We start from the raw sequence: 72,089 nt of genomic DNA, 5'->3' as shown, positions 1-72,089 counted from the left end.
CCCCAGACTTAGGACGAGTCGGTGCGATGGAAGCTCTATTAAACAATTTTATTTAGTACTAATTAAATAGTAGTTTATTCTGTTTAGGTATTTTTGGACTATTTTGGATTGTTTTTAAGTTTGGACTTTCTTTTTTGTTTTCCATATTTAAATATTTCAACGTATTCCTTATGATACTGTCTATATTTGCAAAACCATGCTTTTCCAAAAATAAATCACATTTTACAAAATCAAGTTAGATTAAGAATTCCGCAACAAATATAAATGTTTTAAAAGTATAATAATGATTTTACCAAATTGGTTAAGAAAGAAATGTTCGCTAAATAAATTGGATTTTTACTTCGTAAGAGTTAGTGTCAACCTTTCAAGTTAAACGATTTTTGGGTTTTCAAATGAAGTTTAGTAACACCTCCAGATCTGGTCATAACGTCTAGGCCGGGTTTGGGGTGTTACAATGTAAGTTAAGTCCTTTACAGGAATTTAAAGTTTACGTTCAATATGAACATACTAAGCTTTAAGCAAGCTTAACTCATTTTGCCTTTTCTTCCTTGTAGATCGTCGGATCGAGCTGTCGATTGGATTAATTTTTGAGATCACACTATTTGGCAACTTAATCGATAACTAATTGTTCACTTTGGTCTGGTTGTAAGTGGCATGTAAATAGGGCCTTGGTATATGTATGTTATAATCATTTGGTTATGTTTTGTACCATTTAAAATATGTATTATGTGTTTGATCTATCTTTAATGGTATTTTGGTTAGTTTGTGGGACGAAGAAAATGTGCAAGTGTACACAATTGTATCAAGTAATAAAGTGGCAAGTATGTCGACTTATCGTACCCACAGGGACTGTATAAGAAAATATTTCAGGAATCTAAAATTAAACAATTTGGTGGAGGAAACATATATTGATTTGAAAGATGTGATATATAAAAACTACAAATTAACTAAGTGATAACTAAGAAAATAAAATTCCAAATGCACGATTTCTAAAAACAGGTTTAATCAATATGACATAAATGTGTTAGATCAATTTCACTCTTTAACTTAGAATTATTAAAACTATGTTCATGTTGTTATGAATAATTTCATGGCAAATTGGTCTTTTGTTAACTAACGCACATACATACTTACTAAATCAATTAATCTACGAAACATATTTCTATGTCAATTCAAACAATTAGTGAATTTTCATAAGAAAGTATAAGATAAAGTGAGGTTACAATATATTCCTATATTGAAACAATTTAATCACAATAATATTACAAGTTATGCAATGTTAAAGTATTGTTTGATACCATCGCTAATTTAACCCTCAACTACCTTAGAAGATTAAACATGTACAAATTAAATACTATGTTAATTAATTATAATTTCAATCCGATAATAATTAATTCTTTTGTTACCTTACAATTAAAATGCAAGCATAACTATAACCCTCAAAACCCAACCTAGATGCTTTGACCGAATTTCAGAAACCACAATAAAACCATTGGAAACCATTTACTTGTTGAAGGTAGCTAGGTTTAGATTGTTTTTACGAAAACTTAAAAAAAAATCAAATATCGATCAATTTTATTTTTGGAAAACAATTATTAAAAACATGAACATTTGAGAAGTTCATTATTATATCAAGATATCGTATTAAATCATTTAAGCAAAGGTTTTGTAATAATCTTAATTGTTTCTTTAAAATGATTTTGATAAAAATCATTCGCAATGGAGTTTTGAAAATATTTAGAAAGTCACAATTTTATAAGCTTGTTTAAAATCAAGTAAAAATCATAAATAATTTAAAAGATTTCAATAATTTAAAATATTTGTAAACTCATTGAGCATGTATGCATGGCAGTTTGAAGTAGTAAAATAAAGAAACAACCCAATAAAAAGTCTAATGCCCGAGGTCCAAAATAACATCCAAAATAATTTTAAACCCATTCTTAAAAATCCATCCGAGAAGCTCCTCCTAATGCCAAATCCAAGCCCTAAGTTCGTGTATCACTTGAAAGGTTATGAAACTAAAAAGGTGAGCTTCTAAAGCCTGGTGTGAGTTTTATAACAAGTTAAATAACAATAATCACATATTCATCATACATCATAACCAAATTTGATGCACTTGTTCATGACAGTGCAATTTTTGTGAAAAAAATTATGCAAATTTTTATAAAATATCCTACCATCATTGCTACACTCGAAAAAGAGTTCCCCATAACTCATCCATCCAAACACTCTAGTATGTGGATGAAGCCACAAATTCTTCCTCCTTACAATATCCCACCCCATGCATGTGATATGACCACAATGAAAATATATAAATTTATTTTTCATTTCAAGATATCACTTGTCACATTAGACAAGTTGAAACATGAAAATCGAATAATATCATGTAGGGCATGTTTAATATGCGAATCGAATTTACATCATAATCAATACTATGGGCATGCTTAACATGCAAATCATATCTCAATTCCAATATCGGTGGCATGATTTATATATCATTCCTATCGTATAATGTCACCATATCACACTTCAAGAGAAACGAGAATGTACACATAATTTCACAACATTCATTAAATCGCATAAATTATCACATACGATCATAAAACAATCAGTTTGAGGTACTTACTTGAGTATCACCCTTTTTATGAATTTAGCATCCTTTTTTGAATACATAGTGTATTCTCAATATTTCATATTATGGAGACTTTTAACAAGGTTTCAATTTTAAATAAATATATATTATTTGACAATAAATCTCGTATGTAATTTTTCTAATAAGTTAGACCCACTCCTGATAGTAGATCTAATGCGATACACCACTCTAAAGAATGTTCGTACTTGGATCTTAACCAATGGAATACGGATCTTAACCAATGGTGAATAAAAGAAATGAATCATCAAAGCTGGTGGAGGCGCGGTGGCGGTGACGGAGACAATGGCGGTTCAACGAAATTCTGAAGGAGGGGGAGGGAAGAAGGCTGTTGCAGCACTAGAGTGAAGAAGGAGAAAATAAAAAGGAAAAATAGAAAAGTGGAGAACAATAGGAAATTGTTTTTGATGGCGGTGCAAGGTGGTGGCCACAATGGTGAGTGGTTGAAGGGTGGCCAAAACAAAGAAAAAATGCGAGAAAGGGAGGAGCTCAGGAGATGGACGACAATGGGGAGAGGAGAGTAAGGAAAAATGAATCAAAAGGTGTAATGTACTTGCCTAGGTACAATGAATCAGTTCACATGGCAAGGATGAAAGAAAGACAAGTTGAGGGCACAAAGGAGCAAAAAGAGGATCATGTTTGTAAAAATAAGGCATGTTGACTAGGCAAGAAAGGAAAGAAATCCTCTCCTTGCATGGTAACTTGTATGGACAGCAATAGGGGGTTGGTACATGCTGAAATTGTCAAAAAAATAAATAAATAAATAGAGAGTGTGGAAACTTGAACTTAGGACCCTTAAGATATTATTAAAGCTCTTAACCACCAAGTCATTTTATTCCTTGTTCTCAATTTAAGAAAACATGGTGTGACATTTACTAAGGTTTGAAGCAAATTTGCACCAAATAGAAATTAATGGGAGGGAATGGATTAAAACCAAGATCATTAAGGATATCTCTACCGCTACTTAATCACTATACTTGATACTTATATATTGACAAATATGCCAAGGTCATCTTAAAAAAAATTTGGGCGTGAGCACTATTGGTTCATTAACCCAATTTTTTGGGATGTGACAATAACATAGACATGATTTTATTTAATTGAACAAACTACCAAGACCTATAACAACACAAACATGATTTTAACAAATTAAGTGGACAGAATGCAATTATTCTATCATAAATGAAATTTAAGTCATTTTAATTAATTTAAGAACATCAACGCAATAAGTATTCATATTCATGATCATAACATAAAACGAAAAAAAAAAGATTAAGAGAAAAGAACTAGAAAACAAATCCCGATGATGTTCCAAAGCCAGACTAGTGCGCTTCTCCTCTTCTCTGCCCATTCTGTTGATCCAAGGCATTCACGAATACTTGATTTTTGTTGCTCCTAGGGGCATGCTAGATCTTTTTCAAAAGGGAAAATCGACAAAGGAAAAATGAAAATTGGAATGGCAAAGTGAGTTAAAGAGGGAAATAAATGAAGAGATGTGTGGATGAATGAGTTGATGTTAAATGAGAATGTGAGGAGAGGTATGTATGGTGGGAGATGGTAGCTTGTGTTAGCTAAAAATAATAACCAATCCCCCTTCCCATGGTCGACCCTTGATAGTAGGGAGAGGGGTTGAGATGACTCTACTAAATTTACCATGATGCCACAAGTGAAAATGCACCAAAAGTGGAGGGGTTAGAACGAGTTTAGGCGAAAGTTAATGACTGTTTGGAAAATATTATAATCAGCTTAATTAGCTAATTTAGGTAGCAATTGGGTCGACATTGGGCTGTTCTCTTGGGCTCGTCCATCTTCCCTCTTTAGTTGCTCAATTCAAGCCATTTTCATTTGCTTCAAGTTGTCAAATTTTTCCCGATAAAATTCACTTGGACCAATTGATTTGAATAAGTCCAAGAGCATGAATTTGGGTCCTCCATGGTTTTTTTTCATCATCTTGAGCTCCCAAGATTCCTCTGTACTTGAATATTTCAAGGTGACTTTTGAGCTAATATTTTGCCCTTTGTGCAAAATTGCCAAAAATTAGCCAAATTATGCAAATCTGGTATAAAAATAAATAAAATTTGAAATAAAGTATAATTTAAGCTCAATTTAACTATTTTATAATAAAATCTTAAAATTCAACATAAATTAATTATAATTTGCATGAATTCGTGTTCAAAAAGTGTTAAAAAAACTCTATATATTTTAGTGTTTCCACACGCTCGAGCTTAATTCATTACTCATCCCCGAGTAATGCACAAATTACAAAAGAAGTTTAAGAAAATCATCTTTGAAAAGTTTCTTCAAAAATCACTTCTTCCCACAATTATGAGTTTAGTGCAATTAAGCTCAAGATCAAAATTTTTGAAATTATGAACTTAAGTATACACGTTGCTCAGCTTATTCTCAATTATTACCATGACAACAAGAATAACTAAATGTTTTCTTAATAAATATATGATAAATTAAGACCAATTAACTTTTATTTCCTTATTTAAGACTAATTTGCAATTCATAAGTTTAATTATGCCTTCATATGTTGAGTCTAGCAAAATCTCTCCATTAATGTAGTCAGCATAGAAATCAGAATCAATAGGTCTTTTAAATACGTTGTAACATGGATTTGCTAGAGGTAGGTAAATGATAGATAACTTTTAGCTTAAAACCCAAGACTTAGCTTGCATCAGACCTTCAGAACAAATACCCTTAAATTCACAAATTGGTTTTGAACTTGAGTACATATGCTCCTTGTACATCTATTTTTTTTAGACATAAGTTCTTTTTTCTTCTTCTCTCCTTTTTTTTTAAACTTGAGCATATTACTACATGTACTGTAATATTTTTGAGCATTTGATACTTCTTCTCAACTCCCCCCAAACTTATTTTTAGAGAATATTCTAGATAGATTGGGTCTAGTGTTTGGGATGATTTAAAGGTAATTATGAGAGAAGGGATGGCTTATGTATGCAAGGTTCCAATAAAATCAGGCCATATAGTCTCAAAGTTGAGTTTCAAGGGATAAATATTTATTATGGTTGGCTTAAAAAGCTCAAACGATCCAAAAAAAGTCTGCCTAAATCATTTTCAAAATTCCGTGCCTCCCAGGATTTCGTCTCAAGAAATTACTAAATCAATTCTAGAGACTTAAACTTTCATGCATGCTTATTTTTTAATGAATTAAAAATTTCATGACTAGATTGACATACCTTATTAAGACTAACATTTATGTCATAATCCACCAACATAACAATTATTGAGATAATATTTATACTAAAGTTTAGCATAGTCAACAAAAATTCAAATTTTTGAGCAAAATATAACTTAATCATAATGGAAAAAATGAATTCTGAAAAAAAAAACAATTTCAATTCTTGGTTCCCCTACTTAAGATGAACAATGTCCCTATTGTTAAAAACAATATATAAAAGGAACGGAAATTTAGAAGTGAATAGATAATGTACACCAGGTAGGATCCCAAGAAAAGGAGGTGAGTAAAGTTTAACTGCTTAAATACCAATCCTTTCCTAAACAGATCCAATCCTAAGCATATCTATTGCCACAGTTCTTATTTTGCAAATTTTTCAATTTTATTAATGATTTAAATTTAATGTTTTATAGAAAAAAATGTAAAATAGTAGTAGAGAAAAGTAAAATAAACGATAACTGAAAATATAAAATAATGATAGAGAAAAGTTAAGAGAACTCTCTTTATCTTATTCAAAATCTTCATTGACTGAAATGTTGTCAAAGAGCCATCTATTATACCAACCATTCACATCTAGGAAGTAATCATACTCTTTCCTAGCAAATTTGTCCAACATCTAACTAGGGAAAGGAAACCAGAATTGATTTTTCATGGTGGCCTTATTTAACTTCCTATGATTCATGCAAATCCTCCAACCTATGACTCGAATATCTAAGATAATCCATCCGATATCCTTCTTGTGCCTTTTGAAAACCACAAGTGACTCCTCTTCTTGATTCCCAGTGAACTTAACTGATTAATGACAGGTAAAGTCAAAGATAGACCCAAATAATCATATTTCAAACGAGGAGGAAAAATCTTCAGTTCCAATTCAATTGGATCTTCAACCAATGTTTTTGGTTGTGTATGTAACACCCTATGCCAGGCCCGATCGCTTAGCCCGAATAACAGGACACTACACAACTTCACAAATTACATAATGTCTCATTAGCATGCGACCATCATCCAATTTGAACATTTATAGAGATTCCAAGATAAAAATATCCTAGGCGACATTAAATTATGCTAAACACACATTAAATGAGCTTGTAACAAGATAGAAGCATGCTTAAGATTATTTAACAAAAATTACCAAAGGTTACGCAGGTATCAGTACTAGTTCAATGGTATCAATATTTCTCATAGATGGTATCGATACCAGTCAGAAAATCGGTTCCAAATCAACATTCTGTTTCTCTGGAAAAATCAAAACCCAAGAAATTATCGGCACATTTCAAAAAGTATCAATTTTAATACCCCGAGTATCGATACTCATGATATGGTATAGGTACCAAATTAAGTTACTAACTTCTTGCACATTCGAAATATCAAGGAGGTATCAATTTTAAAACCCCAAATGTCGATACCTCTGCTCCAAGCAACAAAAACACAACATTTTAAGGCATTTAATCCATTCTAACTAATAACTATTCAACATGCATCTATTACCTCATTGAACAATCATCAAAACAACTATAATAATAGTTCAAAACACGAAAGATATGCCCGAGCAAGAAATCACTGTATCAAGATCCAAGTCCATAAATCCTAAGAGCAAATAAGTTGTGTAAACATGTAAACCATAATGGCAACATTTATGCAATAATTCTACCATATTGCTTTATTCCCACAGTTCAAAGAATAATAATATTATCACCTACACAAAACCTAAAGCCTAACTTGGATAACTCCCTTGGTATCCCTGCATTGCTCACACCGTAAACGCTAAATATCTGCAATGGTTAGAGAGAGTGGGTGAGCTTAAACAAGCTCAATGAATGTCTGAGTAACCACAAAGTATACACAATATTTAAAGTTAAACAAGAGCATACTACAACACACTCACAACCATATTCTAACCAAGTCAAAATAACATATTCATGTTTCATTAAATCATAAAACTAGCATGTACTCTTACATGCAATTACACTCAACTTGTTTATATATAATTTATTTAACAATAATTCATCAAGACTAAACAACGTATACATGCTTTAATAACTCACAAGTCTAGTTTATATATTCACATGCATTTGCAATTTAAATGAAAACAACCCAAACCACAATTACATATGCAGTTTACAATGAGATATACTAACATTTTTATGAAACTTAAATTAAATCATTTAGCATATTATTCACATGTTTATGCATCCATCTCGCATCGTGTTTTCACAATATATAAGATCAAATTTAAATAATAATTTGACCCTTGAGGTTATGAAACATAAAAGTGGGCTCTATCATCGTACACTGAATACACGAATCTCTAACATACAAAATGACTCGTAGAGTTGAACATATCCCAAAAGCGTAGCATTTAGCTAACACTCTCCAATACACCAACATATCGTGGTGAATGAAGCTTGGCCCACAGTCCCATATCTCTCCAAACTGTCCCAGGCCCTCAATGCCCAAACACAAAACACAAGGGTGAGTACTCACAATCCTATGGCATGCCAATTATATCCAACGGTCTCAAAGATCACTAGGCCAAAATATCCATAATTACACAATTTTAATTACTAGTTTAATGCACATCATCTCTATTCATATTCATCAATTTACACAAACTTGTACACAATGCATGCTTATCTAATTCACATTTAATTGCCCTTTAAGTGCCACAATAATGCTCATTGAGCCATCACATATCTGCCCACATATGTGTGCTTTAAAATCATTACATCATATATCACGTACAAGTATTCTTACATATTACCAGTCATAATAATATTACATTCCACAATGCAACACATATGTTTTTACCAAAATTCCACTCACTTCTGTTGCATATTTACATTATTAGTATATCATTATTACTGTCATTTGGCATTTATATCATGCACGCAACACAACTCAATTCACAATAGTCGCCACACATGTCTCATAACACAATATTGCATCAGAATAATCAATCCACAATTATTCACAAAATCACGTAATTTGCCAAAATAAAATAATGGAAATAGAAAGCTTACACTTAGGACTTAGGATAGGGGGTTAGGCTATTCCTCAGCTCCCAATTAACACTATGAATCGTCTCTACTAGCAGGGATTCCAAGCACCCATCGTTCACATTTCCGTATAGATGTCGAAAGCTCAAACTAGCTTTTCATTTGCTTTCTCTTAACTCGTAGAAGGTCCTAATGATTTAGAATATTTAACAAGTAAATCACACAACAAGAAGAATCAACATTCAGCCAAATAATCCTAAATCAAACAAAAACACAGGCCTAAGCTAGATTCTCTTATAATCGAAACTTTCGATATAATAACCTTAAAACTCAATTATCTCAATCTATATTTAATATTTTTGTCTAAAACTGATTCCATTCATCTAATCATTCACCTACAACTGATTCTCAACCTTTAAACTATGGAAAACCACCCAATTCATGGTATCAAAATTTTTCAACATATTATGGCAACTTTTATGAAAATTCATTAAATCTAAAGAAATATTTAACAAAAATTTAAAGTAAATTTAGAAACCATCTAATCACATCAAAACTAATTGAAAGACACTTTGAAACCATGTTTTTATTCAAAATCTTGAAATCCACCATTAACAGCCCAATTTTCGACTTTTATTTGAAACATATGATTTAATAGCTAGAAACACTATTTAAAATACTAGATAACATTAAAATATAATAAGGAATCAAACCGTTACATTTGATGAAATTAAAAATGAGCTTTTGGTTAAAAACCCAGAAAACCCACAAGTTAAACTATAATGAATGAGATGGTGTTTTCGATGCTTTTCTTTTGATTTTGGAAGGGATTTGGTGTATAAAACTTGATGGTAGTTAAGAGAATTAGAGTTTGAAAGATTAAAAAGGAATGAATGAAGTTTAGGGTTTTAATGGACGGTACAAAAAGATGAGGAAAGGGTTGTAACGTGAGTTGTTGTGGGTGAAGGGGGAAAATAGGTTGATTTTTAAAGTTTTGGTTTATTTGCCTTTTTAGTACTCCTAAATTTAACCCCCCATTTCAAAACTATCCTTATTTCGAAATTGAAAGTCTTTTCAAAAATATTTTCTAAAATTGATTTGATTTTCTAAAAGCCATAGATGAAAACATTTCCGGTTTACCATGCCATGAAATTCCCGAGCACACTAGAGTTAAAAATCCCATTTTGCCCTCAAAACTCCTAAGCCCAATTTTAGGGTGTGACAGTGTGTACTCTTGAGATGATAACTCTAATGATTCGAGTGGAACTTCTTGAGTGAATCCCTTCGAATTAGTTTCTAACAAAGCCAAAAATCCCTCGTCTTCATCATCACTTGGTGAATCTGCTAGCAGAATACATTCTAACTGATCATTTAGAGAATTGAGTACCAATTCTGTCGAAGCCAGTGATTCTATCTCAGAAATAGCAGAGCAATCTTCAACTACATCGGGGGATTTAGTAGCACCAAAGTCATTAAAAGTCACCTCGTCATCCAAAATTTCATTAACTTGAGTATCCTATTGCCACTTCTAAAACCGTTGAGGATATGGCAGTGGTGGAATTTTATATTTAACCAAACAACTCTTTTGTGGCAATTTTTATGCATGTGACAAAGAAGTTAGGTTATCAAAACTGGTTGGTTTTCAATTTACCTCATCAAGGATCACCAAATTTGACTTCTATGAAACAAGAGTTTCAACACTTGGTTGAACTTCCTCTTTGTCTTGAGCTATAGCAGGCTCATCTTCAACCTCAACCACCTTGGGCTGCAATGGCCTTTCACTTCGCAAAGTGACCGTTTTGCAATGTTCTTTGCCTGAAATTCTTGGATTTCCAGTATTGCTGGGCAAAACTCTTTTGGGTCTATTTTGAAGTTCATTAGTTAGCTGACCCACTTGATTCTCAAAATTTCTTAAAGTGGCATTATAGTTCGCTATGTATGCCTTTAGCAAATTCTCAAGATCACTTAAAGATTTAGTCGGTAGGAGTTGTTGGACTTGTTGAGAATATTTCGATTGATAATTTGGTTGAGATGGCATAGAACAGTTGCTAGGGTTCGCCCATTGATTACTCCATAGAAAATTTGAATGATACTACCATGAAGAGTTGTAAGAATTCGATTGCGGATCATTCCAATTCTGATTTCCCATGTAATATTTTAACTTTGGATTTGATGGGAAATTTTCAAAGAAATGACCATCTCTACAGTATTCACAAGAAACATTCTCAAATTGGTTCGGTTGTTGACCTGTCATATTACCATTGAAACTATTAACAGTTATGTTCTTAAGCATATAAGTCATAGAGAATACTTGGGCTATCAAAGAAGTAAACGCATCAACTTCATGTACTCTTGCTACTCATTTTCCTGAGGTTGCTCGGTTGGTTAGCCACTGATAATTATTACTGGAAATTCTTTCAATAATCTTGTAAGCCTCGTTGTAAGACTTAGAAATAAGGGCTCCATTTACCGAGGCTTCCACCATCATTCTTGTATGAGAATTGAGATCAATATAGAAAGTCTCTATTTGAACGCAATAAGGAATGCCATGATGAGGACATTTTCGTAATAACTCCTTCAACCGTTCTCATGCCTCATATAAAGATTCTTAGTCAAATTTCTAAAATGAAGTGATTTCATTTCGAAGTTTGGAATTCAGAGCAGGAGGAAAGTATTTCTTTAAGAACGTTCAACCAACTCTTACCATGTAGTTATAGAACAAGACAGTAGGGATTTCAACCACGCTCGTGCTTTATCTCTTAAGGATTATGGGAATAATTTTAGTCTCAAGGCATCCTCGGTCACTTCGATCATTTGAAATGAGTTGCTCATTTCCATGAATAATCGAACATGAAGATGCGTATCCTCAATAAGCATCCCACTAAATTGACCTATATTTTGAAACATTTGGAACATGACTAGCTTTAGTCCAAATTGCGGTGCCTCAATTTTGGGTCTCACAATACCCGGATTGAGCTCATTGAAAAGAGGAACAGCGTATTGTACAATGGCGCAGCTTCTGTCATCAGTAAGAATGATCGAATTGTGGGCATTATAAGCAAATGCTCCTCCTTGAACAAGTTGTAGAAGATCCATTACCACCTAAATAATAATAAAAATGTTAAAATAAAATAAAATAAAATTGAACCAAATTGCAATGTAATTAATTTCACAAATAATTAACTAAAATAACAGTCCCCAAAAACGGCACCAGAAACTTGGAACGACGAAAATGTGCAAGTGTACACAATTGTATCAAGTAATAAAGTGACAAGTATTTCGAGTTATCGTACCCACAGGGATTGTATAAGCAAATATGCATGAAATGTAAAATTAAACAATTTGGTGGAGGAAAAATATGTTGATTTGAAATATGTGATATATAAAAACTAAAAATTAAATAAGTGATTAACTAAGAAAATAAAATTCCAAATGCACAATTTTTAAAATGGGTTTAATCAATATGACATAAATGTGTTAGATCAATTTCATTCTTTAACTTACAATTATTAAAACTATGTTCATGTTGTTACGAATAATTTTAAGGCAACTTGGTCTTTTGTTAACTAATGCACATACATGCTTACTAAATCAGTTAATCTCTTAAACATATTTCTATGTTAACTTAAACAATTAATCAATTTTCATAAGAAATTATAAGATAAAGTGAGATAACAATTATTCCTATATTGAAACAATTTAATCACAATAATATTACAAGTTATGCAAGGTTAAAGTATTGTTTAATACCATCACTAATTTAACCTCAACTACCTTAGAAGATTAAACGTGCACTAGTTAAATACTATGTCAATTAATTATAATTTCAATCTAATTAATAATAAATTCTTTTGTTATCTTACAATTAAAATGCAAACATAACATAGACATGATTTTATTTAATTGAACAAACTACTAAGACCTATAACAACGAAACATGATTTTAACAAATTAAGTGGATAGTATGCAATTAATCTAACATAAATGAAATTTAAGTTATTTTAATTAATTTAAGAACATCAATGAAACAAGTATTCATATTCATTATCACAACATAAACTAAAAAAAAAAGATTAAGAGAAAGGAACTAGAAAAAACTTCTGGTGATGTTCCGAAGCCAGACTAGTGCACTTCTCCTCTTCTTCACAAATACTTGATTCCTGCTACTCCAAAGGGTGTGCTAGCTCTTTTTCAAGAGGGGAAATCAGAAAAGGAAGAAATAAAATTGGAAAGGCAAAGAGAGTGAACGAGGGAAATGAATGAAGAGATGCGTGGATGAATGAGTTGACGTGAAATGAGGAAGTGAGGACAGGTATTTATAGTGGGAGATGGTAGCTTGTGTTAGCCAAAAATAGCAACCAATCCCCCTTCCCATGGTCAGCCCTTGATAGTAGGGAGAGGGGTTGAGATGGCTTTGCTAAATTTAGCTTAATGCCACAAGTGAAAAGACACCAAAAGTGGAGGGGTTAGAACGGGTTTAGGTGAAAGTTAAGGGTTGTTTTGGAAATACTATAACCAGATTAATTAGCTGATCTGGGTAGAGAATTGGGTCGACATTGGATTTCTTTGTTGGGCTCGTCCATTTTCCCTCTTTAGTTGTTCAATTCAGGCCCTTTTCGTCTGCTTCAAGTTGTTAGATTTTTCCCGATATAATTCAATTGGGCCAATTGATTTGAAAAATTTCAAGAGCATGAATTTGGGTCCTTCATGGCTTTTAATTATCATCTTTAGCTCCCAAGGTGCCTCAGTCCTTGAATCATTCAAGCTGACTTCCGAGCTGATTTTTCACCCTTTAGGCAAAACTACCAAAAACTAGCCAAATTATGCAAAGTTAGTATAAAAGTAACTAAAATTTGAAATGAGGTACAATTTAAGCTCAATTTAATTATTTTAAATTAAAATCATAAAATTCGACAGAAATTACTTAAAATTTGCATGAATTCATGTTCAAAATGTGCTAAAAAAATCTATATGTTTTACTATTTCCAGTTTGGTATTTAATAGCATATAAGTGTGTTTGAAATATACTGTGTTGATGGATTGTAGAATTGGTACACACATGATAGGTTAATTGACAAAATTCAATTAATGATTTTGGCATTTGGTGAGTTATGTTGATTTGGTGAATGTATAAGCATGAAAAGCTAATTTGTTTAGGTTTAAATGGTTGATGTTTATGTTTAAATTGTGGTTTCAATAAAGACATATTGGTTAGGCACATAGGGTGATTTTGAAATGGTATATCTTGGTATGTTTCGGCACATGTTGAATAGGCTTGAATGTTGATTAATTCATAGCTTGTAACCTAAGTTTTGCTATGTGAATTGGCTTGTGTTTGAAGGTGAATTTAGGCACACACGGTCTATGACACAGTTTGCCACATGGACGTGTGCTCTGCATGGTTGTATGACACGACTGTGTGGCCTATTTGATCTTAGGTGTAGGATGTTCTACACAATCACAGATTGTTACATGGCCTGGTGACTCAGCCGTGTAACCCTATTTTGCACAACATTAAATTGTACACAATTTGAGGACACTAGCATGTAGTGTAGTACCACACAGGCTCAGCCTTGTCACATGGTCGTGTGACCTATGTTTGTAGTTTTTCCACATTTTTTTCTGTTTTGTGTCAACTTAGTCCCCACTCTTTTCTAACTTGATTTCAGTGTTCCGAAAGCTCAATTTAAGGTTCATTTTTGTATGTATGTATGTATGTATGTATGTATGTATGTTGTGAATGATAAATGATTCTTAATCTATTATGTTTTTGTATTGTAAATATGTAGAATTGAACTTTTTTCTATTGTAATATCTTGTAGCCCTAATCCAATGACAGAGACAGGTTAGGGGTATTACATTTAGTGGTATTAGAGTTACGACTTAATCGATTCTAGGACTAAACATAGCATGTATTGAGTCTAGAAATACATGCCACTTTATAACCTGTGATAGTGTGACGACTCCCAATTAGTTTGACTTGTTCCTTTATAGATCAAAGATGTCAGCTGAATCCAATTGATCAGATTCTAATGAAGTACAGAGTTATGTTTTAGCCATCGATCTAGGGTCTGCTCATAATGTGCCCGAATTTCAGGAGCCTAAAGAAGAGGCTCACAATACCTTTCTTAATATGATGAGTGATATGTTTAATGTGTATATGAGAGTCAATTACGTGGCTCAACGACCTCCACCCCCTCATCCTCAAAGCCCTATACAACAAAATATTCACAGACTTTATACTAATAAAGTCTGATTATGTGGAGTCAAAGAGTTTAGCGGTAAAGTGGGTGATGATTTGGCCAGAGTCGTATACTGGTTAGAAAAGAAATATAGTGAGTTATGGATGAATGTTGTGTCCTTTTGAGGATTATTTGAGATGCGCAACATCGTTGTTAAAAGAATAAGCTTTTCACTAGTGGTTGATTTTAACTACCATGGTATCGAAAGAACGAGTTAACTGGGATTTCTTCTGAATTGAATTCTAAAGGAAATATTTCAAAAAATGATATTTAGATAAGAAGAAAGAAGGATTTCTTGAGTTGAAGTTGGGAAACATATCAGTTACAGAATACGAGCGATAGTTTGTTCAGCTCAGTAAATATACTTAAAAGATTGTGTCGACTAAAGAGGAATTGTGTATTCATTTTGGAGATGGATTTAATAATGAGATTAAAATGCTTGTGAGTGCAATGAAATATGTTATCACAAGAAACAAAGTGATATAAGAGTTTGAGACATTAATAAACAAAATGTATCCAGAATGTTTTATACTTTCCCGCCAAAGAAAAATGAAAAAAAGCGACAAGTCATTTTTAGTGCCATTAGGGTTTTCTAGCAGAGATAGAAAAAAAGAGAGTAATGTGAGACCATCGATGACTTTATTAGCCAGCGTGGGTAGCGTAAAAAATGTAAATAGACTTGAATGTAGCCTTTTTGGATGGAATCATTTTGAGATACGTAGATGGAAAGAAAGGTCCTATTTCATTTGCGGATCTCTAGATCATTATACGAAAGACTTTCGTATCAAGCTGATTTGAACAAAAATCAGAATGAACGACCTATTGTTACTTCTACGAGAGGCAAATAACCAGGAATGTGATACGCAAATAGAGTTAGTAGAAATGGTACAAAAGATATAGTGGTTCGATCTGAAGCTCGAGCTCCCACTAGAGCTTATGCAATCCGAGCACGCGAAGAGGCCTCAATTCTTGATGATATTACTAGTACCTTTTCTATCTTTAATGTTATAATATATGCATTAATTGACTCTAGGTTGAGACATTTGTATATATTTATTACGTTAGTAACGGAAAGGAGTTTACCGGTTGAGTCAAGTGCAGTTGTCATTAAAGTAACGAACTCTGTAGGTCAATATGTTATTGTTGAGTTGGTTTGCAACCAGTGTCCATTCAAAATTCAGGGTTATTAATTTCTTTTTGATTTGATGCTACTGTATTTTAATGAATTTGACGTTATACTATAATGAATTGGTTGACTATTCATGATGTATAGTGAATTGTTGACGGAAACAAATTGATTTGATATGCTAGACCAGTGAATTGATTTCTATTGAATCTGTTAGTCTAATTGTGTTTCAAATATGTTTTCAACAATATTTGTATATAAATTGATCCGAAAAAGCAATGGTGCATTTCTTTTATGCATATGTCCTGGATTCTAGAGTATTAGAAATGAAAATTGATAAGGTATTGACAGCTTACAAGTTTACAGATTTTTTTCCCGAGGAATTGTCGGATTTACAGCCAAAGTGAGAAGTCGAGTTTGCTATAGAATTAATGTCAAGGGCTACTCCGATCTCGATTACTCCATACAAAATGTCTCCAATAAAATTAAAAGTTCAGTTACAAAAATTAATCGACAAAGGTTTTATTCGACTGAGTGTATCACCTTAGGACACACTTATACTGTTTGTGAAAAAGAAAGACAGGTCGATGAGATTGTGTATAGATTATTGACAGTTGAATAAAATAAATATTTGTTGTCTCATATTGCTAATTTATTCGATCAGATTAAAGGTGCCACAGTCTTTTCGAAGATTAATCTCAGATTTGGTTTCTATCAGTTGCAAGTTAAAGATATTGATATGCCGGAAACAATATTCAGAACCTGTTACGAACACTACGAGTTTCTAGTCATGCCTTTTGGATTAACTAATGCTCCCGCGGCGCTAATGGATATGATGAATCGGGTTTTTCAGCCACATTTCGACAGGTTTGTTGTTATTTTTTATTGATGATATATTGATTTTTTATTAACTGATTCAGAACGTGCTCAGCATTTTAAAATTCATATTACTAACGAATTATTAAGAATTTCTTGATAATTGTATTACCGATGACAAAGTTATTACAGGAACGTTGAATTTGTTTGGTCAGATAAGTGCCAGAAAGTTTGATTCTGGCTAGTTGAAAACTTTATTGAGAAAAGCTTCAGTACTGATTTAACCTAAATTCAGGAAGGAATTCATTGCTTATAGTAAAGCTTCACTCAGATGACCTTAAATTAGATTGGTTCGATTATTAGAAAGTTGAGAGTTAAACCATTACTTCTTTAGAGAATTTGTGGGATGTAAAGAAAATATTCGAATTTGTTAGCTAAACGAGAACAGATTCATAATGATTAGATCACTAATTTCAATATTGATTGTGATAATAATCCATATTTTTGAAATCAAATTTGTGTGCTGAACAGTTCTAAGATTATAGGAGACATCTTACATAAGGTTCATAGCAATGTCTATTTGATTTAAACCAGGCAGCGACAAAATGTATAATAACTTGAGTTAAAGTTATTGATGGCCGAGAAAAAATGTGAAATTTCAGAGTTTGTAACGAGATGTCTGGTATTTAACAGGTCAAAGCTGATTATCAAGTCCTAACTGAATTATTATGGTCTGTTATGATTTCTGAGTAGGAATGAGAGCGAGTCACTATGGATTTCTTATCTAAAGTACCTTTGACGTCAAAAAAGAAAGATTTGATTTGAATCGTTATTATCAAACTGATGAAATCAACTCATTCTATCCGGTTAGAATGGATTACTCATTTAAAAAGCTAGCTGACTTGTATGTATCAGAGAATGACAAATTGCACGGAGTGCCATTGTATATTAATTATGATAGAGATCTAAGATCACCTTTACATCTTTGGAGTAAACTTCACAAGGCTCTGGGTCTTAAACTTAACTTTAATACAACATTTCAACCACAGTCAAATAGGTAGTCAGAACGAGTAATTTGAATTCTGGAAGATATGTTATAATGTTGTATCATTGATTTCGAGGGTAGCTGGAAAAATATTTACCGTTGGCTGAGTTCGATTATAATAACAAATATCAGTCTAGTATTAAAATGATATCGTTTGAAGCTTTTATGACGAAAATGTATAACCTCGTTATACTGATCAGAATTGGGCGAGAACAAGCTAGTTGAGACAAATTTGTCTTGGAAAACCGAAGAGTCTATGAGATTACAATACCTAAACTTATTCCAGGCAAGAAATTTCGAGGATGAAATTTCCTAACGAGTAGAGAGTTGTAACAGCCTACTTTTTAATGGTGTCAAAAATAATGGTTTTTGAACCACAAATTTGACGACTAAGTTCGCAAATAGTATTTATTAATATTTATCAGTTGCTTATATTGTTTTAATAAATTTTGATTTGGTAAATTTTGTTAATTTGACTGTTAACAATGGTTAAGTGGTTTGACCCTAAAGTTAAGAGGCTTTAAAAAATGAGGTATTAGACCTTATTTCTATAAACTTAGATCGTAAATATTTTTATTAAATATTTACAGAGTGATTATTTAGGTATACTGAAATTTGGTCAAAAAATTTTGGCGTTTGGATAGTTAATTAGGGAAAAGGACTAAATCGTAAAAATTGCAAAAGTCAATCACTACAGAATTTTTAATTAAATGGCTTAAAAATTCAAAATTCAAGGGTTTAAATGGAAATTTACCCTTAATTAAGACAATTATTGAAGGAAATTGCACTAGATTATATGTTATTTTATATTATAATAATGTTATTCATAATAAAACAAAAGTAAAAAGCCATTTGTTTTATTTTTCTTTCATCATCTTCAACCATTCGACTGAAACTCCATAGCTTGAGAAACCAAAGAATCAACCAAGTTATAATCTCCTTGCATGGTATGAAATTCAAAAGTGTTTTTAGTAATTTTTATGTTTTTTATATCGTTGTAGCTTAATGTAGCTAACTGAGAGACTAATTTGTAAAACTGTTAATTGTTTTGATTTATTCCATTGATGAATTTGTGAATTTTTTGAAGTTTGATGATAGATTATTAAGCTTGATATTTAAATAGGACTATTTTGTAAAGTGATTTTGGTTGGTTTAAGTTTAAGGACTAAATTGAAATAATAATAAACTTGGCATGAAATTCTTGTTATATTTTAATAATTATGGGTTGTAATGGCATAAGGGAAAATTCGGCAAGCATGAAATTGGTGAAATTGTGATAGATTTGAAAGTTTCGGGTTTAGGGGCTAAATTGAATAACTGGTAAAAGTTTATGGTAAAAGTATTAAATGTTGATTAAAGGGTCAATTATGTAAATTTTAGTATTTAAAAGTATTTGAATTGGATAATTAAATTAAATTATTATATATAGATCAAGAAATGGATCAATTGATAGACAAACGTGTAAAAGGAAAAATTGTTGATTAGTTTTAGAGTCATGTTTGTTGCGTAATCAATTTAGGTAAGTTCATATAGCGTATAAATTGAGTTAATTGTTGTTTGTATAGTATAATAAAATTGTTTATGTTTGTGATTGAATTAATGGTGCAATGCTTTTAAAGCTTTGAATGGTGCAAATTGAAATGAAATTATAATTGAGGGTCATGGTTGAAAATGAATAAATTATATAGTTGAATTCATGTGACAAACAAATGCTTAATCATTTATATGCACCGTCCAATCCTAGGTTTGGTGATTACCTAGAAAGAAAGAAACAAAGGGTGAGCTAGGAGCTCAATGTATAACTTAACCCAACAGACAGATCAGATACAAATACAGAATCAAATTCAGTTACAGATGCAGTTTTAGAAATAGATATAGATTTAGATACATATATGCAAATTCGGAGACATATATAGGTCCTACCCCCATCTGCTACACACTATTTTCGTTCATCCCTACACATCAATTAAGGTAATAAATACTCATCCAACCCCACACACCTATATGTCACTTTTCAGAATAATGCAGTCAATCTGCTAGAACAGATACATGATCAAGCCACAAGAACAGATATATGTGGTTTAAACCACCAAATAAGACAGGTTATTAAACTGCCAACACTTCCTCCATCACATCATTATCCCACCCCAATGCACATGCACATACTAATAGATATCAAATGCAGATATTTCTTGCATGTTTTTCATGTCAAACATGCTATCAGATTTATTAGATTACATATCATATTCGAATTTCACATTTTAGACATGCTAGTATTTTTAAAAAAAATACAATATCTATGTCAGATACAATAGCAGTATATCAGATTTCATGTTTCAAAGTCATTTTTATACAGTACTGTAACGCCCCAAAACCCGTCCTAGAAGTTTAAACTGAATTTCAGAAGTCACATTGATCACTGAATTGATCGTGGGAAATTTTAGTTTATCAACCCGAAAAACATTACAGTATTAAAAACAGGTGAGAAAACAAGCAGTATTTAGGTTACGTAAAAATTCTCAATTATCAAATCCCGATATTTCAAAATACAGTTGTTCAATCCAAATAACGTCTACCTGCATTTAACACAAAAATTTCATACCACAATTTTTTAAAACAGAACTTACAGTCCAAAACCGTTTACATAAAACTCATATTTACAGAAAATACTTTATTAACCAGTTTTAAAAATGTGACGTTTCCGAGACCACCAGCATGCCGAGTCCAGCATCAAGAAACGAAAATGAACCTAGAAGGGGAAACACTAAGGGGGTGAGCTACACGAGCTCAATGTGGGTTCATAAGGTGACAAACAATAGACTTATAGAACAAAAATCCAAATACCAGTTCAACGGCACAGTGTATTTACAGAGATACACAGAAATAGAGGGTAAACTCAGAACTAACGTCCCAAACAAACGTAATAGTTAAGCACACCAAAATGCACACAAGATCAATCATAATTGTTATAACGAACAGACAAGGAACTCATATCTAGATGCATATGAATACAGTCAAATATTAAACCTACCCATCCAGCCAAAACACCACTCCGTCCCGTGATCACACCCCCTCAGAGTTGTTTAAGCTCATCCATCCAAACACACCACATAGGACCTCAAAAAGCCCATCCAACCCTACATACCATGTATGTGGACTAAGCCACTCAGATAATATTGCTACGCAGCAAAGTTATCATATATGTTATACAGTGCATTGCGGTAAACCGTTGTACAGACATGTTGCAGTTGAAACTGCCAAAACAGATCAAACTCCCTTCTCTTCGCATCCAAACCCAAAAAAGATTAATGCAAATGCACCCTATTTGAAGACAAACTTACAGAAACAGAGTACGGAATCAGAAATGCACACCTTCAAATTTCCTAAAATCAGAATCAAAATCAGATATATCATAACATCAATTAACACTCAACCGAAACGCTTAATTAGAGCTATGATTACAAATACGCACAAGTCCAAGCTGAAACAAAGTCCCAACCACTTTTACAAAGACCTAGCCAAGGGTCAGAACATATAGAATGATAATCAAATCAAAACCAGACATAGCACAAAATTTGGAGACAAAAGGTCACACGGTCGTATGCCCTAGCCATGTGGAAGTGCCTAGGCCGTGTGAGGGTCTACACGCCCATGTGAAGGCCACACACGCTCGTGTGAGCAACCCCTATAACTCACTGTCCAAAAGTGCTAAAAATTAAGAGCAGAAGAGATACGTCGTGTGGAAAGCTCACACGCCTGTATGGGGTCACATGCCCGTGTGGTTAGGCCATGTGGTACCAAAAATCATCGAAAACCCTAAATTCCCAATTGCACACACCCATGTACCTAAGGGACATGGCCGTGTGAAATTTGACTAATTTCCCAAAGTCAGCCATGTGGCCGTGTGGCATCCAAATTAGCCCAGAAACCCTAATTCCCAATTACACACGGCCGTGTGAACCACCCGTGTAGCCACCCATGTAGTCACAAAACCACATTGAAATTGGCTAAAAACTATATTTTGTGACATCAAAATGAACCCCAAACCTTAACAACCCAAAAGTATATCAAAAACACACCCAATTTCCAACCATCCCACATTAATCGACCTTTCAAAAGGTCTATTTCCCAAACACAAATTTCAAATTCCACAAAACAGGTCGAAAATTCGACAATGAAGGGGAAAGATTCCCAACACACATGAAATTATAGAATACCACCAAATCAAATCCTTAATCCACAAAAAAAAACTAAAGGAGTTACGAATCCCATACCTGACTCGCGACCAAAACTACCAGACGCCGACTTGATGATGTAGAACTGAAGCTTTCTGAATCAAAACCATTTTCCAAAAAGAAAAGAAAAAGAACCAAATAAACAAAAATAGGCAAAGGGAGAGGAGAACGTGAAAAACAAAACAATCACCAAAAAACCCAAAAAAATTAATAAAAATAAAACTAATAGTTATTTTTAAACTTAAAGCAATTTACTATTTAAAACTAAAAATATTTCTCCAAAACGCGCACCCAAGGACTCGAACCCAGAACCCAGAGGTACACTAACACTCGCTCAACCACCTGACCAGCAGGCCCATTCTGGCACTTCAACGCGCAACTAAACACAATAGCGCAACCTTCTCACTGATCCTAACCATAAAACTTAAAACTTCTAACCCCAAAATCCGGGGTGTTACAAGTACAGACCCTACAGAGTGGCTAAATACAAATCACACAACAGTACGACCTTAAGCAAGATTCTCAAAAAATGGGTCGATATGCCCGTGTGGCCCACACAAACCATCTGGCCTAGCCCGTGTGGCTCATATGGCAGTTTAGTGTCGACAGTCCACTTTTCAGCATCACGTTGTTCTCTATTTTTTGGGTTTTTTTGTTACACACCTCGTCGATTTTCAATGTGATTCCAATAGTAAGAATTCTAGTACTTAAAAGCGACATTCACTTAACGAATTAGCCAAGAAACGAGAATTGATTAAGAGGATACAACCCTTGCCTCCTAAAATTATAGCCAAACAATAGGACATTTGACTCAAAACCACCACGACAGCCCCCAAAATGGCATTTAAAACACTTACCCCTAAAAGAACAGCAACTTTATGAATGTTTAATTCGTCGAAGGGTTAATCGCCTCACAATCTTCACCTAAAAACCCACATAATTAATAAACGGAATTCATTTAATTACAACCAACATAGAAGAATAGCAATACTTACACTAATAATTGCTTACGACCAACTCTAATAAAACCACACAACTGAACGCACCATAGACAACAACACAAAGGCAATAACGCTAGCAAAAAGAAGAAAACAAAAAGAACAATAGGAGAAAAGCAAGATAAGGAGAAAGAAAAGTGATAAAAGGAAATGGGAGAAGCTTGAAATATCAAAAAATAAAGGAGGGGAGAAAGTGAGAAACGTTAAAAGGGAGTGAGAGTATTTTAGGGAAAAAGTCTAATTAATTTTTAAAAAAAACAATAATATCCCACTAACAAGATTTTCTGATAATTTATCAAATTATCCAGAGTTTTTATTTGACCCAACCACATCCACTTGGGCGGCACCACTATGAAATAGCAAAAATATTCTCATTTACATGCATAGATATTTGAACACAAGACCAAAGGATAAGCTGAAGCCTTACCACTAAATTAAGAGCCTCATTTTATTATCAATTGAGCGAAAATAATATTTAAGCAAGAAGTTCAAAGTTAGGGGTTGAGACAAAAGTAATTAAAATTCAAGAGAAATGATTTGAACTCAAAACCTCACCTCACACACACTACTTACAACACTTAACCACCGAACCAAATGGATCACTTTGATAATTTTTAACAATTCAAAAACTAAAATTTTGGGGCGTTACAACTTAATTGGTAACTAATTGTTCACTTTGGTCCGATTATAAGTGGCATGTAAATAGGGCTTTGGTATATGTATGTTATGATCATTTGGTTATGTTTTGTGCCATTCAAAATATGTATTATGTGTTTGATGTATCATTAATGGTATTTTGGTTGGTTTGATATTTGATAGCATAAAAGTCTGTTTGAAATATAGTGCATTGATGGATTGTTGAATTGGTACATACATGATAGGTTAATTGATGAAATTCAAGTAATGATTTTGGCATTTAGTGATTTATGTTGATTTGGTGAATGTATAAGTACGAAAATTTAATTGGTTTAGGTTTAAATGGTTGATGTTTATGTTTGAATTGTGATGTCAATGAAGGCATATTGGTTAGGCACATAGATTGATTATGAAATGATATATCTTGGCATGTTTTGACACATTCTAAATAGGCTTGAATGTTGATTAATGCATGGCTTGTAACCTAAGTTTTGGTATGTGAATTGGCTTGTGTTTAAAGGTGAATTTAGGCATACACGATCTGTCATACGGCCGTGTGGTCTGTTTGATTTTAGATGTAAGATGTTCCACACTATTACAAATTGTTATATGGCTTGGTGACGTGACCGTGTAACCCTATTTTTCACAACATCAAATTGTAAGTAGTACCACATGGCCTCAGCCTTACCACACAGCCGTGTGACCCATGTTTGTAGTTTTTCCACATTTTTTTCTGTTTTGTTTCAAACTAGTCCTTACTTGTTTCTAACTTGATTTTAGGGTTACGAAAGCTCGATTTAAGGCTCGCTTTTGTATGTATGTTGTGAACGATAAATTATTATTAATCTATGATGAATAAATAGATTTTTGTATTGTGAATATGTATTAATTGAACTTGTTTGCTATCGTAATATCCCGTAGTCCTAATCTGATGACGCAGACAGGTTATGGGTGATATAGTATAGATTTTGGGTGTGACTTTACCCTAGGTTGCCAAAAATAAAATGGGAGGAAAGGAGCTTGAACTTGGGTCTTTAGGGAGAACTCTTTAACACTTAACCATTAAGCCTAATTCATTTCTTATTTAATCATTTCAAGTAACCCTCCTATATTTTGGGGCATGACAATATTACTCAAAATTTGTTGGTTCTAAAAATAATATGTATTTAATAGTTAGAGACTTAGGGTGTATTTGATAAATCATTAAAAAATTTAATTGAAAATGAAAGTTTTAACATTTAATTTTTAAGTGTGTTTAATAATCATATTAATTTTTTACTTAATATAAAATTTTCAACAAAAAAGTATTGAATATGATAAGTAAATAGATAAAAGGACTTCTATTAGCTAATAAAAGGAGCTTTCATAGGTCCTAAGATGTGTGTTCCTTTTGTAATCGCTTTATCTTGTTCTTTTCTACCAAATTTTTTTTTACTATTTTCAAAAAATAAGTATATTCGGTGCTTAATTTTTACTAATATATCAAATAGTTTTATAATATAAATTCAATAATAAAAATTCAGTAATTAATCTTTCAGCACTTAATTTTTCAATTTATCAAATAGACCCTTAATTTTAATTGCTATAAATTTATAAAATTAATTAACCGAGAAATACGGTAAAATTATTGATATAAATGGTAACTCTGTAAAGCAAACTTGATAGTTTGACATTAGTGAAGAAACTTAATATAAATATTATAAATTTTATCATATGTGTATGCGTGTGAAAATACGTATTTAAAAACATATAGGTTAGTTTAAAATAATATATAATAAATAATGAAACTTATGAGTTAAAACAAATTAATAATAACACATGAATTATGTACAATATTAAAATGTGAGTAAAATAAAATTTAAACACGTAAATACATCATATTAAGAATACTAAATGCACTACAATTGTTTATCATGGTGCTCTCATCAATCTTGAGTTAGTGTCGAGTAAACTTATGACACCAACTTAGTCGGGGACTTAAATAATAGTATAGATATATAATTGATAGAGGTAATAATGTGTACATAATAAAATTAAAATGTATATAAAATACTAAAATAAAATTTTGGTTGAGTGGTAAAACTTAAATTTTATTAATGCAGTTAGCATAGGTTCAAATACCACAACAAGCATAATTTTTATTCTTTTTAAATAAAAATAAACTAAAGAACCTTCAAATAATAAACTTATTTAAAAATAAAGGAATGATATTTTCGTAATTTTCTAACCATGTTGGTGCCCGATTGACTCGTAACACAAACTCAGTTAGGGGCTTAAATAATAATAAGTATAAGATATATAATTGAAGGAGGTAATAAATTATGCATAAATAATATAATAAAATAAAATTTTACTTTAGTGACAAAGTTAGTATTTTATTAATGTAAACAATATGAGTTCAAATCACATCATATTCAAACTTTTATTGAGTTTTTAAAAATTAAAAAGATTAAAATATAATTATAATAATGTTAAGTTTATTCTAATGTTGGTTATCTTTGATCAGTTAAAAAATTTCCATCCTTGTATGATTGTAGATGTTTAAAATTATTAGTTGATAATAATTTCACTTAATACATCAGTTTTATTTATTGACATGTATTTAAAAGATCATATAATGATTTTCTTTTTAAAGCTTCTAGTCTCTATTAATGTTTTAGGAAAAGTAAGTAAGAGACAATATTTTAAAATAGTTAATAAAATATTACTCAAATCTTGTTACAAAAAACATGTATTTAACTTACGATTTTAGTTTTAATTGCTGAAAAACTATATAATAATTAACTTAACATTATCAGAAAACTTTTAATAAACACAAGCGATAAATATTAAAATTATATATCAACTTTAATTTAATATATAATCGATACATGAAACTATGATTTTGATTCAATTATACACATTTAAATAAATAAATATATCAATTTATTTTTATACTGAATAAATATAATTATTTGTGTATACAATATGTTAACGTAAAATGATATTAATTGATAGTTATGTTAGTAATTTGTGAAAATTGAATCAAATCAACATTTATGCCTCGTTTGGTTATTAGTGTAACATAATACGAAGAAAAAGCTTATTTATTAAGTATGTAGTACAATAGTTAGACATAAAAAAGTTTAATTAGTAAAAATAAGACTTATTCAAAATAAGCGAAAATTTTTCCTCTCTTTATTAAAAATAAGCCATAGGAGTGGCTAAATATTACAAATTACATTAATTTATTGTTAATCTATATACTAAAATACGTGTAAAAATAATATTTCAGTCAAACGGAGCATTAATGTACACTTTTGAATTTTATCCCCAAACACAATAACTATATAAAAATTTTGAGAGATTCACATTTAGTAGCAAACCTGATATAAATATACATAAAATTAACGATTAAATTGCAAAATAAATTTCTTATTATCTTATTTTAACTAAATATTTGGATAAAATTATAACTTCATCTAATAATAATTTATTCTAACGGTAATTATGTAATAATTAGTAGTTCAAAATTTCTTATATCTTTTGATATAATGTCTAAATTAAGTATAACTCTATCTCCCATAAATTAGAGGATAACATGGGCTTAAGTGCGCTTTAATCTATGTTTTCCGTATTGTTACAACAACAACAGTATCAATAAGACAAAACTCAATGAACAACTTTTACTTATTTCAATACTTATATAAAATGATTTATTGAATTGATGTAACGAGTTAACTTATCATTATTTTAAAACCCTCTTCTAATAAAAAGTAATATTAATATAATTATGTGTTCGTCTTTTACTCTTTTTATATGAAAAGTTTAAGTAGAACAACTAAAAAATGTCTAAAGATAATGTCTAAGTATTTAACTCAAGCCTAAAGAATTTTTAACCATAAACATTTTACTAATTCACTTATAACTCAATTATTGATTTTTTAAATAATATTGAGGATAATACGATTTGAACCCACGTCGAACAATTTTTTATAAATATAATTTTAATCTCATATTTTCTTTCACTTACATGACAAAATCTAGTAATATTTATGTTGCTCTTTTAAATAAATTTATTTTTTTACAATTGGGAAGGAAATAAGATTGCTTATGATCGAACATAAACTCTCGTAGTTACAATATAATGCTTTTGTCATTTGATCAAAAGTTGTTGGCTTAAATAAAATTATTATTTAATAATAGTTTCACTTAATACATTAAAAGTAATCATCTAAAATAACTATTGAATTTATATAATATATCATCATAAATAATATTTTGTTAATTCTTATTGAGTGCTTGTAAATTTACAAGGATTAATTATATATATAACTTGACTTAATATATACAAAATTAATTTTGTATATCTAGTAATTAAACTATGAATATCACATTACTTGAAAAGTCAAGCATGAATACTATATTTTAAGATACTCGTTTTTTTTTATTTAGTATGAATAATTTGAGCTAAGTGCTCTGTACTTAATAAGAAGGGTACTTTGACTCATATTGAACTAGTAAATTATTCAATTTAAGAGATGACCAGTTGGTTCAATCAATTTTTTATATTTATGGTTATACCCTAACCTTTCGGGATGTAATATAGACAATGTTGACCTCGTGTTAATTTCATTTGAGAAGGTGTCTCGCTTGATCACGTTTGACCACCCGCTTTAAACAAAGATATATCCCCCCTCTCGTGTTTTCATCCGTCATATCAAGAAATGGCCAAGCAACCACTTTCTAAGTGTTAACATTTCTCAACCCTTGAACCGATATGGGATCCACCCGGGTATAACAATCTTGTATTGATCAAATTCGTAATAGAATAGGCCCTACAATGCACGTTCTTCATGTGTCAGATGATGATAACTTCCTTCATGATGATCTGCCATGTCATACTAGTGAAAATGAAGACCTCCTTATAAGTATCCTCATCAACGATGAAGAAATGATCAACTTTTAATACCATGAAGTTATTATGCTCAAGCAGCTAATCTGTCCTCTTATTCTTGAATTGACTCTTCACTTCTTTAGGTGAACTGACCTCTATAGCCCCAATGTGATCTCTTTCATATCTCCTCATTGACTTCCTCTCTTGTTGTACACTATATCTACATTTATAAAATAATCTAAATCATAATTTAGGGCTAATTTAAAATTTGAAGCTATCATATTATTATTTGCATTAGAATAGTTAGGTCAAATATTTTAAAAATTTAGTTATATATTTTCATTATTTTTAATTATGATTTTCATCACCTTGAAAAAGTTGATCCATCTATATTTGTATGTCAAAATTTGGTATTTATATTTTGTGAGAACCAAGAAATTAATTTGATTGATGGAATTGAATAATTGATTTTAGCTAATTCTTGGCTTATAAATTTTCAAACTACAAATTTTAATTGTGTTGGATTAATTTCTCTATTTTCATAAGTCAAAATAACTAAATTTGGATAAATTAAAATAGAGAGACTAATTGTTCAAAATTTTGTAAAGCAATATGTTTTAAAAATGAAAAATGTTTGCATGTTAAAGTCAACAATGGATCTGTATTATTTTCCAACAAGATTATGCCTCCAAAGTCCAAAGGGTAGGGAAATGTGAAGAAGAAAGCTTAAGTGGTGTATGTGGAAATTACCACTCAACTCACTTTTCTTTGCTGACACAAAATTTGGTAGCTTAGTCTCAACAACACTTTCTCCTTTCATTTTTGTGGAATAATTTTTGGGTAAACTACACCCATGGTCACTTTTGTTTACCTTAGGTTACATTTCAGTCACTTATGTTTGAAATGTTACATTTTAGTCACTTACGTTATCGTGTTGTAACATTTTAGTCACTTAGCCGTTAATTGTCGTTAATGGTGTAATGGTAAGCTGGCGTGGCACGTTAAATCATCATTTCAAACAAAAACTTTAGGTTAAATTATACAATTGGTCCCCATAATTTTTCGTTTTGAGCAATTTAATTCTTTTATGTTCTTTTAACTTTCTTTCTTTTTTTTTCTTTTTTTTTTCATTCTCTTCTACTTATCCCTCTATTTTTCTACCTTCTTTATTTCTTTTAACATACCAGGAAGTCGAATTGGTAGTGAAAAAAGAAGCATGGTATGGGTTTATGGGTTTTGGTTATAGGCAAATGATGACAGTCGACTTTCTACTTTTTGTTCATTGCCAATTCGACTTCCTAATATGTTAAAAGAAATGGGAAAGGTATGAAAACAGAGGAGAAATAAAGAGAATGGAAAAAAGAGGAAAGTTTAAAGAACATAAAAGAAAAAAATTAAATTACTTAAAACGAAAAAATATGGGGATCAATTGTATAATTTAACCTAAAATTTTGTTTGAAATGATGATTTAACATGCCACGTCACTACTGCTACACCATTAACGACGATTAATGGCTCAGTGACTAAAATGTTACAACATGATAACGTAAATGACTAAAACGTAACATTTCAAACATAAGTGACTAAAACGTGACCTAAGGTAAATAAAAGTGACCATGGATGTAGTTTACCCATAATTTTTTGCACTTAGAAGAGTATGCTGTAAGACCAAAAAGCCAGCACCTTGCATATATATTAAAGAAAATGATTTCCATTGTTTCCTCCTTTTCTTTTTCTTCTTCTACTTGTTCCTACTTTTGAAATTTAAAATTTAAAATTCAATTAATAATAATATTAATTGACTTCTTCTAAATTTGAACATATTTTATCAATTAAAATTAATTTTTAAATCAATATTAAAGGTAACATATTCAAAATTAACGAAAATCCATAAATAATGTTACCAAATAGATTTTATAATTTTAAAATGAAAAAAGAGATTAAAATGACTAAATTGGTGAAAATAAAAGCATCAAACCAAGTTTTTAAATCAACCCTGTAGAAGATTCTGATATGTTAAATTAATTTTTAATATTTTTATCTTAACTATTTTTAAAATAAAATATAAACATTTAATTAAATTAGTCAACGTAATTAATAATTTTAAAATATATTTATATGCATGTAATACGTAAATAATATATAAATATTTTTAAAATATAGATAAATTAATACCAAAATAAAAACGGTTGTGAGTTGGAAATTATTTAAACCTTAATTAAGAAATAAAATAGAAAGAAGATAGAAGATAGAAGAAAAAGAGGGGAGGGGTGAGAAATTGAAGCATGTGGCAGTTGTCAAAACTGCAGTTTCCTAGCACCACCCTGGCTCAATGCGGTGCGTGCATCACGTCACATTTTATTAAATCCTAACAACTTCTTTGGGGACAAAAATCTGAACTAAACCCCCCCCCACACGATTCATTATTCATTATTACCAAAAGGAAGACCTCAACTCATATACATAAGCAACAAAAGACTTCTTCCGTAAAAAACAAAATATAACTTTCCTTAATTTGAATTTCCACAACTTAATTACTCAAATCAAATATATATAAAAATTCTTTCTTGGTTTTCTTCCACTGATTAGAGTTATTAATTAAATCAAATATTAATTTTTTGAAAAATATGAAATTGGTAAGTTGGTGATAGAGGAGTGCCTACTCCCCTCACCAACATCAAATCTTTAAAGACACAATTTCCATATTTAAGGTATTAACAATTTATTGGGCTATATTGATTATATGGTTGATATTTAGCCATTATAAAAAAATTTATATTACTTGGAATTTTATATTGGTTGGATTGATATTAAATTACGCAAGACAATTCGTTGGATCATGGATTAGATCATGATTTTAGTTGTCAAGAGTCCATATTTACAGTGTTTGATATTATTATAATGTATTAAACTTATTTTGTTGTTGCTGTCGAAATCATCTTTTGAAAAACAAAAATTTTAGGTTGTCGACTTTTTAAAAAATTAAAATTGGGAGTCGCCACCAATCTTTATTAGGGTGTGATTGGATCACCTAAAAAACGGCTTTGGTACGAGTTTTAGGAAAACAGATCCGGGAGTCAGTTACATATGAGGAAGGATTAGCACCCTCTTAACGCCCAAAATTGGTACCTAGTTAATTAATTAGTGTCTTAAGGTCGAGAATTTGGAAAAAAACGTAATCCTTAGCAAAACTTAAAAGGCTACGTATTAAGACCCTTATTATTTCAGAGAAAGAAGATACCACACCCAATGCGTTAGGGCACAGCATTCTAATTTTTCCCAAAATGAATTGGGCCAAAATACTTGTACAATAAAATTTTAAAAGAACATCCACTTATCCAAGATTTAAGAAGTCACACCCAATACGTTAGGGCACGATTCCTCTAGAATCCCAAACTCGGAATATTTCCTTTACTTTAAAAGAACATCCACTTATCCAAGATTTAAGAAATCACACTCAATACGTTAGGGCACAATTCCTTTAAAATCCCAAACTCGGAATATTTCCTTTATTGTTTTTAGAAAAAAATTCATTTCGAGAAATCAATGCGTCACATCCAATACGTTAGGACACAATGTGTTGAATTCCCAATAATGAATTCTTATTTTTTGATTAAAGAGAAATGCTCGATTGTTAGACTTAACGAAGAAAATCGGAACCCAATACGTTAGGGCTCAATTTCCTTGAAAATCTTAAATTCAAGCATTCTCTCAATTTTGAAAAGTTTGAAATCGAGTAAAGAATGATGTGATGCTATATTAAATATACAATGCAATAATAAATATTACAAAGGCCTAGAAATAATATAAATAAATGAATAAATAAAATCAATATACATAATAAAAATAATCACATACAAAATATCAAATAAATCATAAAAATAATTCTTTTAACATATAAACGAAAACATGAATTAATAATCGAATGAAGAAAATAAACAAAATATAAAGAATAAAAGGCACATAATATATACATTGAAATTAAAAGCCATACACATAATTTACATATGTAACTTTGGATTAAATTTTATAAAAGTAGAATATATAATGCATTTGTGAAAATAAAATATAAATTATAAAGTAAGTGTTAAAAATACATATATTTGAGCATTTTAAAAATAAATATATTCATATATATATACAAGTATATAAAAAAGCTGTTAAAAATATTAATATGTATACATACATATATATACAAAGATAAATATAACATATATAGATTATAAAAAATAATTATATATAAATAAAATAAAATAAAATAATTACCTCATATTAAAAAATAAATATACGAAAAATATTAGTTTTAAAAAATATATAAATACGCACATAGAAACAAGTATACATATATATATAGCTAAAATAATAATAATGACATATGAAAATAATAATAATAATAATTACATTAACAAAATTAACTAATTTTAAGAAAAATATAAAAAGGATTAAATTGAACTACAAGTAAACAAATTTGGGGTCAATCTGCAAATAAATAAAATTTAGAGGACTAAATTAAACGAGCGAATTACATAGAGGGGCTGGAAGGGAAATTTTCCCTTCTCCTCTAAAACGGTGTCGTTCAAAAGGATTAAATTGGAATTTAAAATAAATAAAAGGGTAATTAAAAAAATAAAGAAAACTTAATTACAAAAACATTAAAAGGCGGAGGGGCTAAATTAAAAAATAAATAAAATTCGCAGTGGTATCACCTTCTCCCTTTTCTAAAATCGTGAATAAGTAAAAAAAATAATCGAAAGAAAAAAATAGTAAGCCACCTTTAAAAAACTGTCAATCGTTCTTTTTTATTCCTCCTCCTCTTTTCTCTTTTTTCTTCTTTTTTTTTACAATGAAGGGAGAGGCCTCTATTTATAGTTGAGCCTCCCCAAATCCAACGGTACAGATCAATTATATCAACGGCTGAGATTAAAGGGTATCTACAAATTAAATCTCTAAGATTACAAAATCATATATTCTAAGATTGCATATCATATCTAAGATTATATATCATATCTAAGATTGCGTATCATATCTAAGATTGCATATCCTCAAAAATTATGTTTCCATATGTGAGCCCGGGCTAAAATTGGGTATTACAGATGCTTTAGTGGGATCGATATAGATCTTCATATGTAAGCAAGTCTTGAAATTAAGTCTACATATTTGAGAGACTTGAATAGGTGATTGTACTAAGAGTTAAGCACTTAATATGTTCTTTTCATAATATTATTGTGTGAGTACAATTTGATAGTAAAATCTTGTGTTATGATTTTACTTGTTGAATTAGTGAGAGTATCATATCTTCAAAGTATAAGAATAAAGAAAATTATCACGAACTGCATGATTGAATATGTTCACTTTTATATTTGTTGAAGAGAGTACATACTCTTGATTAAGCTAAACTCCGCATAAGTAGAAAAACATTTTATGGGGTGGTTGAAGAAGTGCCACCACTTCAATTTAAGGTCTTTAAAATCTAATACTTTAGTAAACTTGAAGCCTTTTAAAAAAGTAAAGCTCCACTTCCACGACTAATAATATTTAGCCTAGTTAATTAATTATAAGGTTATGATATTTAGATATAGCATGTATAATATTATTAGGGTCATGCATGGTTTGGACTGAGCTTTACGTCATACGCGGAGATTTTCCAGTCTTCTGAAGGTTTCCACCATTTTTACTAATTTAAAAGAAAAAAAAGGTTTATTTACAATGTCAAATACTTTATTATTAATTGAAAAAAGAAAAGAGAAAACCCAAAGTATTTAATTGTTTGGTAAAAAATAAAATTTTGTACATACGCAGTAGTCATGGAGAAGATGGAAAAAGGGCAGTAAATATTATTTTTTTTTTTTTTTGACGAGACAAGCACTTGCCTCTTTTCATAAAGAATGATTTTATTTCATAATTCATAAGACGACAGAACAAACTCCCAAACAGGAAGAAGACAGCAGAGAAAGAAAGCCATCAAAGTGCCCTGAAAAGCAAGACAGCAAGGGCGGATCCTTATGGGCCTAGCCTCAAAATTATGGGAAATTTTGAAAGTTTTAATAAATTTTAGTTAGGCGTCAAAAATCCTTATGGGCCTAGGATCCATCACTGCAAGAAAGCACCCTCGAGATCAAAAGAACATGAAAATTAACCTTTTTATAAAATTAATAAAAATTTTCAAAAATTTAAGGAGGCTTAACTAAAATTTCCTAGAACTTTGAAGGGAAAGTTTCATTATTGATTACCAAACATGTTTTCAATTTCCAAAAGTACAAAAAATTAAAATTATTTTTAAAAATGAAAATAGAAAATATTTTCAAAAATCAAATCCAGCCTAATGCTCTTATATAATTTTATAAACAAACATTACTAGTTTTTGGTCCCTGTGATGCATGGGTTTGAATTTTATATTAACATTATTGATATTAATTCATTTATTGGTATATAATTTTATTTAAAATTTGTAACCTTCATAATCGATCTAGACGTTAAGTCCGAATTCGAAGATTATATTGGCCACCAAAATTATCATGAAGTTAACGGAGTTTATATAATGACATTTTAAGCATTTGTTTATTTTAGAGGAAAACTTAGTTAATTTCCATTTTATTTATTACTCAAAATTTATTTATAATCTAGTAGCGGAAAAGTGATATTCAACTTAGTTTTAATTAAGTAAAATTAGAATTATTTTATGCATAATTAATTTAAAATTCATGTTTCAATATCCTAAATTTGAATTAAATATCATGCATACTAAATAAACTCAAAATCGTAGTCCCATGCCACAATTCAAATAAAGCGATACAGTTCCAAAATAACAGAAATTTTAAGTAGTAAATCTAAAATATTTTTTAATAAAAAAGATCCATTCGAGCCGAGCCTTTCGTATGCGGAGTCCATGTCATAACCTGGTGGGTTATCTGTAAATATAGAAATAATGGGGGAGTGAGCTTAAGAAGCTCAGTGTGAGTTCAATCATAAGAAAACCAATGCAAGCAGTAGACAAATCATACAAAATAACAATTCATAGAATAATCACAATTGAATAGCAACTCAGAATATTGGTATTTCAGATCAACACCTCAATATAATATCTCGGTATTCACAATCATGTAAATGCTTATGAATGCAATGCAATTTCAATTTATCAGAAAAGACACTACCCAACTCCACTACACACCACAGTAAGAGATCCCCAAAACTCATCATCCCTACATACTGCGTTGTAGATAAGCCACCAGTAATTTGTATATTAACTGTCAGTAATAAAAATTGAAGATGAACCACTAGCATTTTCAGTTAAAAAGTTTGTAGACAAGCTGTCACTTGTTGTGGATGAACAACATATTTGTAGATAAAAGCTTCTAGTAATTTGTAAATGAACCACTGATGTCTAAAATGCAATCCATGTATGATAATCAGGTATGGACTTTGATTGATCCACTTGAAGATACAAAGACCATTGAGTGCAAATGAGTTTTCAAGAAGAAAACTGACATGGATGGCAAAGTGCAAACTTACAAAGCAAGGTTAGTTGCAAAAGGTTTCAAACAAACTCATGGTATAGACTATGATGAAAATTTTTCACCTGTAGTCATGCTTAAGTCCATCAGAATCCTCATTGCCCTCGTTGCATAATATGATTATAAGATTTGGAAAATGGATGTCAAAATTGCGTTTCTTAATAGAAACTTACTTAAGGATGTGTACATGACACAACCTGAGGGTTTTGTACAACCAGAGAATTTTGGTAAAGTATGAAAGTTTCAAAGATTTTATGGTTTGAAGCAAGCTTCACGGAGTTGGAATCTTCGTTTTGATGAATCAGTCAAAGAGTTTAGATTTACAAAAAAATGAATATGAACCTTGTGTTTACAAGAAAATTAATGGGAGCACAGCTGCATTTCTAGTCTTGTATGTCGATAACATTTTACTCATTGGGAATGACATTCCTACCTTGCTGAATATCAAGTCTTGGTTACGGAAGTGTTTCTCAATGAAAGACTTAGGCGAAGCAGCCTACATCTTTGGGATAAAGATCCATAGAAGTAGATCTAAAAGGTTGGTTGGTCTAAGTCAAAGTGCTTACATAGAAAAAGTATTGAAAAGGTTCAATATGTAAGATTCCAAGAGAGGATTCTTGCCTATCTCTCATGGTATTAATCTTAGCAAGACTCGGTGTCCTAACACAAAAGATGAGCGAGACCACATGAGTAAAATTCCTTATGCTTCAGCAATAGGATCTATCATGTATGCCATGTTATGCATTAGACTAAATGTCTCTTATGCTTTAAGCATAATGAGTAAATACCAATCAAACCCTAGTGAGAGTCACTGGACAATTGTAAAGAACATACTTAAGTACTTAAGAAGATCCAAAGATATGTTCTTGGTTTATGGAGGTTTGGAAGATGATCTAGTTCTAAGCGATTACATAGATGAAAGCTTTCAAACTGACAAAGATGATTTTTTATCGCAATCAGGATATGTGTTTTGTTTAAAAGGTGGTGTTGTCAGCTGGAAAAGTTTAAAGCAAAGCACTGTTACTGATTCTACAACTGAAGCTGAATACATAGCAACATCTGATGCAACAAATGAAATAGTTTGGATCAAGAAGTTCATTAGTGATCTTGGAGTGATTTGTGGATGGACTCCTTTAGGTGAGACCCTTAATACTTGTATATTTTGTAACATACTGAACTTAGATGCTTGAAGGCAAAGGTGGTAAGTTAACTATTCATCATGTTAAAGTTGTTAGTAAGCATGAAATGCCTAAGTCGTATGTTCCGAAGTCAATACTTGTATGATCTTTGCTCAAGTGTCGTCGCTTTTTTTTTGTTTATGTTGCCTGAGGACAAGCAATGACTTAAGTGTGGGGAGTTTAGTCTGCAGAATTTTGGTGTAGTAGATTAAACTAGTTTTCACACTTAAGGAGCCTGAATAAAATCATTTCCATTACATTTTAATTAAGTTTCTTTAAATTTAATTACATTCAATAAAATGTGCAAATTGAGCCTTTTATTGACCTAAAGGGTTGAATGTGGCCTGAGGGAGAGCTAACGTACTTTGTAAGTGTGTAGGAGACCATTAGAAGGCATTTTAGGACAATATTGGATGTTACGTTGAAACACAGGAGGATTGATGCTGTAACATAGGGAATAAAATGAAAAAAATCAAGTCTTCCTTCGATGTTGCGACACAGACTGAGGGTGTCGTGACATACCCCTAAAAATGGCTACAGATGAGTATACTAGTTGTTATGTCGCGACATAGGTCTTGGTGTGTCACGACATCGACTCTAGGACAGAAATTAGGCACAAAGTAGAGGCGTTTTGGTCTGGACAATCAAACTTAAAGCTCGGGAATGTCAGCTAACCTAGGTTTAAAAACGACGACAACCTGAAGGCTATAAATAGGCTCATTTGGAACATGTTAAAATAACCTTGGCATTAATCTAGTTTCTTCTATTAAATTTAGTTTTGTTTTCTTTCCTTCTTAGGTTTCTATTGTTTAGTGTATTCATTGTTTTCTTTCAAGAGATCTGAATTGTGAAATCATTCAACTCTGTGGATTTAAGCTTAATATCAATACAATCAGGCTATTTCATTTACTCTATCTTCTGGATTTAATTAGTATGCTTTCTTTTTACATCAATTATATATTGTATATGAACGCCATGATGAACTAATTCTTCTATGGGGGATTAGCAAATGGACGTATGATCTGTTAACTGTTTTGTAGGGTTACTTAATGGATCAGCTGTTTGGGAAAGAGAAAATATGAAACAAACCCTAGGCCTGACAACCTTGGTAAGTCATCAAGGTAGGAATTAACCTAAAATTGGTATTATCTATCCGTGAACACCTTAACCCCAAACCAGTCAGGACTGTGAGGTCGAAAGATAAGTACTTCTTGCTGACTCATTATGCTAGTGGAAGATCGGAAGATCCTATTAGGGTAGCGACTAGTTGATTGACGAGGAATCAAAGTGACAGTTGATGAAGATTACCGAAGTACGCTAATCACCCATAATCATATTTGATTTATTCTTCCTTTTTAATCTTTTAATTTTATCTTTTTATGTTGTTTTATTTTTATCATTATAAAACCCCAAAAATCTTTTAATTTATACTCTTCGTACTATAATTGAATCTAAAGTACTAATTAGATCTTTTAGTGCTTAGGTTAAAATTGATCTAGCACTCGCCTCCATTGGGTACGATCCTCGGAGTACTCACCCACTCCATTGTAAAACTATATAAAAACTAGACCCGTATACTTATGGAAACCACCACGTAATTTTATATTTTATTGCAGTATTCACACTCTGGACGTTAGTACGTCTGAAGGCGGTCAATCTCCTTAATTAGACTTGATAGACGGGATATTGGTCTTTCAATCGATTTGTTCATTTCTGATTAGTCTAAAGACATGTTTAGGTTCATCTACTAATATAAGTTGTCTTTCTGTATTATGATCTGACCACATAATACCGCTTAATATTAGTTTAAACATTAGACAACCAATGAGCAACATTCACTTCCATTTTGCTTTGTGTGCAAAAACCACATGAGGATAATTATACAAAGTATATTAATGTAATCAATAAATTTGTTTTATTAATAAACTTGTTCAAAAAAATTACAAGTTTACAAACAAATATACTATACTCAGGGTACTAAATCCAACAGATTGGAGAGTGTATCCCTGGATTTTGTTATTGGTTTGCCTAAATCTAAAGGGTTTGCGAGGATCATTGTTGTAATTGACAGATTTTCCAAGTAAAAAACCTTATTCCAACAACTAATGAGTGCCCTCCTGAAGAGGCAACTCATTTGTTCCTTAGACATGTAGTAAAATACTAGGGAGTGCAACAGTCTATTGTCAGTGATTGAAACGGGCGGTTCATAGGCTAGTTCTAAATAGAGTTGTTTAAGTTGATGGGGTCAGACTTTAACTTTTTCACTGGCATACATCTGCAAATCGAAGAGAAAACTAAGAGAGTAAATGCTTTATTAGAGACCTATCTTCTGCACTATGTGAGTGCCACACAGAGGGACTGGCCAAAGTTGTTGGATGTGACCCTATTTTCCTATAACCTATAGCAGAGTGAAGCCACGAATCAGAGTTCATTTTAAATAGTGACGTGGCAACAGCCACTCACACCCAATGTTGTTGCGACCCGTTATAAAGGACCAAATCCAACAGCTTATCGATTTACTAAAGATTGGCAAGAGTGGAATGACTTAGCCAAAGCTTACCTACATAAGGCAAGTAAGCACAACAAGAAGTGGGCTGACTGGAGTCACAGGGATGTGCAATTTCAGGTTGGTGACTCAATCCTTGCCAAATTACACTTGATTTTGCATTACATTAGTTTGCACAAGGGGCTTGTGCGACAGTATAAGGGACCTTTCAAAGTTCTAAAAAGGGTAAGCAATGTGGCCTACAAACTAGAGTTGCAAACAAAACTCAAGGTTCATCTGGTGTTCCATGTCAATATTGTTAAGTCGTTCCATGAAGACCTGGATGATCCAAATTAAGGCAAGTCTGAATGAGCACCTATATGGATAAAGGTCTCATATGATCGAGATGTTGAATGTATCATGGCGAACCAAGTGATCCGATGGAAATACTACAGGTTGAGGCATGAGTATCTTGTTAGATTGAAAGGGCTTCCCGACAGTAAGGCTAGTTGGGAACCTGCCGAGGCTTTATGGCAGTTCCAAGAGAAGATAGATCAGTTTCATTCTGAGGACGCGATGAGGGCATTGAAAGAACAGGTGAGGAAGAATGTCATGGGCCACACAAAGAAGCCTGTGACCAAGACACATATTGATGTTCCCTCTTGTTCATTAGGGGTCATACGGTCCAATAGGATTAGCCCATTTCTTGGAATAAACTCAAGGCCCATCTACTTGGATCTTGGTTAAATTATAAACATTGTATTTTACCGGTGTAATTATTTTCAATCCTTAAGGATAAACATGTATAGAACTTCCCTTGTTTTCGCCTACGTATATGGGATATTTTAAGAAATGAACATCCTTATTACTAGTAGGGTCTAGGGAAAGAATAAGAAAGGTGATTTCACTATTTTTTTTTACCAGGAACAGGACCTATCACATAAACATTTTTCTTAGTGGGGCGGTAGTTCTGAAAAGAAAGATCACCTATCTTTTTTTTCATCTCAGGCCAAATACGATAGGCGGTGCTAACTCAAACCCCTCTGGTAAAATAAGAACAACACCCATATTCAAAGCCCCTTTAAATCCCTTAGGACTCTCTTATTGTAGATGGGAACTACATTGGATTTAAGGGAGCTTAATTATAAATAAAGTCATCCCCCTTCATTTGTATTCATTTCATTCATAGTTTTGAATATATTTGAGAGCATTTACTCAGACACTTGGTGTGTGCTATTTTTCTGTTGTTGTTTTTTTTCGTTTTTTGCTCTGTCTTTTTGAGTTTGCTTCAGGTTTGTTTCGATGCCTTAAAGAAATTATGCGAGAATTCTCACTTTGGAAGAGTTAGGCTACGAATTTGAAATTAAGAAATCGCCTAAGGTTGCACGAATTGTGAGAAGAAAGTTCTAGCCTTGTGACACAAAGGTGTCACTGGCTTTAAATATAATGATTTATTTGGCCTTTCAACTTTACAAAAAAAAATCATTTTAACTTTTCATTTAAATTTTCGCCTCCTTTATCTCTAGAACTTAATTATTTGTCAAATCACCTCAAAATAGATAGAAAAATTAACATCTATTAACTTTATTGACGTGGCATCTACATGTATGCCACATCAATAATTAATTAATTTTAAAATTTTAAAAAATCAAAAATTATAAAATTGTTTTAAAATTTTAAATATATTAATATTATTTTAAAATTATAAAATATTATTTCAATATTTTAATTTTAGAAGTTAATTAATTATGATGTGGCATACACATGGATGCTACATCAAAAGTTAATAGATATTAACTTTTCCATCCATGATGGAGATGATTTGACAAATAATGCAAAATAAGGGATAATGATTTGACAAATAATACAAGTTAAAGGTTAAAAAGATGAAAATTTAAATGGAGGCTAAAATGATTTTTTCTGTATAAAATTAGTAGATCAAATAAATCATTATGCCTATATATAAAATAACACACACAAAAATAAAAATAAAAATCCATTTTAAATACAATCCAAAAAACCATGGAAGATATTACTTGCGAGAATAAAATTGAATAGAACAGTATCAGCCATCTTAGGCTTTTTGCCACCAACTATAATTCAAACCTTTTTCGTATGGTTGAATTATCTTGAAACGCTAGAGAACCTTGCCATAAACCAAGCTTCCAACGACTTCCCTTTCCATGTGATAAACAGGAGTAAGAAAAAAAAAAAATTCCATTATTATCAGCCAAGCTATAACGCAGTTTAAGGTACTACAGGGTATCTGTCAATGCAGTCAAGCCAGGGATTATCCCTGGAAGGCTTCTTTACACGGTGCATGCAACACCAAACGACACTGTTGCACTTGAACCCTGAACCGAAAGTAATCTGCCAAACCCTGTCTCCTCTTTTAACCCTTTCTTTAGCTTCCAAATATGCCAATTCGTACCATATACTGCTGCTATAAGTGTTACCAAACCGATGCAATGTCATCCTTGAGGTTTCCATATTGTTCTCAGTGAGCTCAAGGTTCTTTTGCAGCTCGTCTAGCACAGTCTTACTCGCAGCATGCACACAAAAGTGTTCAAATGCAAGCTTGTAGTCTGGGTTGCATGGCTTTGACGATGGTGACAGGAACAACTGCCTCCAAATTAATGTAGCGAAGAAGAAAAGTTGCTCGAAGAAGGGAAGCACGAGAGGCCCCAGTGTGGTGATGTTGGTTTTGAGGGCATCTCCTCCGATTCCCATTAGATCTTTGTTGACCTTAAGCCCCTTAAAACCTTGTCCATCTTCCTCCTGGTAGATAGACCTGACCCATAACTTACAATAAGGAAAACATTAACATAAACTACAGGTATATAACCACAGTGCCAAACACAACACACTCAAGTAATCTAACTGGTAGTTTGGATATGTTGACACCATTTTTTGAATAAAGCGGGGTCGACTTGAATTTCAAAAATGAAAACGAAAACATGAGTCGCCACCAATCCTTTTTGATGAGGTGTGATCGGATCACCTTGAAAAGTGGTTGTTTTTAATAAACAATTTGACTTTATCAAAACAACGATTTTGGTCTACGAAATTTAGAAAACGGGTTCGGGAGTCAGTTACGTACGAGGAAGGATTAGAACTCTTGTAACGCCCAAAATTGGTACCTAGTTGATTACTTAACGTCTTGGTGTCGAAAATTAAAAGCTCGAAAAGAATTTAAAAATACGATCCCTCTTTATATTGTGTTATTTTAAAATTACTCGAATAAATCAAAATGGAAAATGCCTCCTTATCTCGAAGTAACAAGATGTCACATCCAGTAAGTTAGGACACGACACCTCGTATTTTTGAGAGTAAGCTTGCCTTTCATTTTTTATTTAAACCTCATTCATTTCAATTTTAAAAGGATATTCGGTTATTTAGGTTTAACGCGAGAAAAATCAAAACCCAGTAAGTTAGGGCACGACTTCTCTAATTTCCAAATACGGAATATTGCCTTTATTATTTTTTAGAAAAAATCCTCATATCGAGAAAATAATATGTCACATCCAATGCGTTAGGATACGACGTATTGAATTACCGATACGAGAATACATGCCGAAAAATTTACTTGTTTGAAAAAACATTCGATTATCTTGATTTTAGAAAAGATCATATTCTGTAAGTTAGAACACGATCTTTTATTAATTCTCGAGATTATAAAAACTTAAATTTGAAAAGATTCGTATATTTTGATTTATTGAAAAAAATTGAAATCCCGTAAGTTAGGATACAACCTTTCCGAATCTCAAAATACGAAATGCTATTTATTTGTATGATTTTGATATATCGAGCAAAATGAAACATGATGTTGTAATAAAAGTGTGAAAACGACTTACATTATTGATACGCATAACAAAACAATAATAAATATGATAGCGTAAAAATAACACGAGCAATAGCAACGAAAATAAGATAATAAAAGGATCAATCAATAACATACAAAGTGACAAGTATATAGGCAAATAAAATTGAAACCTTCTTTCAAAATAATAATGAAAATGTAAATAAATAAATAACGAATAGATGTAAAAAACGTATATACGTGAATGTACACAAAATTATGAAAATATGAAAATCTATGTATATATATTTTAAAATTATCAAATATAAAAATATGTATAAGGATGTATATATGTATATGTATATGTATATGTATATGTATATGTATATGTATATGTATATGAATTAAAATACGTATATATATGTATGTGTATATAAAAAATTTATGAAATGTCTAAAATATAAGAGTATGTGTATACATGTATATTTATAATAATAATAATAAGTACGTATGTATATGTTGTAGAAATGTATGCATGTATATATATGTATGCTTTGAAATTATAAAATATGAAAAACATTTATATGTATGTATGTGTATATGTATATGAGTTATAAAATATACATGCATGTATATACATGTATTATAAAAACGTATGTATATAAATGTACACATATATGTATATATATAAAGTATATAAATAATATATAAGTATGTATATATATATATATACAAATAAATTAAAAAATATGTACGTATGCATATATATATATATATAACAAAATGTATGTATGTACATATAGACAACAAAATTTGAAATTAAAATGACATAAATAAGTAAACCATAACAATAATAATAATAATGTAATATAATAGTAATAATAATATTAAAATAATTAATTTAATGATAAAACAACTCTAATAACACATATGGGATTAAATTGGAAACCAAACTAAATTTTGGGGTCGAAACTGTAAATAAATAAAGAAAGGATTGCCAATGATCGAAATGAAACGCGCTCAAAACTCAAGGGACTGATTGTGAAATATTCCCCAGCCCGAAACGCAGTGTTTTAATCGAGGGACTGCACATGGTCCAAGGACCATATTGAAACAGGACCAAAATTCGCTACCCAAATCAAAAAAACACAAAGAGTCAGATTGCATTATAGCGCAAAAGAGGAGAGGCTAAACATGCAATTAGCGCCTCCAAGCAAAACACGCGGATCCCCTGGCGGGTCGGGTCATGCGCGCTGGTCAGGGCCAAAACGACGTCGTTTCGGCACCTGACCTTCAGTTGCAAAACGGCGTCGTTTCTATTGCTATAAAAGCCTAATTTTTTTTAAAAGTCCTCATTTCTGTTAAAAAAACCTAAAAAAACCTAAAACTCTCCTTTTCTCCCCTCTCCCCTCACTTTCTCCGATCAACGGACCGCGCCGCCACCATGGTCGACGGGCAGTGGCGAAAGAATGGGTTTTTAACCCCTTTTGCGGTGTCCTTGAGAGCCAAGCTCTCTCAACCCACGAGAAATGAACCGAAAGGGAGACCGTCGACACCTTTAGACCCGAATCAGACGACGGAGGAGAGACCCTCTGGCGGCGCGGTCACGGCCAACCCCGGTGAGTTTCCCTTCCCCCTCTTTGCTTGTTATTTAGTAAGTAGAAAAAAAGAAAATAAAATAAAAAGATTCGAACAAAGAAAGTAAAAAAAAAAAACCCTCAAACCTGCCCTCTATTCATTTTTTTATTTAATGTTCCTGAAAGAGGAAGAAGAAAACATTACAGTGATGATCTTTGGCCTTTTATGGCTGATTACAACTGTTAATCTCTATTTTTTGTCGTCTTCTATTTGTTTTCTCTATTTGCTGTTTTCTTGGTTGTCTTTTGCAGGTGACAGAGCAGTGTCAGATGCGCGTGGTTGGGGCGCTGGCGTGCGGCGGCGCGAAGGGCACGCGAGAAGGCCACGTGCGGCGCTGGGGGTGAACCTAGGTGCGGCGCACCTAGGGTTTTTGCCTCTCATTTTGCTGAAAATGTTTTTTAGTTTGTGGGCTGGTTATTGGACTTAGGGTTTTTTACTATTGGGCCTGTTAAGTGTGCTTTGGACTGTTTGGGTTTAATTTATTTTGGGTTTGTTTCTGTTTGCCTGGGCCCAGGCAAAAATTGGGCTCTACAGGATAGATAACATAAATTCAGTGATTTGATTTTATGGAGATTAAGAGTTTACAATACCTTAATTTAAGGAGTTTAAACTTGGGTTGAGATATAGCTAAAGACTAAAAGATTTTAAAACCACTATGGAATGAGCTATGGAGCCTATCTATTAAATCCCTGGACCACCTCCATAAAGTCTAAGGTGTAATCAATGGCTGGAAAACTAGCTGGGAAGTTTCCAAAAAAGGGAATCAAGGAAGGGGAAAATGTTTTGCTCCTTTGAAACAAAGTATGTGAACATATACATAAACGTGACTATTGTAAACATATAATACAAATTTATAAGACCCTTATTCATCTATCTACCAAGCTATAATGTAGCATTAAACTGATCACAAGAAGTTAAGCAATCAAGACATGAATGGTGGAAGAAAACACTAGGAAAAAAACCTGAAGCTGCGGTCATCAGCACCTTTATGTGTCCGTACAAGGTGTTCGAGACTGTACTTGACACGGCGATAGTCACGGCGGCAGTTCGACAAAAGGACTGCGGAGCATCCCATCCTGAAAAAAGCAATTCGGAACAAGCATAGACCGGTCCCGCCCTGGGTACCAATTGTAACCAACCATCTCTGTGTTCACTACAACAGCATAGTTGTTCGGGTTCGCTTGCAACATGTCTCTAGCCAAGTCCACTGCTATGAGCCCAGCACTGCAGCCCATCCCACCAAGATTGTAGCTCAAAACATTGCCTCTCATTTTGTAGTGGTTGATGATCATTGCAGAGAGAGACGGAGTTGGATTGAAGATGCTGCAGTTCACAACAAGGACTCCAACATCCTTGGGTCGAATCCTTGACTTCTCAAAGAGCTCATCGAGTGCCCCAAACATCACAGTTGAGGCTTCCAAGCGACCTTCTTTCATGGTTGCACTGTTCTCATCAGACATCACTGCCTTGGGAAGGTAAGTTTCATCCCCAACTCCCGATGATTTCACAATCCTTTTCTGGAATTGAAGACTAGCCTCATCAAACTTGCCTGATGCTCTTGCCATTTCAATAAACTGCTCCTTGGTCACCTGAAATGTAATATGAATAGGGTATACATAAATGAATTGTTTCTCGTATAGCAAGAAATGCAAGTATATTTTCGTTCATGCATGAAAAGTTCTTAACCTTTAAGTCATCGTGAGGACGAAAACATGCAAAGTCAATCAGATAAATGGAGCGAGGCCCTGACATAAAGTAAACAGAAATGGTGAATACAAAAGACGGTGAAAAAAGAGAGGACTGTGGCAAGATCATAGCAAGCATCTTCCGATAGCTTTTTCCGTAGCTCTTCCCTACTAAGGCTTCCCACCTCCGCACTAAAAACAAGCACCAAAACTGGTATGGTAGCCAAGTAAATCCCACGATTGATCAGATAATGGTACCCTAACTTCACATACTTCAAGCTCACTGACTGAAGGAAATCCGGGATACGCCTTTGAACCCTGACAGAAAAGGTTAAGGAACCGGAATTAGGCCCGGAGGACTTGATCCCACAGTTCACAATCTCTGGTGACGAGATCTTGCTCATTTCTAGCCATGTTAAAGCCAGGATTAATCGCTAGGATGGTGAAGATCCAGGCCTATATATATATATATATATATATATATATATATGCATATATATAATAATATTAATGTAAGAAGGTGGGTAGAGTATAGTTAATGGGCAGACCAACTTGGTGGTGCAATTGAAAGGTTTTTAACTGCCTAAAAGTATTGAATTCAATGAAATCTGGTCTAATTCAAACTTTGAACAGGGTTTCTTTCGTTTATCATCATCAGCTGGTAAATTATACACTAAATTATGATCAAAGCTGTGGTTTGGAACATTTTATTTCTTATGATATTATGGGTTTTTTTTATCTAAAAAAGATATTTTATTAATTAAAACTTAGACTCCGTTAGTTTCATTGAAAATAATTTCTGAAAATTATTTTTTGCATTTTCCTAGGTGTGTTTCATGAAAAATAGCTTGGTCACGGAAAATGAAGGTCATTTTCCAATAAAGAGCTCATTTATAGGTAATTTTATTTTATATTAAAATTAACTTAAATCAAGCTTAATATTATTATATTAATAATAATTTTTATTTTAAAATATTTAAAATTAATAAAATATTATAATTTTCAATATTATTAAATATACATATTTAATTATCCATATCTAATCATATAATAAATTGTTTAATATTTAAATTTTATTTTAATAATAAATTTTAAAAATAATAATTTTAAATAATATTGAAAAATATTCAATATTAATATTTTAATAATAATTATTTATTATAATTGTAATATACCGCCCGACGTAGTCTTGTTGATGATTTGTATAGGCTAAAAGTTAAGTTAAGATTTAAGTCAAGGTAAGACTTATTTATATTCTATCCGCCAGAGAGGTATTTGTATTGGTTGTGCGCCATGTATGTGGCGGACTGTTTGATTTATAGGTAAGTTTGTTATGATTCACTTTTTAGGCGAAGTTTAAGTTGTAGTCTTTATATTTTGGGGTGGTTGTTGTGAAGAACCAGCCAATCAATGTTTCTTTAGGTAAGTTTGTGTGTTAAGTTCTTCCGTTTGAGTACACCAGTAGTGGATTGTGGGAATTGTGGATCTAAATGTTGTCTTTTTGTGCACATATGATTTTTGTTTAGGAGTGAGTATTCGATCGAGTCGAATCGAGTAAAAAAATTTCGAGTTAGTTGAGTTGACGAATCCTATTTTAGCAACCGAACTCAATTTGAATTTTTTTTAATTGAGTCGAATCGAGTCAAAAAATTTCGAGTCGAGTTGAGTTAACAAATCTTATTATTTATACTTAATGTTGCATTTACATGGACCGATTATTTAACTAGTAGACGAAGTACAAGTTTTTAGATTAATTTTGAGTAAAGGAAAAAGAGAAAGTGGGGAGATTCGGGAAGGAATGTAACACCCCTTACCCATATTCGATGCCGGAATAGGGTACGAGGTATTACCAGAACACATACACTTTTAACCATATTAACTAAGTTGTAAAATTTTATCTAAACTAAAACTTGCAAATTGTTATTCTTGATTCGCTAATTAGGGTTTATGTGGCCCAATATACTCACAATCTTTCACTTCCTCGTCGTATGAATTTATAAATTTTTCACTTACTTGTTGAATTCATCACGAGTACCTGAATTGATCCGTATCATTACATATTCTCATGTCGTCACATTTTCCTATTTAACTATTGTAATATATCAATTACTCAATATCTCATAAGCTAAGTGTCACATATACATTATCCATTCATCTCCCATACAACTATCAATATTGGCCACAAAGATAGTACAAATTTTCTCTATTCGATGTTAAACCAAAACATGTTACTTCATTACCAACTAACCTTACTAAATATACACCTTATACTAGCCCAAGTGTTTAACCATTCACCCATGACATAAATATATTTTATCTATTATTGCAAAATATGAATATGCTACCCAAATCATAATTCACCTCACATAGTAACAGAGTGAATTTTTATCATTTGTCAAATAAATTACAAAACAAGTTATATAACAAAATATAGATACATTTTAAACCTCACTAATAAACAAATTCTCATGGCATTAAATAATCATCACGCATCAAAGACAAACGTACTTGACATTTCCATCACATAAACTGAATTAATCAGTGAAACCTCAATGATGTAATCATCCTTTTAACTTACTTAACCAAGCCAAATTATACCATCATCTCACACATAGAGTGACCCACCTATCATACTTTCAATTATGTCACTTAATAGACCAATTATACCTAACCTTTATCATCATGATCAATCCACAACCAAAATACATCCATATATCAAAATTACCACACACACATATATATATATATATACCATGACTAAATTTCTTAAACATTTGATCAATTGCTTTTCAATACCGTAATAATTCTTTCAATACTAATACGTATTTACCATTCAATTTACCATGGACCGGTTATAATCGGGCATATAACCATTTATACACAATTCATTCATATATTTTATTGTCCTCTTCCTCCCCTCCATTCCATATCCCTAATGTATATAACACGCTTAATAACATTATACATAATTTCATTACTCACTTATATGTAAATTTAAAGCTGCCCATCTGAGTCAGAGTCACTAAATTATTTTATTCTGGAGTTACGAAACTTCAAATTAAAATCCGTTAATTTTACCTGAAACTAGATTCATATATCTTTTTAACATAAAAATTTCAGAATTTTTTACTTAGCCAATAAGTACAGTTTATTCTTTAAAGTTTCCCTTATTGCACTGCTCGACGGTTCTGACTTCTCTTCACTAAAAATTGATTATCTCATTGTACAGAATTCGGATGGTATTCCCGTTTATTTCTCATGAAAATAGACTCATTCAGGATTCTAAAAATATAAATTTTAACCCATAATTAATTTTGTACAATTTTTAATGATTTTCTAAAGTCATAACAGGGGATTCCGAAATTATTCTGACTCTGTCTCACAAAATTTATTATATCTCATGATTTACAATTCTATTGCTTACACCGTTTCTTCTGTGAGAAACTAGACTCAATAAGCTTTAATTTCATATTTTACTCATCTTCTAATTCGATCCTATGATTTCTGGCAATTTTTCAAAGTTGGCACACTACTGCTACCCAAAACTGTTTTAGTGCAATATATTGATTATCATTTTGACCCTAAACTTTTAACACATGATAATTTCATCCCTAAGCTCGGAAAATGAAATTCTTGCAATTTAATCCTTGATCCAAGCCTAATAATTCTCATACATATCAATAACAGCCCATAGATTCCATGAAATTTTAGAATTTTTCCACAATTTCAATATTTTTCAACTTAATCCCTAAAACATGTTTTCATCCAAAATTCTTTAATAAAACACCTTTAAACATCCATTAACATATCAATTTCATCATCAAATAACAAAAATAATATGAACTTATCAATTGGTATCTTTCTAAACTTTCAACAAAATGAGAAATTAGTAGAATACTAAGTTCGACCTAATTGTAAAAGTCTAAAAATATAAAAATTTCAAGGAAAATGTAAGAATTACACTTACTTGAAGCTAAAATATGGAAGACCAGCTCTAAACCCTCTTCCATGGCTGTTTCCCACCGAAATTTCAAGAAGAAATGGTCTTGAAATCCTTAAAATAAATTTTGGCCACATAAACTTTATTGTAATTCCAATTTTGTCCTTAAATACATAAAAATCTTTGATTTTTTTAACGGTATGCTGTCTCTGCCACTTAAGTTGGTCCATTTACTCTTTTAGTCCTTTCTTATTTAATTGTTAAGCTATTTAATCACTTTAGCAAGTTTTGCATCTTTTCAATTTAGTCTTTTTTAATTAATTGACTGCCGAAACGTTAAAATTTTCTGACGAAACTTTAACACTACCATATTGACACTCCGTAAATATTTATACAAATATTTACGGCTCGATTTATAACATCGTGGTCTCGATACCTCTTTTCCTCAATTTCTTGACTTAATAAATTTTTATAAAACACAAATTACTAATTCAAAAATCTCTTAAAAATCATATTTGACTCGTAATTATTAAATAATAAAATTTACGAGCTTATTTCCTGAATTTGGTGGTCTTGTACCACTGTTTTCAACATTTCTAAAAATCGGGCTATTACAAGGAAAGTAAGACTACTGGGTAAACATTTATCAAAATGACATAGTTTTGTCTTTTCTTATTTGGATTTTCAGATAACTCGAATTAAGGGTGAGCGTTCGGTCGAATCGAGTGTGGTTGTTTTAGCTAGAGTTCAGGTAAGAACAGAGTCTTGGAACTTTGAGAATTGTTGTATATAATCATTTGTGTGTGTATGTTCGTGGCATGAAATTGATATGACTTCCTTAAGGGTATGAACTTAGTATCCTAATACGATGAGCCACTGATAGGGCATGTTAGATGCAAACCAAAATGGCAGATAAGTGTGACCACTGGTAAAGCATGTTGGTTGCTAACCAGATGGGAATGTATGATGGGTCATTGGTAGGACATGATAGTTGTTAACCAATTTGGCGGCCACAGGTAGGTTATGTTAGTTACTAACCAGTTGGCGTAAGTGTTATATTTGGGATGGCATGTTAGTTGCTAACCAACCTAACGATATGGGTGATGCCTACGATAGGACATGGTAATTGTTAACCATAGTAAAGAGCCCTGAACTCACGGGAACATGTAGGTGTTCGAAATGATATGATACGTAAGATATGTTCTGATATATGTGGCCTAAGGTTCAACCTAAGGAAGGTTACGAAAAGAAGAAGTTAAATTGATTCTATATGTGTTGTTTGATACGTGTATTGATTGATAGAAAAGAAAGGGTTAATTGTTAAGAAATATGTTCTGATCCCTATTGTTCTGTTAAAAACGTAGCATAATTATAAGAATTGATTATGTGTATATTGAATACACCCTAGTAAGTCTTGAAAGTATGTAAGAATTCGCTTGAAGGGATGTTTGTGATTTAAAGGTAAGTATGAGAAAGACTGTGTTGGAGAAGAAACATCAGCTCTATTAATGTTATAGTTCTCTTTGGAGGGAAAAATATAAGTATATGCCCAATGTTATGAAAGAAGGTATGGGCCTAGTAGAAGAGTTCGCCTGGAAGGTTATCTGCCATGGTTAAGTGCTTGCCAATGAAATGGGGGTGTTCGCCCATGTGTCTTGGCGTATAGAGTAGTGTTGAGTTTTCCTTGTTGGAACTCACTAAGTTCTTTTGAACTTACTCCATTTTTCTTTCCCTCGTCGTAGACTTGTAAAAGGGACTCGGCCAGAAGAAGCAATTTCTACGGTGAGCTTTGTTTGCTTTTGCTTTGTAACATACATATGTTTTGGAGGTGGCGTGTAACTCTGTTCTAAACTGAATTTGTAATAAAATATTTATCTTATTTGGTTAGAGTTATATAAGCATGTGTATTTGAGAGATTGGATAAGTTAAATGAAGTATTTTCTGTTTGTATGTATTTGTTACCGCCAGAGTTTTGTTCTAAAAAGAAAGATTTTAACTGAAAGTTTTAAATTGAACTTTTATTTGTTCTTGAAACTTTCTCAAACTAAATGCGTCTTTTAATCATCCAACTTTGAATTAAGTATGTATATGTTTTCTATTTGTGTATCACTTCGGCCGACCTTCGAGACTGGGGTGTTGTAATCATTATAAATATGTATTTTCACAAATTTGGAATTCAGTTTTGTATTTTTATTTTCAAGAATTTATTCCTCTACTTTTTAGATTTAAAAATCAAGTCCAATTGTTAATATTGTTAGTTTTTTCAATTTTGTTGATGTCACATTTTTAATAAAAATACTCGGTATTCATGTAACTAAAAATGATGTTATAATGAGCATGAGTTTAACAAAATATTTTAATAATGCTAACAACTGAATCAATTTTGATATCTAAAAAGTAGGACTAACTCAAAAATAAAAGTACATGCACTAAATTTCAAATTTAAGAAGAGTACAAAGACTTATGACATATTTTAACCTAGTTTAATTATATAAATATGAGTAGTTGTTTAATAATGTTTAGCTTCATTTATCCATTACAACTCTAATGTGTCAATATGTACTCTCATAAATGTAATATATGTAATTTAAGTTAAGTTTTAATTAAGCATTATTTATTATTAAGTTTATATCGTATTTGTTTTACAAAGAAAATGTAAAATATAAATTTATAGATATAAAACAAACTCAATTAAACAATGAAAAGATAAAAAAAATCTCAAATATATGTTACTTTCATTGAAAGTAGCTTTTATAAAATATTTTCGAAAATCTGCAAACAAAATAAATATTTTACATAAATTCATCTAAACACTAAAAAATGAACTTTTCTAGAAAAGTAAATATTTTTCGTAAAATTTATTTAATTTTCAAATAAATTGTATTCAATATATTATTTTACTGACATTAAAACAATTCAGTGATTACAAATATATTTTTTAATATTACTTAATAAATTGAGGCCTAAATGACAAGTTGATTCTGTTGAAGCTACCAGCTGAGATGTCACCATCTTTACTTGGATCTAGTTCATATTGTTACATAAGCATGTATTTATTAATTCATTAAATAATTATTTTACTTCATATAATTCATGTAAAATAATATTATAATAAAAAGATTTCAAACCATAATTAAAGTCTAAATGAAAATTTAATAATTTTCAATTTCTTTTTTGTGATAATTAGCTAGTACTCTAATTAAAATACGATGTTGTTTTATAATTATAAGTTTTAATTTTATTGGTATATCATATTTTCTAATAATTAAAATTTAATAGATAAATTAAGCAAAAGTATAAAAATATGAAAAATACATCAAAACCCATGACAAAAACCATTTCAACATAAAAAACAGCAAAGTCTAGCGAAAACAATAACAAGGGATTTGAAATTGTACCACTACACATAGACCTTGCTCAATGCTCCTCTTCTATAACTAATTATCATTAATCTTCTTCCACGCATTTTGCATACATACGAATAACTTGAGAGATTACCTACTTACATTGTATTAATAATTATAACTAAACTTAATTGAGATGATAAAGTCTCTCACTTTCTGCCCTGCCAGTTTGACCATGTGAAACCACTAAATGTGTAGTTACGAATTCCATGTTCATTTAAACAAGTTGGTTGAGAATGAGACCATGGAAGCTTTACTCAACTCAACTTAGCTAGGTTAGACTGAATAATATAAATATATCTTTTCCAAGATCTCAAATGTCACAATCATAAAAGTTCTACCACGTATCAGTTTCTTCCCGGTTGAAAGGATATGATAGGATGTCATTTGGCAAAAGGCGGCAATTAGATGACAGAAGCTTTCAAATTTGATTCTATGCTGGATAGGGTTAATTCATCACAACAGAAGCATTCATTAAAATCTAAAATAACATGATTTGCTTTAGGCATCTATAGAGACTACAAAATATTCTAGTTTGGCCAAAGGAATTGTATGTGAGTTACCAGTATGAAAATGGAACATGGTCCAGTCATTGGCCGAATTTCTTGCTGCTGTGCCATGACCTTCATGTCTCAGAACTTTTCTGCTGTCCTTTCACTTTAAATATTTCCACTGTTGAAGGAGTTCTCTTTTTCAATCTGAGAAAAGGAAAATTGGGTCGCAGTTTACGTAAGGGTTTAGTCACAATCATGAGTGCTTGCCATAAGGTAATAATAAGATTGACTTCTAACAGATATTTAAACTTCATGTGAACACATAAAGTGAAAGAAAAGTAAATTACTCACTGTAAAACCCAGACAAAATCCCAAGTTGAAGGAAAGATTTCGTACTAAGAACTCATGCTATTATGCAATCTTGCAAATTAGAATTGCTAACATCCAAGATAAAAGCACCCGTATATATAAACCTGTCTGCTAGCTGAACATGCAATCTGAATAGAGGGGAATATCTGAAACAATGAATTGTTTAAACAAAAGAAAGACAAGAAATAATTTGGAAAAATATAGTTGAACAAATAATGATAGGCCTATGTTCCAATCAGCGTTCTTCGAGAATAGACAATCCATTCATAAAGGTTTTACTATTATAGACTTTATAGTGTTCACTCTAAAAGAAAAGCTTGTATCTGATAAGACCAATTAATAGAAGTACAGTGAAGAAGCTCTATTCATATAAAGTGAGCTTCAATCAGATAACATATCTTCATGCGCGAAGAGAAAAGGTCACAATTGAAAATGTAAGTCATTGCAACATTGCCAATAATAAGTATCGCATCATACTAAACATTGGTTAGAAGTTTCAAATGGCTACCATTAAATCCCAAAATAATGGAGAGACTATTTTCCAAATTTCAGAATCAACAAACAGAATCTGAATATCAAAATATCAGAAGCAAGCATGGGATGTGATATTAATTGCTATCCATCCATGTTGGGTACAAATTACGTAGGAATCTATGCATATATAACTGAAATCCCGGCGGAAATCCATATACCTCAATGTGAAAAGCAGTCAAAACTTTTTGGGAAACAAATGGCGAATTCTTATCAAGAACCACCAATCAGTTTCAGATACAGGAAGCTACAAGTCATGAGCTCAGAGGACTGCTTAAAGGGACAACTTGAGCTGTGAATATCTTAACATTTATTACTTCAAATGCATATTAAGCTTTTAGTTCATTTTCAACACATAACTTCTATACACAGGGAAGATGACAGCTAGAAAAAGACAGTAAAACACTTACAAACAGTTATCAAGGAGGCAATAAGCTTTGCTTAAATTTTTTCATTTAAAAGTAATGACATCTTTGAACTTTCAAACTTGACTGAAGTGACACAAAAACTAAACGTCCAAAAGAAAATAACCTCAAGTTTAACTAGTGCCTTTGTATGAATTGCAAAAATGAGAAATCTCCAACTCATCATCATTAGTAGGTGAAACAGCATCTAAACCACCCATGATTTCCTCTTCCTCAAAATCTGCACATGTGTCTTCCATCTCAGTATCACCCTCGATAATATCCTTTTCCTCAATTATATCCCTTTCCTCCATGTCTGACAGGTCACTGAAAGTAGGAACCTCTTTCTTCTTTCCTCTATAACCAATAAGGCTCAGGACCTTTTCCTTCCAAAGCACCAATGGGCATTTCTCAATCAGCTCAGAACCTTCATAAGCTTCAGTCAAGAAGACACTAAACCTCTTCCCCCTTTCAGAAACATAAAAGATGCCAAAATGCTTCAAAAGAAGCCTCATCAACTTCTGTGGCATCACAAGTTCCCGTCGAAAATGAGTGAGATGGTCAGTCACCAATCTCTTCTCAATGGTAAAGCTAAGTAACTCGTGCATAACTGCAACCGCCCTCTTATCAAATTCCAATGACCCCGCTTTCAGCTCCCTAGCATCTGCATAGGGAGACAAATAAGACCTTTTCTGAAAATGCTCAATCTTCCCTCCATGTCTATACACCTTTTTGTAGTTAGGAGGGAACTTCAAAGGAAAAGGCAAAGAAAGTATACCCGGTTCACGTCCAATCCCATCATTCAAACCCAATGTTCTTTTCTCCAACTCTGTAATAGCCCAAGCAGGATCCCAATTTACAAGCTCCAAAAACTCAACCCCATCTTTAGATTTTTCCACCCTAAAATGTTGGGGATACTGATTCACCCACTTGGTCCTAAACTCAATTGGCAAACCAAAATCTCTCCTAAAATGAGCAATCTTATCTAACTGAATCCTTTTATCAACTGACATCATTAAAATCCTAGTAACATACTCAACAGCTTTGGTTGATTGTTCCTCAATCAACCTTTCCTCTTCTTCCAACAAATCCTCAGCTCCTTTAGTCATTCCACACCATAAGGTTCCCCTTTGATCCTTGTATAATTCAAACAACTTGGGACATTTCCTAATAAAATCAGTTATTTTATGGGGTTTTGGCAAATTAAGTTGCTTCCTGTATCTGTCCAATGACCTTAAGGGGATAACCATCTCTTTTTCTTTCTTTAAAAGTTCCATCAAAAACAGTACTTTTGATAATATTTTCCATTTCTCTTTTACAATTTCGAGATAGTGAATTCTTTTGTTCTTGCTACGGTCTTGGACTCGTCTACTGGAAGTCATTGGTTTGATTTGAAACCACCCAAACATGGTTTGTTGGTACCACATCCTTCTCATTGACAAAAGATCAAGCATTTGGTGGTGGTTTGAAAGTAGTCGCTGGATATGGACGGATTTATTCAACAAAACTTTGTTTATAATAAACGGAATGGCCATTGCTTAAGCTTTATTGCTTTTTCAAACTTCCTGGAAGTATGGATAGACTATCAGAAGTTTCTGAAAAAATGTCAGTAGGGGAATTTGGTGGGGGGGTTTTCTCTTTCACCGCATGCCTAAGCCAATAAATAGAAAAAGAAAAAGGGAAAGTACCAAAGTGTGGAGCTTGAGGGATTGAGCGAGAACAGTGAAGGCAAGGAAAGTGGAGAGGATGAAGACTAATAGACGGCGGCGATAACGGCAATCAAAACCTTGCGGAGGCAGAGCACTTGTCATTAATCGTCCATTTAGAAGGCGTGAAATATTTTGTGAAATATTTTAGGTAAAAAGACCTTTTCAATCCCTCTCAATTTCGAAATAAGCAAATCAAGTAAAAGACAATAATAAATAGTATTAACACTTTTGGTCTAAAAATCTGACGTGGCAAAATGGAAATAAAAAATAAATATATTAAAAATAAAATATACACATGTCAAGCACTTATTGAACTATCTAATCTAAATTTTTAAAAGGATAAACTACAAAATAGTTACTTTTATTTATCCCAGATTACATTTTAGTCACTTATGTTTGAAATGTTATGTTTTAATCACTTGCGTTATTATTTTATTACGAAGTGGTCACTCTACAGTTAAACTCCGTTACCTCCCTAACGACAGTCTTACATGACAGTTCAAATGAATTTTAAATGACTTGGATATCCAATTGCTAGGGTAAAAATAAGTTTTTAATTAAATAAATTTAATTTGGATGATCACGTAGGACATCTAAGTTGGCATTTAAAATCAATTTGGCTCCACCAACTTTTACTGTAGATTTCAGGTCACTTTCGTGTTTAATTAAAAAATGAGTTATTTTGATAATGAATTAAATTTTTATGTTATTTTTATAAAAAAAAAAGCCAAGATATTCAAACCATTTTTAAATTTTATTTAAAAGTTAAAAATAATATTTTATTTAAAAAGTGAAATTTGAATTAATTAAAAATAAAAATATTTGTTAAAAAAGATTTATTTGTTAAAAATAAATTTATTTAAAAATATATATATTAAAAAGTAAAAATTAAAATTAAAAGTTAAAATATATATTATAAGATCACATCATGTTAGTAATGTGACTAGACATGAAATTAAATATTAAATAAAAACCAATATTCTATAAGGGGGTTTGGTCCCCCCTTCAGAAGAAAGAAAAGAGAGAAAAAAAAAGTTAAGTTAGTTAAAAAAAATTTATATTTTATAGTTATTGTAGGGTAATTTACCAATAAAAGCCTTTTTTTTAAAAAATTTACCGAAATGGGCCAACTATTTAATTATTTACCGGAATGGTTCATTTTCCGCGAAATCGCGTTCATGCCAATAGCGATGTCGAGTGCACGCCAGAAATCGCGTCCATGTCGGTGCGACTTCTTGTCGACGTGGATTAAATCGCGCCTAGAGGGCGATTTGCTGACGTGGCATGAACAATTTATGTTTTTTAGCTTGAAAAACTTTGAAAGGCCATAACTTTTGGCTCGGTTGTCCAATTGAGACGATTTTTTTTATTTCGAATAAATTTTCGAGATCTACGCGCTGACAAACTGCTTAGAGATGAATAGGGACTAATTTTTAAAGTTAATTTGTTAGTTACGAGTATAGGGACTAAAGTGTAATTATTTCAAAATTAGCATGAAATTTTTGTATTTAAGAATATTTGAATGTTATGGAAGGATGAAATTGAATTTGAATTGAAAAACAAAGCTTAGATTTGAAAATATGACTATTTAGGTTTTAGGGACTAAATTGAATAAAATGGAAAATTTTAGGGAACTTCTCAAAAGTGGAATGAGCTGACTTATACCTATAACAGGATGATATAAGACAATTCTGTAAAATAAGATCATGTGTTTACTTCAAATAAATAAGGAAAATAATGATTTGAATGTTTCAAAATTCAATTTTAAACCGAAAAAATCAAAATTTAGGGGCAAAAAATGATCTTTTTCGACGAAAACTTCGACAAACCGCCTCTGGCCATTTTCCAGCGTGCAGATCTTGAAAAGTTATTTGAAATATTAAAAAATCGTCTCAATCGGACAACCGAGCGAAAAGTTATGGCCTTTCAAAGTTTTCCAAGCTTAAAAACATAAACTATTCATCCACGTCAGCAGATCGCGTCCTCGTAGGCGCGATTTGTGTCCACGTAAGCAAATCACGCTGACATGGACGCGATGTCCTGACACGTACCCTGACATCGCACTGACGTGGACGCGATTTCGCGGAAAATGGCTCATTCTGGTAAATAATCAAAAAATCGGCCCATTTCGGTAAATTTTGAAAAAAACGGCTTTTATTGGTAATTTGCCCGTTATTGTAATATAATAATTATTTATATTGTATTTATGTGTTTTTTTTATATTATGCAGATATCAAAATGTCTTCTGGAGATACAGATCACACTTCATCGAAGTTCGACGAAACAGTAAAATTAATTATGAATTAAATAAAAAAATCGTTTTAGTTTCTCTTTTTTTCTTGCTAAGCACTACTTTGCTCAACATGTTTTGGTTCATGAATGTGATCTCTATTTAGTTATTATTATTCCTTTTTAACTATTTTCTTGCATGAAATTAATCAGTATGTGTTGGTTATAATTTTTAAATTTTAATACACATTTATAAATTTATATATTAATTTTTAATTTTAGTACACATTCATAAATTTATGTACTTAATATATATTTTAATAGATAAAGACAAAAAGATTTTCTTAATAGATTTAAAATGTTTAAAAACTTAAAGAAATTAAATATATTAAAAATGTTATGTATAGCCAATTTTAAAATTTTAATATATTTAATATATTTTAAAAATTAAATATATTAAAAATGTTAAGTATAACCAATATTAAAATTATAATATATTCAATATATTTTAAAATATATTTTAAAATGTTAATATATTTAATATATTTTTAATAGGAAACGAGAAAATGATTTTTAATATATTTAAAATTTTAAAAACGTAAAAATTTAAATATATTAAATTTTTAAATATGTTAAAAGAAAATGTTGAGTATAACCAATTTTAAATTTTTAATAATCAGTATATTAAAATTTTGAACATATTAAAAAATTAAGTCTATATATTATATGTAAGATAAAAGTTCATGTATGTAAGATAAATTTTCAAGTTTGAATATGCCTACTTTATATTATATGTAAAACTCTATATATTACTATAGATATCAATTCAATAAAATAAGTTTTTTTTATTTTTATATTTACCCATACAACCTATAGTTTTTAGGATATTATTATTATTTTATTTACTTTTTGTTATTATATAGTTGCCTTTAGTTTTAATGCTTAACTATGATTAATATTTTATGACAAATCTTCATTCTATTATTAATATATTATTACTTATTTAATTTAACTTAAATAAAAAAATACTTAGAATGGCTACGTTGGTATAGTATAAGTGTGATGTTTTTGTTTTCTCAACCTTTCAATTTTAGTCTTCAATATATAATTTTATGTTTAAATTATATAGATAATTTGATTTATCATATTTTTATAAAAAAAATTACCATACAGGACGGTTATCGGGTTTTGAGGTCGCGATTTCATTTTCCCAAGTACGATCCAGACGAGCGAGTCATGCAATACTTACAGATGGCGGGATTTAGGGACGTCGTATTGATCCGGAGGTTTGACCTGAGGGCGGACTCAATATCTGCCTTGGTTAAGCGATGGTGTATGGAGACCCACACTTTCATTATGCCGTGCGGGGAGTGCACTATCACATTGGAAGACGTCGCTATGCAACTTGGGTTACGAGTGGACGGTGTTGTGGTCACGGGTCGAAGCAATGTGTTGGAACCTTCAGTACTATGCCACAGATTGCTTGGATGGTCCCCTAATGATGGGGAACGGAATTTCATATGCTTGACATTAAAATGGTTGAGAGCAAATTTTAAGGAGTTATCGAGCACTGCCACTGAGTACGAGGTGATGTGTGCTGCGCGAGCCTATATTATGCAGTTGATCGGGGGGTACTTATGTCAAACAACACGTCTAATAGGGTCCACTTAAAGTACTTACCTCTATTGGAGGATTTTTCTCATGCTGGTAGTTACAGTTGGGGATCGACAGTGTTGGTCACATTGTACTATAAGCTTTACCGAGCAACAAAACATGGGGTTAGTAACATAGCTGGTTGTCTGGTTCTGCTACAGTCTTGGGCTTTATACAGGATGTCGTTTCTAGCAGCTGTTAGGCACTAACCATATTAGTGGCCACTTATAAATAGGTAAAAACAAAATTATACTTAACATTTAACAACTCATAAATGTGGATAATATTTTCCAAAGTTTAACTGCTAACGTGTTTGTTTCGGTTTTAGATGGGCCACTTCTCCGGGAATTGGTGCGAGCCAAACATTAATCATTTACCGCCAAATGATAGAGGCATATGCCAGAGAGAAAGTAATATATATTAATATTTATATGGTTTAAGTAACGTTGATTTAACTTATCCACTTGCAGTATGTGATGTGACTTAACTCATTATGTTATATTGTGTAGTTCTTGTGGATGTCGTATTCTGCAATGAACATTGCAACCATTATTCCTCAATGAGTTCACGCTGAAGCCCATATGTGGTGCATTAACATGCCGGTGCTCAACTTTTCAACTATTGAGAGGTACAACGATGATTGAGTTATGCGACAATTTGGGTGTAGACAATTTGTGCCAGTCAAGCCAGAACAATTTGATGAAGTTCACGGTAAGACCATGAGGGGGAAACATACAACAGATTGGAGCGTAGAACATCAATCTTTTGAAGCACTATGGAATGCCCGGTACGACAGACGGCCTGAGATGCACTCGTGCATGTTTGACTTTAGTCGCTCGACTGAATATATGCAGTGGTACATGACTCGATAGCGTGTTTATTTATATGGTGGACAACTTATGATAGTATCGGGTCACGGCTCCAGACGTGGATATCAACCTATGGGGGAGCTAGAGGATCAACATATGGTGGAGCCTAACTCGGAGGACCAACCTTTGAACATATCGGACCAATGGGTTGACGCTTTTTGTGATGAGTCGCAGAGTAGTTCATATCACTCGGACATTGCCAGTTCAAGTTCATATCACCCAGACATAAGCGGTTCAAGTTCATATCACCCAAACATAGGCGGTTCGAGTTCATTTCACCCAGAGCAACCACCGATATCATTTAATATGTTTGGTAATAACATGTACTCCACCTCGCCTCAGGCCACATTCGATCCAACTGCCGATCTTCCTGATGTGTACAGTATACCCCAACGTCCACCCCGTCAACGAAGGGTCGTGAATCGCTATACCCCGGACGACGATACCACTCTCGATTCTTTCCAATTTTAAGTTATGTAAATTTCAAGTGTTATGTAATATTTCTTGTATTAGTTTAGGGTTCCACAACTTATATATTAGTCTTTTTTTATATAATTTATAATATGTTTTAAAGTTTTTAAAGTTGCAACTGTTAATTTTAGGTAAAAACTTAACACTAAATAATACAAACTTTATTTCTAAGAGATCATAAAATGCAAACATTAGGTACAACATTTAATTTCTTTCAGACTGTGAAGATTGACCAGTGTAGATGTTTCCATAGGGACATTTGCTCCGATTGTATCCAACTGTTCTACATATGATGCAACGTTTTGGATCGACTTGTTCTCTTATATCCATGTCGTTCTGAATCCTCATTGTTGTTGGTCTACCTTTAATTCTCCTACGTAGTGACCGATCTGGCAACATCTCGAACACAGGTAGTTACACTTTCCATGTTGATACATCCCTTAATACGGGGAACTCGTTACGCCAAATACGCAACGTACGTTCAAATGTGCACACATCATTGATATATTGTTCGGTATTCAAACTGTAGGTAGCACACGCTGCAACCACATGTGCACACGGATAACGTAGTGTTTGGAACATCCCGCACTCACATCGCCTGTTTCAGAGATCAACTCCGTAGGACCGTGGCGGGATCCTCGACCGGCGACCGATATAGTCTGTCACTCAAAAAGTTTCCAAATTTTGGGAATATAGTTCTGTATTCATTGACCTGGCCCTTTGAGCATTCTCTTTCATGGCATCCCTAATTTTTTCGATGTACACGTGTCCTGCCTCTAACTGTTTTGCTTGTTTCAACCCCATTTTTGGCATTAAGGTTGCTAGCCTATAAAATGTGGTTGAAAAAATCGCTGAAATTGGTAAGTGACTCGTACGCCTCAAGATGGAGTTAATGGCCTCAACGAGGTTAGTTGTCATTTGACCATATCGGTACCCCTCGTCAAAACATTGAGCCCATTGCCATGGCTCTATGCTACCTAATCACTGTCTGAGAGAAGGATTGGACCCCACCATATCAGTCTCTAACCTCGCCAACTTATGTCTGAAACGGTGTGCTTCCAGCTCGTATCCTACGTATGTATTCCAATTTTAAGTTATGTTACTATTCGAATTAGGAAATGGACTTGAAATAATTACAAATACGAATTTAAATATGATATTTTTACCTATGTTCACAATTCGTTTGCGCCAGTCTTTGTTCATGTACTGATTATGGAAGTTGACAACGATGTGACAAATACAATAGATGGACCTCCATGGAACCTCAGATTGTCAGATCGCAGCAACAAGACCCTTCGATCTGTCGGAGATAATGCAAATGTTGGCTTGCCTGACAACATGTCTCTGTAAGTTCTGAATGAAATACGCCCACGATTAGGAGTTCTCAGACTCCACGATGGCAAAAGCGATCGGTAGTACATTTCCGTTACCTTCTTATGCAACCGCAATTAGAAGTATTTGCGTGTATTTTCCATAAAGCCATGTTCCATCAACTTGCACTAGTGGTTTGCAGTAGGGGAAGGCTCTAACACATGGAGCGAAAGTCCAGAACAGTCGACGAAAAACTCTTCTCCCCAGTTCCAATTGTCCATTAGGGCTTCTATAAGGCAACGTTTGCAAGTCCATGATAGTTCCTGGGATGTACTCCACCATCGCTGAAATCCAACCTTGAAGTTCATTGTATGACTCATCCCAGTTGCCGTACAATTGTTGCATAGCCATTTGTTTCGCCAACCACGTTTTTCTATACGAAACTTTGTACTGAAATCGAGCTTGCATGTCTGCAATCAATGTTGACACATGAATGATTGGACTATCTTTCACTAGTGGCATGATGCAGTTGCAAATACTTTTGGCATCCAATTTTCGGTGGTCTTGAGATATACGTGCGACACTACATATATGACGCCCTTCTAATTTTCGTATTTGCCACTGTTGAGTCCTCTGTATAAATGTAGCTCGAACTCGCCAACCACACCCATCACCGGCTCTCCAACATTCCCCAACATATAATGTCGGTGTAGATTTGACAACCTTGTAATCTATTGACAACTTCATACTGTATTGTTTGATGGCAAACACACAGTCCGCCTTGTTCTCGAACTGTTGCCCAACGAATAACTCCTTGAACTGTGAATTTATCGTCAATCTATGAGCAGGTACTATATCGGCATACTCAGGAAACTCGGATGCATGCACTGTATCTAGATCTACGTTCAACATGTCGCCCTCAGGTTCATTTCGTAAAATAATGCCACGACTTGGGTTACTGAATGAAGGGCCGTGAACATCTTCAACCTCTTCCGGGCCTTCATCATCGATGTCATCGGGAACCTCATCAATATCGGGGTCACTAAAATCTTCAACGTCTTGATCAGAATCTTCACCATTATTGGTCATTTCTCTGACATTTGCCTCTGTGCTTATTATCACCTCTGGATGTATTTGTAAACGGGGACCCCGGGTAGGATTGTTATACGAACTCCCACCATAATTAGAATTTTTGGGCATCTGTGATGTCCCTTCACATTCTAATTGGTTTGTCCATCCAACATTAAGATCAAAGTCAAATTCGTGATGTTGACTTATTGGATTAACATTCTCAACAAGCTCTAAGTCTGCTAACTCGACAAATAATTCAACTGGTTCGGGGTTCTCACTCCTAGTCGACCACCATATTTCCATCATAGTGCCTAAGTCATCATCATCTAACAGCTGCATCTCACAAAATTTGAACGGATCTGTAAAGATTGGAAACTTGTAAAATAATTTGGATATCGCCCTTCCACAGCACCTCATTATTCATCTTGAATAGATTTTTTTAACTCTCCTACTGAACACAATAATTTCACCATTCTATGTATGGTAGAAAACCAAGAGGTGGAGCCATAAAGAATGGCTCCACCAAAATAAAATATTAAATATTAAATATTAAATTATTATATTAAAAAATTAAAAAGTACACTATAAAGTAATGGAGCCATTTAGAATGGCTCCACCAAATAAAATATTAATTCTTACAATTTTAAATTTAATTTAAAATTTTTTGAATATCTTTAAAATTAATAATTTATAAAATTATATTTAAAATTAAAATATTTAAAATATATATTTAAAATATTATACAACAAATAATAAATTTGAAAGGTCATATCTTTAAAAATAATATATTTAAAATAATTTAAAAATCATAATTAAAAAATTATAAAACAAATTAAAATATACATTAAAAATATTAAAAACTAATAATAAATTTGAAAGGTCATATCTTTAAAATATTTAAATGTTTTATATTATTAAAATATATTTAATATTTAAAAATAATATTTAAATTTTAAACAATAATTTAAAAATAATATTTAAAATTTAGAAAAATAATTTCAAAAATATATATTTAAAATTTTAAAATATATATTATAAAACATTTCAAATATACATTTCAAGTTTTTAAAATTAATAATAACAAAATAAAAATAAAAATAAATAAATAAAGATAAAGACAAAAATAAAAAAATGTCAGAGAAATGACAAAAGTTAAAAAAGTAAAAAAAACAAATTAAAAAAAAGAAGAAGAAGAAGCAGGGTGTTCTGGTGGCGCCATTTAAATTGCCTCCACCTGAAATTGGAAAATTGTTTTTAAAGTCTCTCATTTTTCAGAATTTTTAAGTTATTATTTTTAATTATTTTTAAATATATTTAAACCTTTTAAAATAATTTTTATAAAATTTTATTTGAAAATTTTAAATGTTTAAATATTATTAAAATATATTTAATATTTAAAATTAAAAAATAATTTCAAAAATATATTTTAAAATTTATAAGAAATAATTTCAAAATATATATTTAAAATTTAAAATATATTTTGAAATTATTTTATTTTGTTTAAAATATATTTTAAAATATATTTAAAATTTAAATTTAAAAAATTAATTTCAAAAATATATTTTAAAATTTATAAGACATAATTTAAAAAAATAATATTTAAAATTTAAAATAATATTTAAAATTTTAAAATTATATATTATAAAATATTTCAAATATGCATTTCAAAATTTTTAAAATTAATAACAAAAATAAATAAAATAAAGAAACAAAATAAAATAAGAAAAATATAAAACTTAAAAAAGAAAACAATAATTAAAGAAAAAGACAAAAGTTAATAAAAAAAATACAAAAAAAAAAAGTAAAAGAAGGGTGTGAGGTCTGGTGGTGCCATTTAAGTTGGCTCCACCAGAAAATAAAAAATTATTTAGAAGTCCCCTATTTTTTCAGAACTTGTAATATTTTCATGGTATTTATATAGGTGGCGCCATTTTACATGGTTCCACCAACTTTTACCGTAAATTTCAGGACATTTTGATGTTTAATTAAAAAGGTGGGTCATTTTAATATTTAATTAAATTATTTGGGTTATTTCAATAAAAAAGCCAAAAAAAAAAAACCTGAACCCGCATTATCAAAATCTTTTGGATTTCTGATCGGACTTACATGCACCCCATGTTTCAAGGGTTTTGCACTTACAAGTTGTGTGGGGAAGATTGGTGTTTTTAAGTTTACATTCGTTTAAACAAACTTTACACTAACATGTTCTAAAATGGTGAATGCTTCGATCTGGAGATGTACTTTGGCTTTTGTTTTCAATCGTAAAGAGGCGAAGCAGACGGCCAAGGGTATGCTGTAGTACTCCTCCTGTCACTAGGATTGTCTGCACTTCGCCTGCATGTTCGGGCTGTGCTGCTATTGTTGTTGCTCGAATTACTTCTGGATTCATTGAAATCCTGGAGTTGCTCCAATATTATTAGGATTTCGTTCATTCTCGGCCGGAATTTGGGTTGCAATACCCTGCAATCGATCGGCCTTCCGACGGATCTCCAAAAGATTTTTTTGGTTTTTTATTATGTGAATATATATTAAATTTAGATTAGATGGTTGAGTTGGAACTCGCCACGTGTATCTTTTATTTTTAATATATTTAATTTAAAATTTTTGTTAATATTTTATTAAAGCTGGTTTCTTTGGAAATAATTTTTAGGATAATACAATTTTGGGTATATTAGTTAGTTGGTCATTCAATTTTTAGGGTGCTTTTATTTTGGTCACTCGAAAAGAAATCCATATAATTCCGTCACTTAACATTGAAGGTGCTTTCATTTTGTCTTTCAAGCGTTAAATCTCGAATAGCGGTTAAGTGTACATGTCACATCATATTTATATTTTTATTTTGGTCATCTAATTTTTAGATCGTTTTTATTTTTGTCACTCAAAAAATATTTTTTAAGGGTAAAAATATTATGGATTAAAGTGAAAAGGTGGTGCAAACTAAAATAATGCATTAAAAGATATTCATATTGTACTTGTTTACCCTTGTTGAAAGTTCTATTTTTTTAAATATTAAGATTTGAATTTCAAAACATCAAAATCAATAAAATTAGTTGATGAAAATTTGTATCCCTTAATAGTGTCAATCGATTTGTTACTAAAATATTAAAATTATTTAATTTAATCTCCTTCTAAAATTTAAAATTTTATTTTATGTTTCAAAATTAAAATTAAATCAAATAATTCATCTTTAATAATTGTCTATAGAACAAAAATTCTTTTGATTTTATGATCTTGAATCTTTCATGGTAAGCTAAAAGTAAAGAAAAAATATTTTCAATTAATTTAATTAATTAATTTCATCTTCCACATCAAATAAAACCGAAATTATTTTCATCACTTCTTTACTCAAACGTAGAACAAGCAATTAATTTAATTAAATGTAATGATTTTTTCTTTGCTAAGCTTAGAATGGAAGCTTTGAGATTATATAATAAAACAATGTAAGTTTAGTAGACAATTATTAAATATAAGTTCTTTGAGTTGATTTCATTAAGGATAATTTGTGCACATAAAATAAAATTTTCAAAATTAAGGAGATTGAATTAATTAATTAATTTAGTCAATCTCAATATTATAGTAACAAATCGATTCACAATTACCAAGAGGTAAAAATTTTCAACAAATTATTAATTGATTTTGATGTTTTGAAATTTAAAATTTCGATTCAAAAAAGTAATTTAGAATTTTTAATAATAGGATAAACAAGTATTACTTGACAAGTTTTTAATTCATTATTTTAGTTTTTAGCTCTTTTTCACTTTAATTCTTAATTCTTTTTACTCGAACCAAGATAAAAAAAAATCAGTGACCAAAATAAAAGCAATCTAAAAGTTGGGTAACCAAAATAAAATTGTAAATATGATGTGGATATGATTTGGCGTGTAAAGCCAACCATTGTTAAGGATTTAACACTTGGATGACTAAAATAAAAGCGCCCTAAAAGTTGGGTGACCAACTTGGTAGTTTATCTTAAATTTTTTTGCCCCTGAACTTGCTAGCAAGGTTTACTTTGGTATTTGTATTATATTTTGGTCTACTTTGGCACTTGAACTTGATAACTAAGTCCATTTTGTTCCCTAAACTTGAAAGTTATAAAAGTTTAGCGATGTAAAACTCTGAGGTTGTACCATATGATGATGTAGCACAATCTCAAAGTGTCACACTGTGTGTTTAATTTTAAAATCGATGGTTGAAGAAGTAAGGCCACCGGTTCTCAATTCAACCAGGTCGACCGGTTTGACCAACGGACCAACAAAAATAATTAATTAATAAAAAAAACCATAAAAATGTCTAGGTTTTTTTTATTTTTATCAATTTCAAGCAATTTTCGAGTCAATCAGATCAATCCCTTTGTTCAGACCATTATATTGATCAGTTCTCAGTTTGTCCAGTCCAATCTTGTTCCAGTAACACTAGTAACATCATCAAATCTTGACGGATCCAAGTTTAGGGACTAAAATGGATCTAGTTGCCAAGTTCAAAGATCAAAGTAGACAAAAATATATAGGTATCAAAGTGGACCTATTTGCCAAGTTCAGGGGTAAAAAATTATATTATCCTCATTTTTTTATATTATTTACTTGTACTTCTTTTCTCTAACTTTTATAAGACATACAACTACTATTAATTAAGACCAAGAGTGACTTTAGATGAGCAGTACGTTTTCCTCCGGTAAAGATAAAAATAGTAATAGTGATGGAATTAGTTACTGTAGCTGTGAGGTAAAAGATTCTACCACACCACAGTTACTATCCATTCAAAAGGTGTTTGGCTCTCTTTACCGATATAGTTGAAAAGGTTAACAAAAACTTTGTAACTTAAACTTTGATTTCACATCCAAAAAGCTTTTCAAATCAAAACCTTGGTTTTAAACTGAGGTTTTAACCTAAGACATAAGAATCAAAGGTTTTAGCTTTTGATTTTTTTAAAAAAAGTAGTTTTTAAATGAAATTACCTTTCTATTCCCTGTTACATATTTTACTTTAGAAAATATCATGTCTTCTCAAAAATACTTTTTAACAATAATAATAAAATTATCAAACTTTTCAAAATAATTTTCAACATTAATGGTAAATTAGCCCTTGCAAAGAAAATATATTTAAATGATTATTATAATGTATATATCGAATTTATATTTGAGAAGATTTAAATTTAGAATAAATCTATATAAAATTCATAAGATTTTGATCCAATTTCATACATATCCGTTAGTTGAATGCAATTGTTGTAGCTTTTAAGCTATAATGGAATGTGTGAATATGTATCCTCATTAAAATGTCAGGTAATTATTTAGTTAAGTTTATTTTATAAAATTAACAAAATTTTCATTTGTTATAAAAATTGATGGAGGTACACGATTTTCATGTTGAGGGTGGTTGATTGGTGTTCACTATCTTTTCTTAAATTAATATTTGGATGATTTTACATAAAAGAATTTATTATTCAAAAAATGTTTACGGAATTGTTTTCACTGAAACAAACACAACATAAATTATATTTGTTACAAAATATTATAGAAACATGTTCTTTTAACTATCGAAATTTATTTCAGTGAAAACAAACCTAAAAAAATTGTAGAAAATAATTTTCTTAAATCACTTTCCACGAAAGCACACCTATGCTGTCTCTGAATTTCCCTCAATTCATCTATTGGATACCATAAAGCTCAAGAATTTTCTCGCTTCATACCAAAGTAATATGTAGCAGGATTAAGCTTCATGGTATATTCTCTAAGGACTTAAAACAATTTATTATAAGTCTCGAATTTGCTACTCTATACAGAATGTTCTGACTAATATACCATCAGCATAGACCTCCATGTAGCGTCCTATCTAACATTCCAACATTTTGTTCACCAGTCTCCATTGCATTACTTTGTAACAAAAATATTGTTGTCTACAATAGAAGAGGTTTTTTTCTAGGTATTAAAAAAAACATCTTAATCTAATTATATCTTGCAAACACTATACCAAAACAGGCTTTTAGCGGCGCTTTTAAAAAACGCAGCTAAAAATGAACATTAGCGGCGTTTTTCAAAAAGCGCCACAAAAAACCTAAGCCGAACTACGTCTTTTTTCTGAGTTTTTGGGGCTTTAGCGGCTTTTTTAGAAAGCGTCGCTAATGCATGGGGATTTAGCGGCGTTTTTGAAAATGCGGCGCTAATGCTCTCGGCTTTAGCAGCGTTTTTAGAAAAGCGCCGCTAATGCTCTATTTTTAGTGACGTTTGTGCCGCTAATGTTCTCGGCTTTAGCGGCATTTTTGGAAAAGCGCCGCTAATTCTTGGGTCTTTAGCGGCGTTTTTGAAGAAGCGCCGCTAATGCTCTATTTTAGTGACGTTTTTGAAAAGCGCCGCATAAAATATTTTATCTGTGTATTTATTATTTAATTGATTTATTTACATTAATTAAAATTCAAATTTAATATTCAAAATCTTCGAAAAAATAATGACACGAAGAAATAATTTGAAATGAAAAAACATAGAAAAATATTTGTTAAAAATGGAAAAATTAAAATACT

General features: G+C 31.6%; 2 protein-coding genes, 1 non-coding gene and 1 pseudogene across 5 annotated transcripts; 2 read left to right on the top strand and 2 right to left on the bottom strand.

Annotated features, from left to right (window-relative positions):
* The first annotated feature begins 11,391 nt into the window (after positions 1 to 11,391).
* LOC128042121 (small nucleolar RNA R71) lies at positions 11,392 to 11,498 on the top strand. The gene has a single exon (XR_008197327.1). It is a non-coding gene; the product is annotated as a small nucleolar RNA R71 (small nucleolar RNA).
* Positions 11,499 to 42,170: 30,672 nt separating this feature from the next.
* Positions 42,171 to 47,532, bottom strand: LOC105771465 (3-ketoacyl-CoA synthase 10-like; annotated as a pseudogene).
* Positions 47,533 to 54,871: 7,339 nt separating this feature from the next.
* LOC105774565 (protein WHAT'S THIS FACTOR 1 homolog, chloroplastic) lies at positions 54,872 to 58,133 on the bottom strand. 3 transcript variants are annotated; one of them, XR_008196661.1, is made up of 3 exons: positions 55,308 to 58,133; positions 55,026 to 55,160; positions 54,872 to 54,900 (listed from the first exon to the last, which is right to left on the bottom strand). XR_008196661.1 is itself a non-coding variant. In XM_012597098.2 (2 exons), the coding sequence occupies exon 1, from the start codon at positions 57,793 to 57,795 to the stop codon at positions 56,395 to 56,397; it is 1,401 nt and encodes a 466-aa protein (XP_012452552.1). In that variant the 5' UTR covers positions 57,796 to 58,133; the 3' UTR covers positions 54,872 to 55,160; positions 56,388 to 56,394. The 3 variants fall into 3 exon arrangements, 1 of the variants encoding a protein (XP_012452552.1); XR_001127426.2 differs by having other exon boundaries at positions 54,872 to 55,160; positions 55,308 to 55,471; positions 56,388 to 58,133; XM_012597098.2 differs by having other exon boundaries at positions 54,872 to 55,160; positions 56,388 to 58,133.
* Positions 58,134 to 61,449: 3,316 nt separating this feature from the next.
* On the top strand, positions 61,450 to 62,414 carry LOC128041682 (protein MAINTENANCE OF MERISTEMS-like). The gene is made up of 3 exons (XM_052631979.1): positions 61,450 to 61,829; positions 62,180 to 62,261; positions 62,361 to 62,414. The coding sequence occupies exons 1-3, from the start codon at positions 61,450 to 61,452 to the stop codon at positions 62,412 to 62,414; spliced, it is 516 nt and encodes a 171-aa protein (XP_052487939.1).
* The last annotated feature ends 9,675 nt before the right edge of the window (positions 62,415 to 72,089 follow it).

The sequence above is a fragment of the Gossypium raimondii genome, chromosome 6 (genome assembly GCF_025698545.1).
Source record: "Gossypium raimondii isolate GPD5lz chromosome 6, ASM2569854v1, whole genome shotgun sequence".
NCBI lineage: Eukaryota > Viridiplantae > Streptophyta > Magnoliopsida > Malvales > Malvaceae > Gossypium > Gossypium raimondii.
The sequence above is the reverse complement of the archived record's forward strand: the minus strand, read 5'-3'. Positions and strand labels throughout refer to the sequence as shown.

Coding starts and splice junctions, on each gene's coding strand:
- LOC105774565 (XM_012597098.2), bottom strand. CDS start 57,795: ATGGCCATTCCGTTTATTATAAACAAAGTTTTGTTGAATAAATCCGTC.
- LOC128041682 (XM_052631979.1), top strand. CDS start 61,450: ATGGCGGGATTTAGGGACGTCGTATTGATCCGGAGGTTTGACCTGAGG. Junction 61,830..62,179: donor ATTATGCAGTTGATCGGGGG/GTACTTATGTCA, acceptor TTTCGGTTTTAG/ATGGGCCACTTCTCCGGGAA. Junction 62,262..62,360: donor AGGCATATGCCAGAGAGAAA/GTAATATATATT, acceptor TATATTGTGTAG/TTCTTGTGGATGTCGTATTC.